The sequence below is a fragment of the Poromitra crassiceps genome (assembly GCF_964638095.1).
Source record: "Poromitra crassiceps genome assembly, chromosome: 4".
Lineage (NCBI taxonomy): Eukaryota > Metazoa > Chordata > Actinopteri > Beryciformes > Melamphaidae > Poromitra > Poromitra crassiceps.
The window spans coordinates 61,857,537-61,929,625 of record NC_139626.1 but is presented as its reverse complement, the minus strand read 5'-3'; the positions used below and the strand labels follow the sequence as shown (position 1 = coordinate 61,929,625).

The 72,089-nt window shown below is 43.8% G+C and overlaps 1 protein-coding gene across 1 annotated transcript; it reads right to left on the bottom strand.

Moving 5' to 3' along the window:
* Positions 1-24,529: 24,529 nt before the first annotated feature.
* Positions 24,530-49,806, bottom strand: ppp3r1b (protein phosphatase 3 (formerly 2B), regulatory s1ubunit B, alpha isoform, b). The gene is made up of 5 exons (XM_083635396.1): positions 49,789-49,806; positions 34,528-34,704; positions 31,663-31,722; positions 28,659-28,843; positions 24,530-24,941 (listed from the first exon to the last, which is right to left on the bottom strand). The coding sequence occupies exons 1-5, from the start codon at positions 49,799-49,801 to the stop codon at positions 24,894-24,896; spliced, it is 483 nt and encodes a 160-aa protein (XP_083491522.1). The 5' UTR covers positions 49,802-49,806; the 3' UTR covers positions 24,530-24,893.
* Between the last annotated feature and the right edge of the window lie 22,283 nt (positions 49,807-72,089).

The following is a 72,089-nucleotide window of genomic DNA, read 5'->3' as shown; positions in this document are numbered from 1 at the left end:
GACTGTTCGTGTAGGAGCTGAGTCTGTGCCTGTAGGAGCTGACTCTGTGCCTGTAGGAGCTGACTCTGTGCCTGTAGGAGCTGACTCTGTGCCTGTAGGAGCTGAGTCTGTGCCTGTAGGAGCTGACTCTGTGCCTGTAGGAGCTGAGTCTGTGCCTGTAGGAGCTGACTCTGTGCCTGTAGGAGCTGACTCTGTGCCTGTAGGAGCCTGACGGTGGGTTCACACCGACGACCCAAGCCTTGCCTATGCCTTGCCTTTACCCACGCTTTTTAATAGGCGTCCGTTTTAGTCAACGAGGCTGTGTACACAGGGCGCCTGAGCGTGAACCCTGCGTGTACCCACGCCTTGCCTGTGCCTCGCCGATTTTATCGAATAGACGTGAGTTCTATTTTGAAGCCGACAAGGCGCGTGCAGGCAGACTTCTTCTGTCAAGCCATGAAAGAAAAACGCACAATATCCGTCGGAAATGGCAAAATCAACTGAATTTCAAAATAAAATGGAGTTACTACAACAGTGGAGCAGAGAGAGAGAGAGATTGATGGGTGGCCATCACATGGGGCTTTCTCCCCGTCGGCAAACAAATCTTCATGAGAGAATAGCGACCGAAGAAGCAAGATGGACAATGTTGTTGTGCCAGCACATATTCTTGCAAGATCACCTCTCTAAAATGCCCGACTATAGTCAGACCTGGTTATACATATCCAGCATCAATAGAACATTAAATATATCCGATTTATTTTACCTAGAGGCTACCCATGACAATTCTGGACAACACGTGAAAAAATACAGTCGGGAGAGAGGAGAGGCGCTTGTGACTCGGCTCCAGGTTCGGCATGCAAAAGGCATGCGGTGTGATCGCAAAAGCGTGTAACAGGTTCACGCCCAGCTCGGCGTAGGCGTGGGTTGAGGCAAGGCAAGGCGTAGCTTGTCTGTGTGAACTAAGCCTGACGGTGGGTTCACACCGACGACCCAAGCCTTGCCTATGCCTTGCCTTTACCCACACTTTTTAATAGGCGTCCGTTTTAGTCAACGAGGCTGTGTACACCGTACGCCTGAGCGTGAACCCTGCATGTACCCACGCCTTGCCTGTGCCTTGCCGATTTTATCGAATAGGCGTGAGTTCTATTTTGAAGCCGACAAGGCGCGTGCAGGCAGACTTCTTCTGTCAAGCCATGAAAGAAAAACGCACAATATCCGTCGGAAATGGCAAAATCAACTGAATTTCAAAATAAAATGGAGTTACTACAACAGTGGAGCAGAGAGAGAGAGAGATTGACGGGTGGCTATCACGTGGGGCTTTCTCCCCGTCGGCAAACAAATCTTCATGAGAGAGAATAACGACCGAAGAAGCAAGATGGACAATGTTGTTGTGCCAGCACATATTCTTGCAAGATCACCTCTCTAAAATGTCCGACTATAGTCAGACCTGGTTATACATATCCAGCATCAATAGAACATTAAATATATCCGATTTATTTTACCTAGAGGCTACCCATGACAATTCTGGACAACACGTGAAAAAATACAGTCGGGAGAGAGGAGAGGCGCTTGTGACTTGGCTCCAGGTTCGGCGTGCGGTGTGATCGCAAAAGCGTTTAACAGGTTCACGCCCAGCTCGGCGTAGGCGTGGGTTGAGGCAAGGCAAGGCGTAGCTTGTCTGTGTGAACTAAGCGTGACTCTGTGCCTCGGGAAGAGAGCAGTTTCATGGCGCACCTGACACCTACGACACCCTGTGCTGAAAGTGTTTACGGCCGATCCTCTTCCACCAACAATTGGTGCAGGTGAAGTGAAGTTATCTGAGAGCTGCCTCGAACTCTGGATGACCCCCCCCCCCCCTCCCCCACACACTGCTCCATTTATCATTCCTGTCCCAATCACAGAGGATAGTGATACTGGGACAGCTCACACCACAGACACACTGCTGGCACTTTAAACAGTAACTAAACCCCAAACCCAAACCTGTGATGAAGTCTGACACCTAATGGTGAAGAGTGGAACTGAACTGGCATCTGTTATTGGCCAGTCTCTGTGCCCTGTGTTGTCATCCTCTATAGAGGACCTCCAGGCGGCAGGCTTGGGCATGGACAGATGAAGCCGCGGAAGTGATACTAAAAGCTACAGTTCCTCAGATGGCCACTTGAGGCTGTGGCCCCAAAAGGGAGTCGTTCCCCATTAACCCCCATGTTAAAATGCGTGACTTTACAACAGGATTGAACATGTTTACAACCTGGTTCAAAACTATGTTTCACCTTTCATGACAACTGTACGGTGGTGGATTTGTATATAACACGCGTTTAGAGTAAAGAGACGATTTTAAAAATAGTATATTTTGGGTAACCTCGCGTCACAGACAGACCCACACAAGACACACACAGACTGACCCACACAGGACACACACAGACTGACCCACACAGGACACACACACAGACAGACTCACACAGGACACACACAGACTGACCCACACAGGACACACACAGACAGACTCACACAGGACACACACACAGACAGACTCACACAGGACACACACAGACTGACCCACACAAGACACACACAGACAGACTCACACAGGACACACACACAGACAGACTCACACAGGACACACACACAGACAGACTCACACAGGACACACAGATGCACACAGGACACAGACAGACTTGAACAGGACATGCACAGGAGACTCACACAGACAGACTCAAACATACACTCACACAGGACACACATACATACTCACACAGGACACACACAGACTCACACAGGACACAGACAGACTCACACAGGACACAGACAGACTCACACAGCACACACACAGACTCACAAAGGACACACACAGACAGACTCACACAGGACACACAGACTCACACCGGACACACACAGACAGACTCACACAGGACACACAGACATACTCATACAGGACACACACAGACTCACACCGGACACACACGGACTCAAACATACACTCACACAGGCCACACACAAAGTGACAGACAGACTGACACAGGACACAGACAGACTCACACAGGACACACACAGAGTGACAGACAGACTGACACAGGACACACCAACTCACACAGGACACACCAACTCACACAGGACACAGACAGACTCACAAAGGACACAGACCCTGTGTGTCCCCCTTCCCCTGCTCCTTCCCTGTTCTCTCCTCCCCCACATTTCATATTCCCTCCCCACCTCCTCCCTCTCCCTGCTCTCTCCTCCCCCACGTCCCCCCGCTCTCCCTCCCCCTTCCTGCTCTCTCCTCCACCACTCTCTCTCCCCCCTCCCTTCTCCTGCTCTCTCCTATATTTCTCTATCAATTGTTCAATGTGTTATCATTACTACTGTAATTTGCTACTGTTGTGTCAGCTAGAATTAGCTAGACATATTTTCTGTGAAGCCCTCTGGGACATGCTTGTGAATTAGGGCTATACAAATAAACTTGACTTGACAGACAGACTCACACAGGACAAAAACTCATCTTATCTGATCTGTAAAATGACACCATCTGATTGTTTTGAGAGTTGATTTGAGTGAAGTTGTGGACCAGTGATGTCATTCATGCACAAAACCAAGGGGGGAAAATCCCCCCCTTTTTTCTATGTTGTCTCCTGGGCCCGGTTGTTCAAAAGGTTATATTTTTGCTATCCAGGATCACGTAATCCATCTTATTTTTGTGCTGGTTTTTCAAAGCAACATCGGTTTGGATTACTCTGATCCGGATATCAACTTTTCAGGATTACCAAATCCGGATAACCAGTGCTCGAAATGGGATAGGCTATCACAATGTAGGCTACTAGTAGTAGCTATGTAAAGAACAACAGGTAGAAATGCTGTAGAATAGCCAGCGTGGGGTCACTTCAAGAGTTTATTTTATTTTATTTATGCAACATAATACTTGCCTGTATTGTCCTGCACAACATCACGACCAGGCGCAATGTCCCTCTCTGTGATGACATTAGTGATGCACCTGAGCAAGTTGGGAGACCCTGTGACCAACCTCTGGCGTTTGCTCAGAATGGGGGACTGACTGGACATGCAATAATTAGACCAGGGGTGCCCAATACATCGATCGTCGATCGCGAAGGTAGTGTGGTAGATCGCATGGCATTGAGGGGAAAAAAAAAAAAAAAAAAAAAATTATAATAATAAAATAAAATATAATGGAAGTACATGCAGTTGTTTATTTTAATTATGGATCATAATACAATGCAATTGTATTGTAAAGTGAGAAAAAATAAATCATGTATTGGGGGAAAAAGTGATCGATAATCGTAATCGAATCGAATCGTAGCCCTCTGAATCGTAATCGAATCGAATCATGTGGCCAGTGAAGATTCACAGCCCTAATGTCAAGTGGTTGTGGGACAACGAGAAAGTGTTGTGAGGTTAGTTACTGCAGGCTGGAAACGATGTGTGTGCGTTTGCGATGTTGAAACTGGACTGGTAGATCTCGGGAGGCTGGCTACTTGAAAAGTAGATCTTGGGTCAAAAAAGTTTGGGCACCCCTGAATTAGACACTATTTTTTAAATTTTTGATAGTTAATGACTGATGATCGTGTCAGTGTGATTAATATACAGTGATAAGTGACAGTTAGAATTAAATATATTATTTATATAGTTCAATATTGACAGCTGTTTGGGGGATTATTTTATGAGGCCAAAATCATTTTATTTTGCTGTACTGAAAGGCTGAATACGTAGCCCCATGTCTACTTGATATACTTAATCCCTGTAGCCTAAAGGATGAAGAAATTAAGTGAAAATCTTATAAATAAATGTATATCCTGTTTACTGCATGATCCAAATATCGGATTATTTAACCAATTTTAAAGTTTCATTACATTTTGTGACTGAAATCCACCCTGAATCCACCCTTCTGCTGGGTCAAAGAGATCCCAATCCCACTAAACGGTTTTGAACAACGCATACTGACGGTTTGATCCGGATCAAAACCAAGATTGGAACAACCCATTTTCAAGATTTGATCCAATCCGTTATCCGAAATCCGATCGGATTACTTTTGAACAACCGGGCCCTGGTTGTGAATATAGCTGGATCACTTGGTTTGACCAAGTCAAACCTTTTATAATGATTTCATGAAACCTCTATGGGAAAATTAACGGGGAATGGAACCCCTTCGGCCCCATGCTGAACCCAGAAGAGGGGGCGTGGCTTAGGCACTGGTGTCATTACTAGAGCAATACAGGACACTAAAAGCAGACTGATGAGATTCTTTGTGTCAGCAGCTCTTTAAGGCAGAGAGACATCACACCTGTTCACTGCACAAACTATATATATATACAATATACTGTCTTTGTGTCAGCAGCTCTTTAAGGCAGAGAGACATCACACCTGTTCACTGCACAAACTATATATATACAATATACTGTCTTTGTGTCAGCAGCTCTTTAAGGCAGAGAGACATCACACATGTTCACTGTACAAACTCTATATATATACAATATACTGTCTTTGTGTCAGCAGCTCTTTAAGGCAGAGAGACATCACACATGTTCACTGTACAAACTCTATATATACACAATATACTGTCTTTGTGTCAGCAGCTCTTTAAGGCAGAGAGACATCACACCTGTTCACTGCACAAACTCTATATATATACAATATACTGTCTTTGTGTCAGCAGCTCTTTAAGGCAGAGAGACATCACACCTGTTCACTGCACAAACTCTATATATATACAATATACTGTCTTTGTGTCAGCAGCTCTTTAAGGCAGAGAGACATCACACATGTTCACTGTACAAACTCTATATATATACAATATACTGTCTTTGTGTTAGCAGCTCTTTAAGGCAGAGAGACATCACACCTGTTCACTGTACAAACTATATATATACAATATACTGTCTTTGTGTTAGCAGCTCTTTAAGGCAGAGAGACATCACACCTGTTCACTGTACAAACTCTATATATATACAATATACTGTCTTTGTGTCAGCAGCTCTTTAAGGCAGAGAGACATCACACCTGTTCACTGTACAAACTCTATATATATACAATATACTGTCTTTGTGTCAGCAGCTCTTTAAGGCAGAGAGACATCACACCTGTTCACTGTACAAACTCTATATATATACAATATACTGTCTTTGTGTTAGCAGCTCTTTAAGGCAGAGAGACATCACACCTGTTCACTGTACAAACTCTATATATATACAATATACTGTCTTTGTGTTAGCAGCTCTTTAAGGCAGAGAGACATCACACCTGTTCACTGCACAAACTCTATATATATACAATATACTGTCTTTGTGTCAGCAGCTCTTTAAGGCAGAGAGACATCACACCTGTTCACTGTACAAACTCTATATATATATACAATATACTGTCTTTGTGTCAGCAGCTCTTTAAGGCAGAGAGACATCACACCTGTTCACTGTACAAACTATATATATACAATATACTGTCTTTGTGTTAGCAGCTCTTTAAGGCAGAGAGACATCACACCTGTTCACTGTACAAACTATATATATACAATATACTGTCTTTGTGTCAGCAGCTCTTTAAGGCAGAGAGACATCACACCTGTTCACTGTACAAACTATATATATACAATATACTGTCTTTGTGTCAGCAGCTCTTTAAGGCAGAGAGACATCACACCTGTTCACTGCACAAACTCTATATATATATACAATATACTGTCTTTGTGTCAGCAGCTCTTTAAGGCAGAGAGACATCACACCTGTTCACTGTACAAACTATATATATACAATATACTGTCTTTGTGTTAGCAGCTCTATAAGGCAGAGAGACATCACACCTGTTCACTGCACAAACTCTATATATATACAATATACTGTCTTTGTGTCAGCAGCTCTTTAAGGCAGAGAGACATCACACCTGTTCACTGTACAAACTATATATATACAATATACTGTCTTTGTGTTAGCAGCTCTTTAAGGCAGAGAGACATCACACCTGTTCACTGTACAAACTCTATATATATACAATATACTGTCTTTGTGTCAGCAGCTCTTTAAGGCAGAGAGACATCACACCTGTTCACTGTACAAACTCTATATATATACAATATACTGTCTTTGTGTCAGCAGCTCTTTAAGGCAGAGAGACATCACACCTGTTCACTGTACAAACTCTATATATATACAATATACTGTCTTTGTGTTAGCAGCTCTTTAAGGCAGAGAGACATCACACCTGTTCACTGTACAAACTCTATATATATACAATATACTGTCTTTGTGTTAGCAGCTCTTTAAGGCAGAGAGACATCACACCTGTTCACTGTACAAACTCTATATATATACAATATACTGTCTTTGTGTCAGCAGCTCTTTAAGGCAGAGAGACATCACACCTGTTCACTGTACAAACTCTATATATATACAATATACTGTCTTTGTGTCAGCAGCTCTTTAAGGCAGAGAGACATCACACCTGTTCACTGTACAAACTATATATATACAATATACTGTCTTTGTGTTAGCAGCTCTTTAAGGCAGAGAGACATCACACCTGTTCACTGTACAAACTCTATATATATACAATATACTGTCTTTGTGTCAGCAGCTCTTTAAGGCAGAGAGACATCACACCTGTTCACTGTACAAACTCTATATATATACAATATACTGTCTTTGTGTCAGCAGCTCTTTAAGGCAGAGAGACATCACACCTGTTCACTGTACAAACTCTATATATATACAATATACTGTCTTTGTGTCAGCAGCTCTTTAAGGCAGAGAGACATCACACCTGTTCACTGTACAAACTCTATATATATACAATATACTGTCTTTGTGTTAGCAGCTCTTTAAGGCAGAGAGACATCACACCTGTTCACTGCACAAACTCTATATATATACAATATACTGTCTTTGTGTCAGCAGCTCTTTAAGGCAGAGAGACATCACACCTGTTCACTGTACAAACTCTATATATATATACAATATACTGTCTTTGTGTCAGCAGCTCTTTAAGGCAGAGAGACATCACACCTGTTCACTGTACAAACTATATATATACAATATACTGTCTTTGTGTTAGCAGCTCTTTAAGGCAGAGAGACATCACACCTGTTCACTGTACAAACTATATATATACAATATACTGTCTTTGTGTCAGCAGCTCTTTAAGGCAGAGAGACATCACACCTGTTCACTGTACAAACTATATATATACAATATACTGTCTTTGTGTCAGCAGCTCTTTAAGGCAGAGAGACATCACACCTGTTCACTGCACAAACTCTATATATATATACAATATACTGTCTTTGTGTCAGCAGCTCTTTAAGGCAGAGAGACATCACACCTGTTCACTGTACAAACTATATATATACAATATACTGTCTTTGTGTTAGCAGCTCTATAAGGCAGAGAGACATCACACCTGTTCACTGCACAAACTCTATATATATACAATATACTGTCTTTGTGTCAGCAGCTCTTTAAGGCAGAGAGACATCACACCTGTTCACTGTACAAACTATATATATACAATATACTGTCTTTGTGTTAGCAGCTCTTTAAGGCAGAGAGACATCACACCTGTTCACTGTACAAACTCTATATATACTGTCTTTGTGTCAGCAGCTCTTTAAGGCAGAGAGACATCACACCTGTTCACTGTACAAACTCTATATATATACAATATACTGTCTTTGTGTCAGCAGCTCTTTAAGGCAGAGAGACATCACACCTGTTCACTGTACAAACTATATATATACAATATACTGTCTTTGTGTTAGCAGCTCTTTAAGGCAGAGAGACATCACACCTGTTCACTGTACAAACTATATATATACAATATACTGTCTTTGTGTTAGCAGCTCTTTAAGGCAGAGAGACATCACACCTGTTCACTGTACAAACTATATATATACAATATACTGTCTTTGTGTCAGCAGCTCTTTAAGGCAGAGAGACATCACACCTGTTCACTGTACAAACTATATATATACAATATACTGTCTTTGTGTCAGCAGCTCTTTAAGGCAGAGAGACATCACACCTGTTCACTGCACAAACTCTATATATATATACAATATACTGTCTTTGTGTCAGCAGCTCTTTAAGGCAGAGAGACATCACACCTGTTCACTGTACAAACTATATATATACAATATACTGTCTTTGTGTTAGCAGCTCTATAAGGCAGAGAGACATCACACCTGTTCACTGCACAAACTCTATATATATACAATATACTGTCTTTGTGTCAGCAGCTCTTTAAGGCAGAGAGACATCACACCTGTTCACTGTACAAACTATATATATACAATATACTGTCTTTGTGTTAGCAGCTCTTTAAGGCAGAGAGACATCACACCTGTTCACTGTACAAACTCTATATATATACAATATACTGTCTTTGTGTCAGCAGCTCTTTAAGGCAGAGAGACATCACACCTGTTCACTGTACAAACTCTATATATATACAATATACTGTCTTTGTGTCAGCAGCTCTTTAAGGCAGAGAGACATCACACCTGTTCACTGTACAAACTCTATATATATACAATATACTGTCTTTGTGTTAGCAGCTCTTTAAGGCAGAGAGACATCACACCTGTTCACTGTACAAACTCTATATATATACAATATACTGTCTTTGTGTTAGCAGCTCTTTAAGGCAGAGAGACATCACACCTGTTCACTGTACAAACTCTATATATATACAATATACTGTCTTTGTGTCAGCAGCTCTTTAAGGCAGAGAGACATCACACCTGTTCACTGTACAAACTCTATATATATACAATATACTGTCTTTGTGTTAGCAGCTCTTTAAGGCAGAGAGACATCACACCTGTTCACTGCACAAACTCTGTATATATACAATATACTGTTTTTGTGTCAGCAGCTCTTTAAGGCAGAGAGACATCACACCTGTTCACTGTACAAACTCTGTATATATACAATATACTGTCTTTGTGTCAGCAGCTCTTTAAGGCAGAGAGACATCACACCTGTTCACTGTACAAACTATATATATATACAATATACTGTCTTTGTGTCAGCAGCTCTTTAAGGCAGAGAGACATCACACCTGTTCACTGTACAAACTCTATATATATACAATATACTGTCTTTGTGTTAGCAGCTCTTTAAGGCAGAGAGACATCACACCTGTTCACTGCACAAACTCTATATATACAATATACTGTCTTTGTGTTAGCAGCTCTTTAAGGCAGAGAGACATCACACCTGTTCACTGTACAAACTCTATATATACAATATACTGTCTTTGTGTTAGCAGCTCTATAAGGCAGAGAGACATCACACCTGTTCACTGCACAAACTCTATATATACAATATACTGTCTTTGTGTCAGCAGCTCTTTAAGGCAGAGAGACATCACACCTGTTCACTGTACAAACTCTATATATATACAATATACTGTCTTTGTGTTAGCAGCTCTTTAAGGCAGAGAGACATCACACCTGTTCACTGTACAAACTCTATATATATACAATATACTGTCTTTGTGTCAGCAGCTCTATAAGGCAGAGAGACATCACACCTGTTCACTGTACAAACTCTATATATATACAATATACTGTCTTTGTGTCAGCAGCTCTTTAAGGCAGATAGACATCACACCTGTTCACTGTACAAACTCTATATATATACAATATACTGTCTTTGTGTCAGCAGCTCTTTAAGGCAGAGAGACATCACACCTGTTCACTGCACAAACTATATATATACAATATACTGTCTTTGTGTCAGCAGCTCTTTAAGGCAGAGAGACATCACACCTGTTCACTGCACAAACTCTGTATATATACAATATACTGTATTTGTGTCAGCAGCTCTTTAAGGCAGAGAGACATCACACCTGTTCACTGTACAAACTCTATATATATACAATATACTGTCTTTGTGTCAGCAGCTCTTTAAGGCAGAGAGACATCACACCTGTTCACTGCACAAACTATATATATACAATATACTGTCTTTGTGTCAGCAGCTCTTTAAGGCAGAGAGACATCACACCTGTTCACTGCACAAACTCTGTATATATACAATATACTGTATTTGTGTCAGCAGCTCTTTAAGGCAGAGAGACATCATACCAGAGCCCTGTACTACGAAGCTAGTTTAATGCCTTATCCGAGTAAGTTTGAGTTTAAACCTGGTTTAGCCGTACTACAAAGCAAGTTAACTTTCAATCACCATGGCAACTGACGCTGCAAAGCTAACCTGGTCGCGACCAGGTTAGCTTCAGAGGATAAGATCAAAATCCATGACAGACCCATATAATCGGCTCTCTGGAGTCACTCACCGTTCATATAAGATCGCCATATGAAAAATAGATTGCAGTCAACTGAGAATATAACAAGAAAAACATTTGTGGCTCTGTAGGCTACATAATTAAATTAAGCCTACTTACCACTTTATGTCTTAACAGCTCAACGATGCGTGAAGAAATATGATCACTATTAATCACCGCGGCGCATATCATGAATGGACCCTCAAATGGAGTGAGGGTGATATTCTCCTACATGCCAGAAAAGCCTATACATATAATATAGATATGGGATAAATATGGATAGCCCCAATACTAAATATGCAGACTATTCTTGCATCTTTCAGCTGGAACTGTGTCCTGTAGGCTGTATGCCAATATATGAGCAAAAATAGGCTAGTTTTTATCAATGATAACTATGCCCGCATCGTCTCAATTCAGTTCAGCAGTTTTCTCTTTTATAGTAGGCTATTAGGCTTTATACTAGGCTATTTTATATATGAATTATTCGATCAGTGCAACCACACACATGAGTGATAGAGATCATTATTCATTGAGCATGCGTTTCTAAATCTATGGTCTAAATAGGCTTACAGATTGTGGAAATGTATAGACTGAGATTACACATTTACATTTGTTGCTGCTGCCTGTATCAATGCAGCTGTATAAATCGCTGATCAAAGTAAATCAAATGACTGATGTGAATACAAGCTGCTGCTTTAGACAGCCCTTCAGCAGACTATCCAACGCGGATTTTCATTCTGACATTAAATCGCGGATACATTAAATATCCGCTAAAACTCTGATCATCCACTGCGCTTCATTGAACGAGGAAATGGGTGTGGAAGTGGATAAACTCAGCTGTTCATAATGTGATTGGCTAGCGCACCTCTTTCGCGTGGACGCGCGCCTGTGCACGAGCGAAAAACGTGCGCGTGCACAGGCAGATCCCAGGTCCACTTACCTAGTAAAAAACCAGCGTCGTAGTATCAGTTAACTAGATAGCTTTGATCCTGTTCAGTCAAACCAGATCAAAGGGACTTATCGCGGATCTGTTAAACTAGTTTCGTAGTACAGGGCTCTGTTCACTGCACAAACTCTGTATACAATATACCAGGGATACTGCTTTGCCCCCGGGCCACTTTCGTGAAATGATAGAAGGCCAGGGGCCAGTTAATAAACAAACAATACATTTTTCTGTAGTGGATTGTAGGTTTTTGGGGTGTCAGCCGGAGTTTAGTCTGACAATGTTGTGCACACCGGATAGTTAGTTGGGTTAAGTTAGTTAGGTTAAGTACATACATATAAGTGCCTGGGTAGCAAGCAGACGGCGGTATTTGACAATTTAGCAGCTAAATCATAGATTATTGAAAGATATTCCATATTCGTCCAGACTGAAATGCTATAACAGAAGTGTGAGTATTGGCCAGAATGACATGAACATTTGGACACTTATTCAGCGGGTATCTTGCATGTTGCATTCAGGTGCACTGTAAAAAAAGAAGAAAAAAAAGAAAATAATTGCAATTCCATCGCGGGCCGCACGGGCCGCAAGTTGAGTATCACTGCAATATACTGTCTTTAAATTAGGCCGCAATTATTTTAAATAACCATTAATCTGACAATTATTTCCTCGACTAATCAATTCATGGTTTGGTCTCTAAAATGTCACAAAATGTCTGTCACTTTTCTCCCAAAGCCCAAGATGACGTCCTCAAATGTCTTCTTTTGTCCTGACCAACAGTCCACAACCCAAAGACAATCAGTTTACGGTCATAGAAGACTAAAGAAAGAAAATATTCACATTTAAGAAGAAATCCCAAAATCAGACACTGCTAACATGGGAACTCCACAGGCAGCTGCTAACTCAGATGGTGTGTGCATGTGTGTTTTTGTTAACAGTGAACATCCATCTTGCAAGTTTTCCTTCATGTTGTTACACTGCCACCTGCTGCTGGGACCAGAGCAGTGCACCTCTGCCTTAAAATCTGTCAGAAGTGGTTTCAGTTCCAATATTTACGTTTGAATGTTTTAACACTTTTAATAGTATTTGTATGACTGCTCTTACATAATGTTTTTCATGTGAAGCGTGTTGTAATCTGCTGTGATGAGTTCTAGGCTACATGAATAAAGGTTTATTATAATAATAATTATATTAATTATAATAATTATTATTATATTAGAGGGCTGCAGGACTCCAGACCCTCTTCTGATGTAATGACTTGTTTTGCTCGACTTTTTCCTGCCTTTCTAAAGATATTAAAAAAATGGGAATTTTTTTATTTTTGCTTCATTTCTCAAAGTGGAAAAGCATTATTCCACTTAGTTTTAAATGGGGGTTATAATCAGAATATACTCTCTTCACCAAGATCAGATGTACTAGTTTGTACCGTTCATATTTAGTTTTAACTTTCCATTGATCTGAATGGGAAGTGACATTGCACACGTTTAGACCTGGGGTTTCATGTGCCTTGAATCCCTACTGACTATAACTAGCCCGGGGACTACTGCACGCCTTCAAATCGCTTTCAAAATCTAGTGTCGCCTTACAAAGTTATACCACGTAGAAGTAGTGATGTAAAAAACAACAAAATTAAGCTGTGGAGCGAAATCTTACATCTTGTTCATACTTCATCTAGCTGTGCGAGGCACGGGCTAATTCAGTGTAAAATTCTTCACCGGGTGCATTTGACCAAAGTCCGACTGGCTAGGATCTATGATGACATCGACCCTACTTGTGACAGATGTCACTCGGCCCCTGCCACATACATTCATATGTTTTGGTTATGCCCCTCTTTGCACAAGTATTGGACAGAAATCTTTAATACTATCTCAGAAAGTGTCGGAGTGACACTCGAGCCTACCGCTCTAACGGCTCTTTTCGGAGTCCCTCCCGCCCCCACAGTATCATCATTATCAAAATACCAAGCAGGCTTTGTGGCCTATACGACGCTTTTAGCAAGGCGCCTAATTCTATTAAATTAGCCCACCTTCTCATTCCTTATGGATCAGAGATATTCTTTATTTTATTAAATTGGAAATAATTCGGTGTACGATGAGAGGCTCGTCAACTAGATTTTTGAAAACATGGGCATTATTTTTTAGGGTGGTGGAGGGTTTGCCGTTTCCTGAGATCCCAAAGGACTGATTTCTGTTTCTCTGTGATGTGTTGGGCCTGATGATGTCTGTCTGTTGTGCTGTCTTCTCTTCTTTTCTCTCGTGTGGGTGGGCTGTGTAGATTATGGATATTTGATCATGTACTTGTGCACTGTGTTTCTGATGGGTGATCGGATCAGACTATGTCAATTATTGTTTTGTTTTTGTTTGTTTTTAATAAGGAAAAGGAAGTATCTCAAGATTACTTTTGTACTGTTGCTGTTAGGGAGGGTATAGGTATTTGTTTTTCCTCTTCTTTTCCAGTGAACCTGTTTTCCTACGACCGTATACACATATCTTCACCTTTTTTTTTTTATCTTGTCTTTCCAGTCCTATAACAGGCAGTGAAATTGAAATACTGATGTGCTGTATCATCTATGCCCTGAAAACTTCAATAAACAGAAATGTGAAAAAAAACAAAAAAACAACAACATTATGGTTATAAAGTAAACAACACAACTTGGGCCAATAATTTAAGTCAATTCTGAGCCTTGCTTAAGCACAATTTTGGTGACAAGTACCCACACTTGCTACAGGCAATTACCCCGCTATCAATCACAGTCCAACTGGGATATTCAGTGGCGGACTGCATAATCGGGCACGTCGGGCAAATGCCCGGTGGCCTGGCCTGGCCTGCCAATTTTTTTTTTTGCAGGCCAGGCCAGGCCACTCACTGAACAGCAGGCCAGGCGCCGCCTACTGGTTTACTAGTGGTTTTATTACTTTATTCAGGTTTAAAGTGGGTGCATCTCATTGTAAAATTGGACTTGGCCCAAATTGGGCTTCAAACGGCCCAAATTGGGCTTCAAACAGCCCAAATCAGGCTTTCTACAACAGCATGAGTGAATACTGGATTCTGATTGGCTAGCAACAGTGGTAAATACGCCAACAACCCACAGTTCGGCTCCAACCGCAGTATCACTCCGATCCCTGATGCTGACTCCGTTCCCTGTGCTGACTCCGCCCACTGTTAGCCTGCAGTCTGCAAATCTTCAACAAGGAAATGGCCGATCTCTAACACAAGGAAATGTCCGATTTCGTAGTAACGTTTGATTTACTGGGTGGATTGAGTTTTGAGCAGTGGTTAGATGAAGATGAAGGTGAAGTGAACAAAGAACGACATGGTGAAATTGGGGAGAGAGAACTGGTTGAGCTTGAGTTGTCACGAGTTCGGACTAGCGGGATGTCGGACTAACGGGAGGTCGGACTAGCGCCCGGACCCCGAACCTGGGACTGTCAAACAAACAAACGCCCTCTGCCGTCACCAGATATCAACACACCACCACCAAAACGGGCTGCTTTAGATAACTGTTTAAATAACTGTACTTTTACAGGCAATGTATCAATAACTGTGAATCCCGTTAAGGAATAGGTTAGTTGTTTTTTGGCTCAAAGGCAACTAAATGTTTAGTGCAATCATTGATCTTGTGTATGGAACTATATTCTGTGGCGGAAGGATAAATGTATTCTGAAACCAGTAATGATTGTAAATAAATGAATTGGATGTTACAATTGTGTATTTTTTATATTATTTGGTAGCTGTTGTAGAAAACAAATTTACCACTCGAGGATCGGGGGTTGTGGGCTGATTTACCACTGGTACAGGGTTTATAGCACTCGGCTTCGCCTCGTGCCACAACCCTGTACCAGTGGTAAATCAGCCCACAACCCCCTCTCCTCTCGTGGTAAATTTGTTATTTAAACGACCCAAATCTGGCTTCAAACGGCCCAAATTGGGCTTCAAACGGCCCAAATTGAGCTTCAAACGCCCCAAATTTCTCGCCGCCGCCCTTTGGACGCCGGCACACGCGTCGGCCCGTATCGGCCTGGCCTGCTTGGTATCTAATGCCCGGCCTGAATTAGGATCCCAGTCCGCCCCTGGGGATATTCCAGAGCAATCTAGTAAGAGAGCGGCACCAGCGGAGGTCCAACATGTGCGACTCAGTAGCCAATGAATAGACGGGAAGGGGGCTCGCGCTACGTTTGAACGCTAAAATAAAGCTGATAATGTACAATTTGACTCTTTAAACGTCTGACCGTTTGAAAAGAACATCACAAACTGTGCATTTTCCTGCAAGTCAACAGCGCTGCTTAATCCAGAACCTTACTTCTGGGAACTTTTGTGAGGTAAAAAAAAACTGGTCCATAGAGAGCCGCAGGGATGACGTATTTTTGTAGGCTGAATGCGGAAGTCCCGAACTTCCTGGTTCTTCACCGTTTCTGTCTATGGGATTTTTGAATGGGTTTTTGGCGCGATGCTTCAAATAATGTCTGTGGGCAACGCAAGTTTAATCAAACGCGAACCAGTGTTCAGCGGGATAATCTTCACACTTGCATGAGTTTTGTAGCGTAAATGCGAGCCCTAGAAGTAAAAAGCTCGAGCTAAGCTAATCCAGAACTACACACTGTCGCATAGGCTTCCACGTCACGTCAGCACTCAACCTGGACTGTTGTTGATGTGCACTGATTACCCCGGGCTGAACGGAGCTGAACCAGGTGAGGGAAAGATAATTTCCGTGTTCGTCCTTGAAGTGGTGACGTTATTGACGTATATATCCCCATCGACTCAACAGTGTAGTCTCATTTAGCCGTTTGCTAGCTAGCCGCCCTTTTAACGGCACATAAAAGCTTCAAAACTTATAAAAGTGGTCTTCATGTGTGAAGATGATATTACTAAACACTGGTTCGCGTTTGATTAAGCCAGCGTTGCCCAGAGAGATTATTAGAAGCATCGCGCCAAAAACCCATTCAAAACTCCCATAGGCGAAAACTGTGACGAACCAGGAGTGTTAGCATCGATGATTTCCGGACTCGTTACTGCGGCTCTCTATTGGAGTGAATGAGATGTCACAACTCTTCTATTATACGCCTCTGGGACGTTCCACATGTGGCTCCGCCCCAATCCAACCATGAATAGGCAATGCCAATTAGCACATGGTGCATATTAATGAGCTTGATTATCAATTGAGCAGGGGAATTGCATACAGGTCACAGAGTCACTGGATAGGTTAGTCGTTCTTTTAGTTCATCCTTAGTAGGGATCCTAAACAGTTTGATAAACGAGACCCCTGGTGTACACAGCCACACCGTCACAGCTTCTGCACCACCTTCAGTTTATTTCTCATGTCCATGTATGAAGTTTGAGTGGTTCCACAACACAGAGTCCAAACCAAACGGGGTTCATGTCACCACCGCTCTGAGCCACCACTAGGCTAGCATCCCTTAAACCCAATAGAAGACATTTTAGCATTGACCTGAAACAAACTAAGCAGGACGCATTGACACTGAGTTTATAACATCTGTACAAAAACAATCAAGTTGAAAAGATAACGAAGAAAGCAGACTTCCCCCTTAAGCGGCTGGCAGTCGACTTGAGTCGAGCCTTTTTTTTTTGGCAACATACATCATGTATATGTAATGTTCATCGTATCATTATATATATTAACATACATCATGTATATGTAATGTTCATCATGTCATTATATATATTAACATACATCATGTATATGTAATGTTCATCATGTCATATATATTAAAGCCCCAATCAGTAAGATTTTTGACATTTTTTACTGTAATATAAGAGCTTTTTAGTCACAGGACATGGTAGATTGACTTGTAATAGGGAGACCCTCGACTTTATTTATCCCACACCGCCCTCCATTGGCCAGCCCTGGGACTGAGCAAGTTGTCTGCCACGTCCCGTGGCAATAAAAAAGAAAAAAGAAAAGGATGCGCGCATGCGCTGAACAGCGGAAGCGCTGTCTTCAGGAAAACAAGGAAGTAACTCGATTCGGATTTGCTACGAAAATGATGTTTCACGGAACTATGGATTATTATTTCATCACGTGGTGAGTACCCGATGTCACAACATGTGTTTTGTTGACTTTGAACGCCGATATCGTTATTGATACTATTGGACCCAGAGGGCGCAGTTTCCCCAATAGCAAAACTTGGAAAACGTACTGAATGGGGCTTTAACGTTACTTTAATGTTCGTGTCATATATATTAACGTTACTTTTCACGTGTAAACACAACATACATCATGTATAATGTAATGTTAATCGTGTCATATATATTAACATACATCATGTATGTAATGTTCGTGTCATATATATTAACGTTACTTTAATGTTCGTGTCATATATTAACGTTACTTTTCACGTGTAAACACAACATACATCATGTATAATGTAATGTTAATCGTGTCATATATATTAATGTTACTTTAATGTTTGTGTCATATATATTAACATACATCATGTATGTAATGTTCGTGTCATATATATTAACATACATCATGTATGTAATGTTCGTGTCATATATATTAACGTTACTTTAATGTTCGTGTCATATATTAACGTTACTTTTCACGTATAAACACAACATACATCATGTATAATATGTAATGTTAATCGTGTCATATATATTAACATACATCATGTATGTAATGTTCGTGTCATATATACTAATGTTACTTTAATGTTCGTGTCATATATTAACGTTACTTTTCACGTGTAAACACAACATACATCATGTATAATAGGGCTGTCACTTTTCATTCGAAATTCGAATGCAACTTCGAATGTGGGGGAGGGGGTTCGTTTTCGAAATGTAATTTGAATGTTCGAATTTATTTATTTATTTATTTTATAATTTTTTTTTTTTTTTTTTTATGAACCAAAATTAACCAACTGCTGCTTGCTGGTAATGTTAATCCCATGTCAGAAAAAGTCTCCAGATTTGTCGCGTTAGTCTCTTCTGAGAAAGATTGTCTCCAGGGTCTGAAAAGTTGTCTCGAGTTGGATGCAGCCAAGTTTGTGAGGCAGTGTTGTGACTGTGAGCGTCCAAGCTAACACGTCGGGCTGATGCCCGGTGGCCTGCAGTGGGTTGCACCAGCTGTGCGTAAGTTGAAACGTAAGCTAGTTTGAACGTAAAGTCTCACTAAGTCCGAGTTTACGCACTACTAAAAATATTTGGGTTGCACCAAGTGAAATAGTTACAACGTAGGCATAAGTTAGAACTTAAAATTTACACCTACGTCTTACTAGGTGTAAAGTCCTCCGTAAAATAGCAGTTGGCACGGATTGCAACTTGGCACCGTGGCGCATCGTTGTTTTGCGTCCGCAACGCGCTCTCCGTGAAAAATTACACCCTTTGATATTTATGACTCACGCTTTTGTTTCCCACAAGCTGCAGCACTGCATACAAATTAAAATAACCGCAACAATTTAGTGAGGCAGGATGGTGGTATAGCCTACAATACTGATGAAGAGCTCACAGATAAACGTTAACAGTAATATGAACCTAAACGAACGTTACTCAATAACGTTCTCATTTGATTAGTGTTGATGAAATATGAAAGCACTAATTTGCGGTGGGCAACATGTCCTGTTTTCACTCCACTTAAACAACCGTAAATAAACACCGTTTCCACCGTGCTTTTCACTGATTGGTCACAGATACTGTACACGTCATTGTCTGCGACACTATTTTGGTTAGTATGGACTTTAGGGTCTACTAGTTAAGATGTACCTTACGTCTCCGTGGTGTAACCAAACAAAGACACAACCTAGTGTCAAACTAACTAGTTTGAACGTAGCAGTTAGTGTGGACTTTACACCCTAACTTAAGACAGAACTTACGTTCAGCTGGTGCAACAGGCTGCTGGACTGAAAAAAAAAAAAAAAAAAAAAATTTTTTTTTTTTTAACCAAAAAACTTCGAATATATTCGAACGAATTTCGGGGCAATTAAAGTTCGTTCGAATTTTATTTTGGGAAAAAGTGACAGCCCTAATGTATAATATGTAATGTTAATCGTGTCATATATATTAACATACATCATGTATGTAATGTTCATTATGTCATCATATATATTAATGTTACTTTATATGTAATGTTTGTGTCAACGTTACTTTTCACATGTAAACACAACACAGTCTCACAAATATTTGTGAAAAGAGCACAAACTAAAACGCAGATTGTGGCAACACGAATCGGAAGCCTTTTTCAACGGTTAAACAAATGAAAAAATTACTTTCACCATGTTAACTGATTTTCCATTGTAACTTATGTATTTCTATATGAAATTCCCATCATTTTTCCATCTTGTAAGAGTATTTTCAGTGCGGACTTCATGGCCAAATGAAACTTTTAACACCACCTTCACAGCTTTCAAAATGCTTTTCTCTCACTTTTCCTGCACGGAGCATTTTAAGTGACATCGTGCTCCTTTCACTCAAAATCGGAGAGCAGGCCGGTAAACGAGCAGATTCAACAACAACATGATGCTCTAAGGAACTAAAAGTTTGAGAGCCTCGAATGTGTGGTTGGCCTATAGTCCAACAGTAGAGGAAAGTGGTGAGGGACTGGTAATAATGGATGCACTGGCCCTCTAGTCCCAAGGGGGTGACCTCAGTGTTCGAGGAGCCTGCTGAAGGAGGTGACCTCAGTGTTCGAGGAGCCTGCTGAAGGAGGTGACCTCAGTGTTCGAGGAGCCTGCTGAAGGAGGTGACCTCAGTGTTCGAGGAGCCTGCTGAAGGGGGTGACCTCAGTGTTCGAGGAGCCTGCTGAAGGAGGTGACCTCAGTGTTCGAGGAGCCTGCTGAAGGAGGTGACCTCAGTGTTCGAGGAGCCTGCTGAAGGAGGTGACCTCAGTGTTTGAGGAGCCTGCTGAAGGAGGTGACCTCAGTGTTCCGAGGAGCCTGCTGAAGGAGGTGACCTCAGTGTTCGAGGAGCCTGCTGAAGGAGGTGACCTCAGTGTTCGAGGAGCCTGCTGAAGGAGGTGACCTCAGTGTTCGAGGAGCCTGCTGAAGGGGGTGACCTCAGTGTTCGAGGAGCCTGCTGAAGGAGGTGACCTCAGTGTTCGAGGAGCCTGCTGAAGGAGGTGACCTCAGTGTTCGAGGAGCCTGCTGAAGGAGGTGACCTCAGTGTTCGAGGAGCCTGCTGAAGGAGGTGACCTCAGTGTTCGAGGAGCCTGCTGAAGGGGGTGACCTCAGTGTTCGAGGAGCCTGCTGAAGGAGGTGACCTCAGTGTTCGAGGAGCCTGCTGAAGGAGGTGACCTCAGTGTTCGAGGAGCCTGCTGAAGGAGGTGACCTCAGTGTTCGAGGAGCCTGCTGAAGGAGGTGACCTCAGTGTTCGAGGAGCCTGCTGAAGGGGGTGACCTCAGTGTTCGAGGAGCCTGCTGAAGGAGGTGACCTCAGTGTTCGAGGAGCCTGCTGAAGGAGGTGACCTCAGTGTTCGAGGAGCCTGCTGAAGGAGGTGACCTCAGTGTTCGAGGAGCCTGCTGAAGGAGGTGACCTCAGTGTTCGAGGAGCCTGCTGCAATCACAGCTGAAGCCTCTCCAGCAAGAAGAGCCAGAACATCAATGACCAACACCATTACAACCCCAGGTATGGGAAGGCAAGGGCAAACCAGGAGAGGCAATGCTCAAGTCGGCCACAAGGAGCTGACCATCTACTGTCAAATGAGGCGTGACGTGGAGACAAGTTTCAAGAGAAGAAAAGGAAAAGGAGGAAGGAGAACTTGGCCCGGCCAAATTTAGCTCTGTGAAGAGATGCATTTGACTTTGTTTTTATCGCTTGTTTTATGTATGTTAGGGTTAATAACATCTAGGCTCCAGGGACAACAGATGCAAATGCACTACTAGCTATTTCTGGTGCAATATATTTATTGTGCATCGTCTCTACTAGCTATTTCTGGTGCAATATATTTATTGTGCATCGTCTCCGTGTCAAATAAACCATAAAGATAAAAGAGGCTCGTGGACCCCAGGAAGAATAGCTGCTGCAGTAGCTAAAGGTGATCCTAATCAACTGAATTAACCAATACATGTGTATGAAAGAAAAGTAAGAGAACAAAACAAAGCGAGAGCCTCCACGTGACGGAGACACTTCACCAGACTTGAGGTTCGGTTTCAAGTCTTTGTCCTGCAACACTGAAACTGCGAGAGCAAAAACTGAACGTGGTGTCGTTAACGGCCGGACACGCGGGTCCCAGAGGTGAAACATGGGCCTTTAAAGCTCAAACAAAAGAGAAACATGTTTGGAAAGAGGAAGACTTGAGCCTCTCTCCACCTCAACCTGACGACTGGAGAAGTCCTGGACCCGACTGGGTTCCTACACCTCAACCTGAAGAAGTGCTGGACCTGACTGGGCTCCTACACCTCAACCTGAAGAAGTGCTGGACCTGACTGGGCTCCTACACCTCAACCTGAAGAAGTGCTGGACCTGACTGGGCTCCTACACCTCAACCTGATGAAGTCCTGGACCTGCCTAGGCTCCTACACAGCTCCAATTCCAGAATGACATTCTTTCTCTTGATTTGATTTGAAAGGTTTTCTGCCACATCGTAATCCGTCGCACCAGATGGTTTGTTGCATAGAACCGTCTTGGAAGTCGTACTCGGAAAACTGTTAGGAATAGGGTCAGGCATGTTCAAAAAAATACCTGGCAGGCGATTGGTTGAGCCATCTGTCTATCACTATCTAACCTCGCGTCACCAGGCTCTTCCCTAGGAGAAGAGTCTGGTTCCCGTTATACTTGAATTACACATCTCAGCTGTACACCGGAAACAGGATAATAAAACAAAACAAAAAAACAAAAGATGGACGTACCAAACAAAGTTTTCGAAGAAGTTCTTGTAGAAACTTTGCGGATTCACAATATCACATCTTTTAAGCCAATACAGAAAGCTTTGCATCCGACAATTAGCTAACTTTAGCTTTTTTTTGGCGCACATGTTTCCGGCTCCTTGGTTTCCGCCCCCCCTGGTCCAGAAGCGGTGGAAAGGGCTCCAGAATGATCACCATCTATCACGGGTTTGGCTTCTCGCCGTCGTCACGCCTAAATCTCGTAGCTGCCTCTCGTTGCCGATTGGTCCGGCCCACTGCTGGGACGGATTCAAACGCATATCTGGCAGCGCCGAAAGATGGACTTCTCGCACGACTGTGATCTGGCAAAATCCAGTCGCCTGGCTCGGTTGGCCACGTCGCTCTGTAGCCGACGATTATTCTTCACGCCGACCAACATGAGAACATGGTCGGTGTTGGAGGTCTTAAAAACACAAGAGAATGTACATTTCTCCCAAACTTTTTCAAAACAAATTCTTCTCATCCGTGTCGAAACCCTGTCGTCACCGCCCATCTCCAACCGCGCTCCCTCCAGGTACCGCCACAAGCTAAAACCAGTGGCTCTACAGCGCCACCTGCAGGTCCTGATGTGTCATCGAGCAAACTCGTAAACGAGCAGCAACACTAGACGTCGACATTTTCAGAAGTCCCCCCGCCTCAGCAAACTTGATTTCATGCGTTTCAGCCGATTGTCTGAGGCGCTCTATATAGTTTCCACTTAAACGGTTTAAAATCTCCCCCAGCTTACTTCCCGTTGCATGGTTTGCTGGTACAACAACCGACAGGAAATAGGGTTCCAAACTGTTCCCCTAGCAACACGATTCTGTCAAAACCCGTTTATAGGCCAGATTTTTCCCAGGAGCCATCGGGCGCCCCCCAAAAACAATTCCGTAAATGTGTGTGCGCGCGCACGGGAGTTGACTAGATTCCTCTCCAATACACTGCAGACAGCAGCCACGTCCCCGACAAGGAAAAAACATGTGTAGTACATACTGTACCCCCCCTCACACTTTGGTTTCCCACAATTTTGTCAAACACGGTGTAAAACACAGCAGCTCCTTATATGGAAGCAGAAGAAAAACTAGACAATAGAGTGCCAAAGCCACGCCCTCTTCCCGGTTCAGCATAACGCACCAAGGGATTTTCTGCCATTAATCATTTCTCCATAGGCATTTTCATAAAATGCTTGTAAAAATAGTTTTACTTGGTCAGCTATATTTAGACAATATCTATATCTATATATGTTTTTTGTTTTGTTTTTGTCGGAGTGATATGGTATAATAATATATATAATATAGCTGAATCGCTTGGTTTGACCAAGTAAACCTATTGTCTATGGAGAAATGAATCCCTTGGTGCGTGCGCCGAACCAGGAAGAGGACGACGTGACTTTGGCAGGTTTGCACTCCGCTCTGAGCTATATAGACTGTAGATTGTGAATTCAATGTTTCGTCATTGTGTTCTGCTTGGCACTTCATGCTCTGTGTGGTGAAATCAAGTACATCAAAGCTAAATACACACGTCCCCATAACGTATACTTTCATCGTAAAAAAGAGAAGAGACCCAAATAAAAGTGAAAAAACCCAAATACCTTGAAATCCAACAGAAAAATACACACACACACACACACACACACTCTACCCTTCCTCCACCGAACTGAAATGCGTTAAAAAGCTGTCCGTCAGCTTTTAAAGTGCTACGCCGCGTTACTGAGAGTCCTGTTCAATAACCCATGGTGAGGTTTGGCTTCAGAGACTGGGGGCAGGGGGGAGGTTTTCACGGAGAAAAGAGTTTGGTGTAAAATGCACAGAGCATTGATGATGCACGACGTCTCGGAGCAGATCCTCAGTCAGATGGAGATGGAAAAGAGAGACATCACACGTCCACCACCATCTTTTTGTGAATGTCTAATCCACCGACCACCTGCAGGAGAGACCAGAAACCAAATGTCACTTCCTCATCTTCACGTTTGAAACATTTAAAGTCCCTGGGAACTAAAGATAAATATGTGTTTTCGAATTGGGTCACTCCACAGAGAAATGCGTTCTCGACGCTAGAGTAGCACAGGGACGCTATATTTTTGTAGGCCAACCCAAAAGACACGCACTTCCTGGTTCCCTCGTCGAGAAGTCGATGGGATCTTTTAATGAGGATTTCAGTTAAATGCCTTGAAATAAGGTCTGTGGTTAACAAAGGTTTATGAAACTGTGACCTTTTGTGTTCAGCGAGATCATCTTCACAAATCAGGACCACTTTTATGATTTTTTTCAAAGCATTTTCTGAAAACACGGGAAAAGAAATCACACAAGCTGGGTTTCCATCCAAATGTATCGCAACTTTTAATCTAATTTTCAGAAAGTCGGCAAAATAAAATGCGAAATAATGCGCGTTTCCATCCACTGCTATTTTGCGAATTCTAGAGCTGTCAGTCGCCTCGTGTTTGAGGCTGTCTAGACCCGATATACAGCTCTATTAAACACATCTAACGTTATTCATTTAAAGTTTCTTGATGATCTACAAGTAGACAAAGGTACCATAACGCAATTTTTGGATTACCAGGTGCGACTCGACAAGCATATCGTTATAATCCACGGAGCATGCAGATAGTAAATAATGTAAATTTCATTCAATTCTAGACGTGAGTCGCCTTAAAGTTAATATCCCAGTCTTCTTCTGTTTACCACGGCGGGTATTGTGCTGCGTATTTACCGTGTGTAGCCCTATTGTGCGACATGTCATGTTTTGCAGTGATCAAGGCAAACTGCCTGGTTTTTGAATAGAGGGACAACGGAATATCGCTTCATCTGTTTCCACCGCACGTTTCGCATTTTCCTTTTATCGATACAGCCAACTTTTCTGCCTCCCTCAAGCGTGAAAACTTTTTTGTGAAATTTGGAGGCTTTTACGAATTAGGCAGCGTTTCCACTCAGTTTTTTTATGCGCAAATTGAAATTTCGCATAAAAACAGGTGGATGGAAACCCGTCTATTTACGCTTAAAAAAAGTGGTCCTCATTTGTGAAGATTATCTTACTGAACCACCCCCATGGTGGTGCTCAAGCTCAACTTGATACATTCGGAGGATAGAGGCACTTCAGCCTGATTGATTCACGCAACTTATTGTGTAATAAGTCTCAAGCATAACCACGCCCCAAATTCAAAGGAAATTTTACAAAAACTGAAAACAATATTTCAAATTTGAATTGAAACAAACGTCTAATACTTTTTGATGCTTACTATTATGCACATAAGACCCTAAATAGATATATAGATAAAGCATAGTTAGACGGTTATTGTGGAATTGGGTTTCCAGGGGCTTTAACTGTCCCAAGTCTTATCCGAGGGGCGATCCACAATATTTCCATGTTTTCTATTTTACTTTTGTCTTGCTTTTTGGTACCAAGTAGGCATGGGTCGATTTCCGGTTTTGCCGGTCCGGTGTACGAGCTTAAACCGGTTTGATTTCCTGGCAACCATCTAAACCGAGATGTTTCATTATGCCAGGAACTGGTCAATTAAAAGGCAAATTGAAAGGCAGCCTCAGCAGCCTATGCTACAGGGTTAAATCCAACTTGTAATGCATTAGTAATGAGCAACATGACAACGTGATTCATCTCATGTTTATTAGTTATAGTTACTTTGTTTATAAACTGACACACACACACACAATCCGACGCTCGCATTGGGACCCCCCGCGGTACGTGGGTATTAACGTTACCGACACGTTCTGGCTAACGTAACGTTACGTGTTATCACTCACCGGTTGTGTTGTGCTTACCAACTAGCCAGCCTGACGGAATGAAACGAAGGCTCCAAGTCACTGAGAGCCGTACTGCTTAGGCGATCGCAGCAACATGAACGTAGATTAGATCAAATTTCACTAGCGGAGGGAGGGGGGAGGTGGCACAGAGCACTGTGAGTTTTGGGGTTGAAGCCAGATGAAAATATAACGCTAAACGGGACAGTGCTACAGAAGGCGTGGAAAAGGAGTCTTAAATCCATGCTTCTGATGATCGACCAATAATCCACCAGGTTCAAAGTATTTCTCTAAAGTTGGCATCATCCAACAAACTGAGAAAAATCGAGGTTAAAATGTTGATCTCAGACGGCCATAACTTCATGTGGTCAAGTATGACCATTCATTTATTACACTATAACTAGCAGACGGTCATTTAATAAACAAAACAACTCGTTCTTCTTCTTTAGTCATTGGTGGTTGGCAAACCAGCTGTTTATTCCCAACATATCAGAAACATAATCACTTCCTATAGGCTACAGCAGAGTATTTTTCCCAGAGTTCCCATTGTGGTCCTGATGATGTAAACTTTCATGACTTTCCATCAGCAAAAATGTCGTTTTCCAGTCTGGTCTCTACTCCAGTTGGGCTGAAAATGATCTGATGCAATAAACGTGAAATAAGTTGTGAATATATTCCACTGACCCATTTTGTAAAATTCCTTAATATAGACTGACGACTTCCCCAGAGAATTGATCAAATTCCCTACTTGCCCTAACCTTGCGAGGCAGCTGCGATTCGGGCGAGATCATGACATCACGATCACACGAACAATCCATCTTGCCACGCTCTAATCTATTGGTTTGAATCCGAACCACCAGCGGTTCACACCAATCAGCTTCCAGAGGCAGCGACGGGCCAATCAGCTTCCAGAGGCAGCTACGGGCTGGGTTTGAAAATGGTTTCGACCAGATTAAAGAAAAGACATTATGGGATGTTGACTGATGTTTTCATGCAAATGTGCGCGTTTGTTCTCCTTATTATTGGTCTCCAAACAGATCGTGGCTCTGTCCAGCAGCTGCATGCAGCTCAACTCAAGCTCCTGGTGGCTTGGTCTAAAATAGAGCTACAGTAGATTAGCTAAACGACATCATGATACATGGAACGAACGGGGCATCAGTCAACGTCCCGTAATGTGTATACGACTGGAGAGACTCCGGGTTCCTGCGGACCAACTCACGTTTTAAAAAATGCCGTTTTTGGCCTACCTAGATGAGGTTAGGGGCGTTTTTGGCCTACCTAGATGAGGTTAGGGGCGTTTTTTAGCCTACCTAGACGAGGTTAGGGGCAGGCCTACCTGGACGAGGTTAGGGGCGGGCCTACCTAGACAAGGTTAGGGGCGTTTTTTAGCCTACCTAGACGAGGTTAGGGGCAGGCCTACCTAGACGAGGTTAGGGGCGGGCCTACCTAGACGAGGTTAGGGGCGTTTTTTAGCCTACCTAGACGAGGTTAGGGGCAGGCCTACCTAGATGAGGTTAGGGTTTTATGAACCCCTTGGATTTGATCCCATGCACAACATCTCTTAGAAGCACATATAGGCAGCATGTTGTATTATTGAAATGTTGATATATTTGTTATGTTTTACTTTTCTTTTCCTGGGATTGACTTAGTTTGTTTTTGATATTCTGAAAACTGAAAATACAATATTGGGGGCGGGGGGGGTAATGTGCTTTCTTTAATCTGGTGGAAGCATTTTTCAATCAAAGGTGAAACATCACAGATACGATGGTTTAGTTTACCCTGCCCGCACCATTCAGTTCAATAACGCTGTGGCTGCATGAGTGAGGTCTTATCCTTCTTTTTTAGAGTCCTTGTGACAGACAAGGAAGCTGAATTCCCCACTTACTGCACAGAACTCCTCAAAGGATATCCTCCCGTCTCCGTCTTTGTCTGCGTTGATGATGGTCTTGTCGACGATCTGCTGCAGCTGCGTGTCCTTCAGGTTGTTGCCCACCATCATCTTGAGGACCTGAAAGAGCTCTCCGTTGGAGATGTAGCCGTCTTTGTCCATGTCATAGATCCTGAAGGCAACTGAGGTCCAGAACACAACATGGAGGAGGATGGTGTGAGTGTTCAGGTCTGACTGATGAGCGTCAAAAAACCTTTTGGTTTTAAATCAATGTGATGTTGAGACACCAGCATGTAAAGGACAGATGCATCTTATATTGATCTTGTATGTTAGTGCTAAGTGAGAATTTGTATAAAGTTAAGCCATTGATAAGACATTCCTCTACAGCAGTGGGTCTCACACTTGTTGTTCTTCAGTACCCACTTTCCCTGGGTTCTTCAGTACCCACTTTCCCTGGGTTCTTCAGTACCCCCTTTCCCTGGGTTCTTCAGTACCCCCTTTCCCTGGGTTCTTCAGTACCCACTTTCCCTGGGTTCTTCAGTACCCACTTTCCCTGGGTTCTTCAGTACCCACTTTCCCTGGGTTCTTCAGTACCCACTTTCCCTGGGTTCTTTAGTACCCCCCTTTCCCTGGGTTCTGAATCCACGTAGCCCCTTTACCCGACTACAACATTTTGCTTAGAAAACGGCAAGAGAAAACTATAGCATATGATGCAACGAGTGAATGATAACGCACCGTTAGAATATAACATTTCAAAATAAGATAAGACAAGATCAGAAATGGAGGGACAAAGTTGTAATTAGTTCCTCCCGAGCAGATCTATTTGAACCTTTCATTCATTTTCACGATTTATTCTTACATGCATTTCCCCTTTCTCTAAAGTGCCCAGTGTAGTACCTCCACCTACCCCTTGGGGTACGCATACCCCAGTTTGGGAACCACTGCTCCACAGTTGCAATTTTTCAATACCCAGAGTCAGTGGCTCCAGACTATAGGATTTGCTGCCCCCTAGTGGAGTAAAGGTTTATAACTTGTGACAGGCTACAGGACTGTCACCAGAGAGTTGGTGCATGTTGCAAACTTGTGCTATGGTACAGTATGCATGCCTTGTGCTGAATTAGATTTTCTTTGTAGCTCTTTCTTCCAAGAGTCCATCATTTTAAAAACACACATTACTGATTCATATCAAACAACTGTACTGTTGTGGCAATAGCTCATAACGCAATTTTGTCTTTTTCCTTTTCCTTAATTGAATGTAAAGTTTTAGACAGACTGTCATTTGTATCTTGAGTGTGTTCAGTGACCATTTGGCTCATTAAACCAGTTAACACTTTGAGTGCCACGGCCCTTGGGCAAAAGGTGCTGTACTGTGCCACATAGGCCGCAATGCATTTTAAAACAGTCATATAATTTCTTTAATAATTACTATGTAAACACTGAACACGCACAAATAACGATGAGACTCTCTTCTATCACCTGCAAAAAAAAGTTTATTGATCCCATTTTCCGTTCTTTAGTTATGAGCCGGAGAAGATAGCTTGATTTGACCAAAAACAGCCCTTTTTTTCTACGAGCTGAGATAATGACCCTTTTGTGAAAGGAAGCATTTCAAGCACATCATTGACTCATTGCTAATATTTTCTGATGTAATGCTGCAGCTGCCTGGGTCTGTTGTATGCTGTAGTGTCCTGCGTGCCCCACCTCCCCCTCCCCCCCCCCGTTGTGGGAGGAGTGTCTCTCTGCTCTGCTCGGCTCTGCTGTGAATGCGTTTGCTCTGTGTGTGCTCAGCACTGAAAAGTCCGCTAGATCCAGCTTTTTTACAGCCGCGTGTATGTCACCAGCTTCCAGTTGAGAACTCCATGGCTGATCATGCGAATGGGCTGTTGCAGCGGACACGAGGTGCTCAATTGTGACAGCAGATTGGCTGCTGCAGGGGCACAGCTACGTTATGCTTCAATGAAGCAGCTGCATACGGACGGATGCGATGTGATTTCCTTTTCCACAACGACTTCTTCGGTGTGTTTAACTCTACTTTCTCTCATCCGGAGTGCGCTGTCGCCACCTAAGGGTTCTGTAAAATAGGTTAGACACATTCAATAGCTCTCATATTGTAAGAGGCGATGTAAGAGGCATAGATCGACACCCCCCCGTCAAAAAAACAATTTCGAGTTATTGGCGCCATTTGGCGTCGCTGGCAGCCTACGGTAAATTTCTAATGACGCCATATGGCGTCGCTGGCACTCAATGTGTTAAAAGAGACTGTCCCGAATTACAAACATGGCAAGTAAAATTATTGGGAAAGAACAACAACAACTTGGATGTATTTATAAAACACGCCAGAGAGAAAAGCCAGACAAATTGTGTGTGAGCCCGTACATCCCCTTTTTAATGAGTTCACAAAACTGCCCTCGGGAAGACGCTACAGAGTTCCTGCAGCAACCAAGAACATCTACAAACAATCTTTCATACCAAACGCAATAAATCTGCTAAATTCATAAAGGTCAGACTCATCCACATCAGAACCATGTCCGTTATCACTGTCTGTAATGTGCTGTTGTCCTGTTATATGTTGTATTATGCACCCTATCATTTCCTGTGCTGTGTACTGTGTCTGTGTACTGTACTTTTCATGTGTGCAAACCTGTGAAGCCGAAGACACATTTCCACATTGTGGACAACAATAAATTGAATTGAAACCTCATTGTAGTATTTCAGAAATATTCAACAACCCACCTGGGGGAAAAAAATAAAAAATAAAAAATAAAAATAAAAATAATAATTATATATATATATATATTTATTTATTTTTTATTTTTTTTATAAACTTGGTCATATATATATATATATATATATATAAATAATAATAATAATAATAATAATAATAATAATAATAAAAAAAAAAAAAAAAATTTGCAGTCCATAACTTTGACCAAGTTTATAATGGTAAAACATGAGCTGTGCAGAGAAAACAGGAGATAATTGTTAAATGTCTGACACTTACAACGCAGCTTCTGCTCCTTGTCACCTTTGACACTGAACTGGGAGACTCCTTCAATGAATTCTGTGAAAGGAGGAGAGGTAAAGTCACTTTAGGGACAACTGTACAAACTTTGTGTGACAAATCGGAGGTGGAGAGAGAACTCCCCTGGTGACATTCAAGATTAGCCTGGTAAAGCAGCCCGTCACGTGAACTCACATTTCATTTGGTTCTGCGTGACGGCCTGGTCCCAACTCTTCACCCAGTCCTTAGCAGGGGCGGGAGCATGGGCGGGCATAGTTGCCTTGACAGACAACTCATTCAGCCAATCAGCGTCGGAGAACTCCACTCGGGAGAACGGCAAAAACATGTTACCCGCCCGAGAAACTCCGCGGTTGCGGCGATACTCCTGTACTTGTTTAATTGTTGTTATTGAGCCTATTTCTGCAATAACTGCACTTTATGGCTGTTTAAACTAGACAAACGCTGACATTACTCCTCGAGACGATCAGGCAAGGAGGCGGCCATTATTGTTTTGTTAGGGCAGTGCTAGTGGCGCTCCTGATTGGCCAACTTGCGCTGTCAATCACAGCGCAGTCGCTGATTGGCTCATCCGCTTTGCAGCTTCTGCTTAACACCCTCCCAGGCCTTGGGTCCAGACGGTCTCGCAGAAGCAAATGAAATGTGAGTTCACGTGACGGCCTGCTGCTTTACCAGATAGCAGGACAGCAGAGTCAAGGCTAAAGGAAGAAAAGGGCCTCTTTCACAGAGGGCCTACATCAGGGGTGGCCAAACTACCGCCCGCGGGCCAACATGCGGCCCGCTGCCCGTTTTTAAGTGGCCCGCCATGAATTTAGGGCGGGGACACACACACACACACACACACAAAAACATTTTTTTCTTCTTCTTTTTTCTAAAACGTTTTTCCGTTTTTCTGTTTAATTTCAAATTTAAAATGGGTTATACTTGAGTACCCTGACCTGGTCTATTTATAAAAAATAAAAAATAAAAAAATAAAACTGAATGAATGTTTAATAATAATATAATGTTATGTTAAATGATCTGTCTTAACCTGTTGGCACAGGAAAATAACATATGAAAACATACAGAAATACCCAATTGTAATATAGGTGAGCACATCAATAAACTATGTGTTATATTTATTTAGGTAGAAATTACATTTTTGATGGCACAAGGGTTTTCTGGTCCCAAAATTTTTTTGCCGCGAAAACTGCCGCGCTTAATATTGTTTGGCCTGCGACTATTTTTCTGTATGCGGCCCACAACCCAAAAAAGCTTGGCCACCCCCCTGGCCTACATGTACCTTTAGTTTGGCCACCCCCCTGGCCTACATGTACCTTTAGTTTGGCCACCCCCCTGGCCTACATGTACCTTTGAAGCCACCCCCCTGGCCTACATGTACCTTTAGTTTGGCCACCCCCCTGGCCTACATGTACCTTTGAAGCCACCCCCCTGGCCTACATGTACCTTTGAAGCCACCCCCCTGGCCTACATGTACCTTTGAAGCCACCCCCCTGGCCTACATGTACCTTTAGTTTGGCCACCCCCCTGGCCTACATGTACCTTTGAAGCCACCCCCCTGGCCTACATGTACCTTTGAAGCCACCCCCCTGGCCTACATGTACCTTTGAAGCCACCCCCCTGGCCTACATGTACCTTTGAAGCCACCCCCCTGGCCTACATGTACCTTTGAAGCCACCCCCCTGGCCTACATGTACCTTTGAAGCCACCCCCCTGGCCTACATGTACCTTTGAAGCCACCCCCCTGGCCTACATGTACCTTTGAAGCCACCCCCCTGTCCTACATGTACCTTTGAAGCCACCCCCCTGGCCTACATGTACCTTTGAAGCCACCCCCCTGGCCTACATGTACCTTTGAAGCCACCCGCCTGGCCTACATGTACCTTTGAAGCCACCCCCCTGGCCTACATGTACCTTTGAAGCCACCCCCCTGGCCTACATGTACCTTTGAAGCCACCCCCCTGGCCTACATGTACCTTTGAAGCCACCCCCCTGGCCTACATGTACCTTTGAAGCCACCCCCCTGGCCTACATGTACCTTTGAAGCCACCCCCCTGGCCTACATGTACCTTTGAAGCCACCCCCCTGGCCTACATGTACCTTTGAAGCCACCCCCCTGGCCTACATGTACCTTTGAAGCCACCCCCCTGGCCTACATGTACCTTTGAAGCCACCCCCCTGGCCTACATGTACCTTTGAAGCCACCCCCCTGTCCTACATGTACCTTTGAAGCCACCCCCCTGGCCTACATGTACCTTTGAAGCCACCCCCCTGGCCTACATGTACCTTTGAAGCCACCCCCCTGGCCTACATGTACCTTTGAAGCCACCCCCCTGGCCTACATGTACCTTTAGTTTGGCCACCCCCCTGGCCTACATGTACCTTTGAAGCCACCCCCCTGGCCTACATGTACCTTTGAAGCCACCCCCCTGGCCTACATGTACCTTTGAAGCCACCCCCCTGGCCTACATGTACCTTTGAAGCCACCCCCCTGGCCTACATGTACCTTTGAAGCCACCCCCCTGGCCTACATGTACCTTTGAAGCCACCCCCCTGGCCTACATGTACCTTTGAAGCCACCCCCCTGGCCTACATGTACCTTTGAAGCCACCCCCCTGGCCTACATGTACCTTTGAAGCCACCCCCCTGGCCTACATGTACCTTTGAAGCCACCCCCCTGTCCTACATGTACCTTTGAAGCCACCCCCCTGGCCTATATGTACCTTTGAAGCCACCCCCCTGGCCTACATGTACCTTTGAAGCCACCCCCCTGGCCTACATGTACCTTTGAAGCCACCCCTCTGGCCTACATGTACCTTTGAAGCCACCCCCCTGGCCTACATGTACCTTTGAAGTCGACTTCGCCGTTTCCGTCCGTGTCGAATATATCGATCACTCGCTGCACGAGGGGATTCTGCTGCAGTTCAGGTAACGACATGAACTCCTCCACACTCAGGGAGCCCGAGTTATCTAGGTCGAGTTTCTTAAACCTCTTCCCTAGCCTCTTAATCTCATCAGCATCAACTGGAATAGAGGAGAGAGAGAGAGAGAGAGAGAGAGAGAGAGAGAGAGAGAGACACACACACACACACACACGCACGAAACAAACACAGCCCAAGTTTAGCATAACAGGAGAGCTAATGGTTTTGCATTGAGAGCCACAAACTGCAGATCGTCGAATGGCCACTTGAGGCGGGCTGCAAAAGCGAGAAAATTCCCATAGACCGCCAGGTTAAAATGCCCGACTTTACAGCAGAAATAAACATGTTTACAGCCTGGTTCAAAAAACGGTTTTGGTTCTCTAATGCTAATTTCCCCATTCACGACAATTGTATGTATACAAGTCGCCAGTCTATCACTGCAAAAAGAAGATTACATAGAAGTCAGTGGGGAAGAGTGTGTGTGTGTGTGTGTGTGTGTGTGTGTGTGTGTGTGTGTGTGTGTGTGTGTGTGTGTGTGTGTGTGTGTGTGTGTGTGTCTGTGTTGACCCTACATCTTCCTTGATTTATTACCTGGCTAAAACTTTCCTAATGACTTTATGGTCTCTCAATCGCTAGTTTCAATACAGCATGATGTTAATTTAGTAAATTATGGTACCATCCCATTTCGAGTAAATTACTTAAAAATGCTATTACCACTTGATGAATAGCTCTGATTAGGCTTGACAGTTGCTAATTAGCTGCAAACCTGTTTTTGTTTTGTTTTGTTACTTGTGGCTGAAACTTTGCTAAAGTGATAATACGGAAGATTTCAGTTTTCTTGTCTCTGACACCACCTATGGCCGTGAGCAGTAATTGCAGACGAGATCCACACAGTGGCGCATACTGTATGTGACGTGAAGGGTTTTTCCCCCGTGCGAAGCACAGGTCAACAGACTAGTATCTCAGTGAGAATCAGTCAGTCGTTTGGAGCGGAAAGGACGCTTTCCACTCTCGTGGACGCTGGATGACTTTCACTCTCGTTTCCCGAAGGGGTGGTGTGTTTCCATACGCCTGACCACGCCCGCTTGGGACGCTGCCTTCATTTCGACACACACACACACACACACACACACACACACACACACACACACACACACACACCTCCTCCTCCCAATGGCAAGATGAACTACATTCTACGGGGACTCACCCCTAGTCCGACACCTCAGGAGTCCGACACCTCAGGAGTCCGACACCTCAGGAGTCCGACACCTCAGGAGTCCGAAAAGGGAGGGGGGTTTCGAACATGATGTAGAGAGGAAATCCATCCTTCTTGTTTTGGGTCTGTTGCCAGGCAGAGCGAAACAGTTTACGGCAGCTGTAAACAGTTGCTAGGCAGAGCGAAACGGTTTACGGCCGTAGCAGCAGACCCAAAACGGCTGTCCTCGCTACTTTCTGCTCTCGCGAACATCTCTCGTTATATTCTATAACTGTTTGTTTGAAAGTAATTTTGTGGTTATGGCCGAAGTGGCTGCCGCAAACCGTTTCATTTCACTTCCTGATCTGCCGGCCCGCTGACAGACTAATCGTCAAGACAACACTGGCCGATTCACTCGCCGTTCAAGCGAGACTACTCGGCGTTGGTCTCGTCTACTATCTGAGGATGAAGATGTGAGGCATCGATATTCAATTTAGACTGTTTAATAACAATCGAAAATCTTGCTCGTAGCTGCTTTAATCAGTAATTGTGAACCAGGCGCTTTATTTGATTTTCTCTTGATAACCTCTACAGGCCCGCTGTATTCAATCACATGATCGATTGTTTTCCCCCCTCCAAATTATTAATGCCATTAAATAGGAATAGGCCTCTTTATCAAAAATAATAATCACAAAAATGACGACCAATTAATGGATTATGGCGATTTGATCATCAATCGCCGATCTCTAATGGCCACGATTGGACGATATGAAAATAGGGACGATTGAGCAGCCCTAGAGTGGCGTCAACTCCGCAAGCTCTATACCCACAATGCACTGCTGCCTCTGTGAAAGCTCTATACCCACAATGCACTGCTGCCTCTGTGAAAGAGTCAAGCTCTATACCCACAATGCACTGCTGCCTCTGTGAAAGAGTCAAGCTCTATACCCACAATGCACTGCTGCCTCTGTGAAAGCTCTATACCCACAATGCACTGCTGCCTCTGTGAAAGAGTCAAGCTCTATACCCACAATGCACTGCTGCCTCTGTGAAAGCTCTATACCCACAATGCACTGCTGCCTCTGTGAAAGCTCTATACCCACAATGCACTGCTGCCTCTGTGAAAGCTCTATACCCACAATGCACTGGTGCCTCTGTGAAAGCTCTATACCCACAATGCACTGCTGCCTCTGTGAAAGCTCTATACCCACAATGCACTGCTGCCTCTGTGAAAGCTCTATACCCGCAATGCACTGCTGCCTCTGTGAAAAGCTCTATACCCACAATGCACTTCTGCCTCTGTGAAAAGCTCTATACCCACAATGCACTGCTGCCTCTGTGAAAAGCTCTATACCCACAATGCACTTCTGCCTCTGTGAAAAGCTCTATACCCACAATACCTGCTGCCCCTGTGAAAGCTCTATACCCACAATGCACTGCTGCCTCTGTGAAAAGCTCTATACCCACAATGCACTGCTGCCTCTGTGAAAGAGTCAAGCTCTATACCCACAATGCCTGCTGCCTCTGTGAAAGCTCTATACCCACAATGCACTGCTGCCTCTGTGAAAAGCTCTATAGCCACAATGCACTGCTGCCTCTGTGAAAGCTCTATACCCACAATGCCTGCTGCCTCTGTGAAAGCTCTATACCCACAATGCCTGCTGCCTCTGTGAAAAGCTCTATACCCACAATGCCTGCTGCCTCTGTGAAAAGCTCTATACCCACAATGCACTGCTGCCTCTGTGAAAAGCTCTATACCCACAATGCCTGCTGCCTCTGTGAAAAGCTCTATACCCACAATGCCTGCTGCCTCTGTGAAAAGCTCTATACCCACAATGCCTGCTGCCTCTGTGAAAGCTCTATACCCACAATGCACTGCTGCCTCTGTGAAAGCTCTATACCCACAATGCCTGCTGCCTCTGTGAAAGCTCTATACCCACAATGCACTGCTGCCTCTGTGAAAGCTCTATACCCACAATGCACTGCTGCCTCTGTGAAAGCTCTATACCCACAATGCCTGCTGCCTCTGTGAAAAGCTCTATACCCACAATGCACTGCTGCCTCTGTGAAAAGCTCTATACCCACAATGCCTGCTGCCTCTGTGAAAGCTCTATACCCACAATGCCTGCTGCCTCTGTGAAAGCTCTATACCCACAATGCCTGCTGCCTCTGTGAAAGCTCTATACCCACAATGCACTGCTGCCTCTGTGAAAGCTCTATACCCACAATGCACTGCTGCCTCTGTGAAAGCTCTATACCCACAATGCACTGCTGCCTCTGTGAAAGCTCTATACCCACAATGCACTGCTGCCTCTGTGAAAGCTCTATACCCACAATGCCTGCTGCCTCTGTGAAAAGCTCTATACCCACAATGCCTGCTGCCTCTGTGAAAAGCTCTATACCCACAATGCACTGCTGCCTCTGTGAAAAGCTCTATACCCACAATGCCTGCTGCCTCTGTGAAAGCTCTATACCCACAATGCCTGCTGCCTCTGTGAAAAGCTCTATACCCACAATGCACTGCTGCCTCTGTGAAAAGCTCTATACCCACAATGCCTGCTGCCTCTGTGAAAGCTCTATACCCACAATGCACTGCTGCCTCTGTGAAAGCTCTATACCCACAATGCCTGCTGCCTCTGTGAAAAGCTCTATACCCACAATGCACTGCTGCCTCTGTGAAAAGCTCTATACCCACAATGCACTGCTGCCTCTGTGAAAGCTCTATACCCACAATGCCTGCTGCCTCTGTGAAAGCTCTATACCCACAATGCCTGCTGCCTCTGTGAAAGCTCTATACCCACAATGCCTGCTGCCTCTGTGAAAAGCTCTATACCCACAATGCACTGCTGCCTCTGTGAAAAGCTCTATACCCACAATGCCTGCTGCCTCTGTGAAAGCTCTATACCCACAATGCCTGCTGCCTATGTGAAAGCTCTATACCCACAATGCCTGCTGCCTCTGTGAAAGCTCTATACCCACAATGCACTGCTGCCTCTGTGAAAGCTCTATACCCACAATGCACTGCTGCCTCTGTGAAAGCTCTATACCCACAATGCCTGCTGCCTCTGTGAAAGCGTGCTGCCTTCCCAAACTGAAAGTAACTTACATGATTTCTTGTAGCTGCTGCCCATGGCTGTCCTGAGCTGCTGTCCTCGTCTGCTTGTGTCCAGCTCTAAGCCCTCGCACTGGGTCATGTGACACCTCGTTAACACTAATCACTCTGCAGAGGGGGCGGGCCGCAGGGGGCCTTAGCCCCCCTTTCCACTGAAGGCCAAGAACCCATGAACCTTGACCCAGGAAGTCCAGCCTGGAACTTAAGCACTGGGCTAAGCTTGTTTAAAGTGTTTCGACTGAGCAGCCTGGCCGCTGCGACGTAACCATGACAACTCACTTCCACAACTGCTTGTCAAACATGGCAGAAAGCGCCGCTGTCAAAATGTACAGCATCAGTGTTAAGATTAGTTTGAATTACTTCTGCTGTCTAAATTGATGATGACAAGCACGTTTTACTTCAAAACACCCATACAATAAAGTATGCAGTGTTTCCCATTCATGAATACATTTATGGCGCATCTCCACAATGCACTGATGAGTATTTTCCCCCTCGCAAAACTCCACATTCTCTCTCTCTCTCACACACACACACGCACACACAGGACAGCGGAGTGATTGAGTGATATCAGGCCAATCAGTATGTCATTTTCAAGACACGTGATCGATTAAATGCATCGTCATTCGTTAAGATGCACGTGGGGGAGGCGGCCGCGTCTCCTCAGAAAGTCCACAAGCAGGAAATCACACATCACAGCGAGAAGCACCAGACTGCTTCATCAGACTGCTTTGACAAAACGGCGTGGGAGTCTGGGGAGCAGGGCTGTGTGTTTAACCTGGTTAATACACACAGCCCTGTTTAACCAGGTTAAACACACAGCCCTGTTTAACCTGGTTAAACACACAGCCCTGTTTAACCAGGTTAAACACACAGCCCTGTTTAACCAGGTTAAACACACAGCCCTGTTTAACCAGGTTAAACACACAGCCCTGTTTAACCAGGTTAAACACACAGCCCTGTTTAACCTGGTTTAACCAGGTTAAACACACAGCCCTGTTTAACCAGGTTAAACACACAGCCCTGTTTAACCTGGTTTAACCAGGTTAAACACACAGCCCTGTTTAACCAGGTTAAACACACAGCCCTGTTTAACCTGGTTTAACCAGGTTAAACACACAGCCCTGTTTAACCAGGTTAAACACACAGCCCTGTTTAACCTGGTTAAACACACAGCCCTGTTTAACCTGGTTAAACACACAGCCCTGTTTAACCAGGTTAAACACACAGCCCTGTTTAACTCATTCACCGCCAAAGACTGAATTGACTGAATATCAGCAATGGCCTTCCCCGCCAAGGACGTGTTTGACGTGTTTTTGTTTTTATTGGTGCAGCGCCTGCAGCAAACACTTGCCCAGCCTGTGACACAGACACAGGTCCCTGCCTTCAAAGGGTAGCCGACAGCACGCGATCAAACACATACCGCAGCTGTTGTTTTGAAATTGAGCAAGAGGAAAAGCAGAGAACGGGTAACGCTTCCTTGTGCAGACAGGAGAAACGCCATTGAAACGCCCTCGGCGCGCTGCACGAGCTGGAGTCGCCTTCCTCTGTGCCAGCCAGGAGAAAACGGGAGAAAGTAATCAAGAGATGTGTTTGATCATCGGAGGAATGAGGAAATGATCGATCAGTTTGCGAGGGCGGTGAGGACGTGTTGAATAGCCGAGGGGAAAACGGGAACGATCAAATAGCAGAGTTGATATGACAGGGAGACATGGACGAGGACGGGTGTACCAGAACAAATCAAAAATAAACACAGGAACAGCTAGGCAGCAGCGGGCAGAAGGCACTCACAGCAGCCCGCTGTCCTTCTCAAGAGCTCTTCAGTTGGTTCATGAAATCGCTGGGCTGCGTGCCCTCCAGTGTTGCTCCTGGCCAATCCCAGCGCCACAGGGCGTGGTTATTGCTTATCCTATGTTGGGTTAGAAATCTAAAAGGGGGATCGTGTGTGTGTGTGTGTGTGTGTGTGTGTGTGTGTGTGTGTGTGTGTCTGTCTGTCTGTCTGTCTGTCTGTCGGTGTGTCTGTCTGTCTGTCTGTCTGTCTGTCTGCACACTCACACCGAGTAAACTGTATTGTTGAATGTAAAAAAAAAAGCACTTCATGTGTATATATATATATATATATATTTATTTATTTTGTCATTTGTGTCCTAACGAATAATATTTACATGTCTGATGTCAATACAGTTCAAAATAAAAGAATTGAGAGTGAGTTATGCCTGAGATTGTGCCCTTTTACAAAAATGCTTTTTTCTCCCTTTTCTCTTCCCAGACAGGCTTTTTTGGTGAACATGGGGTGTATAAAAAGGGTTATAAGTAGAGTACAGAACATGCTAAAAGCTAACTTTCTTTTTGGGGGTGAAAGTAGAGACTTAGATCTTCATTTCGAGGTATTGGACATCACTGTAGTCCTAGTACAGAATTTACTGTGGGTCTTGAAAGATGACCAAACATTATGGAAATACTTGGCCTGTGCCAAAAATGCCAGTCAGATATTGGCAGTGAATGAGTTAACCTGGTTAAACACACAGCCCTGTTTAACCTGGTTAAACACACAGCCCTGATGTTTAACCTGGTTAAACACAAAGCCCTGATGTTTAACCTGGTTAAACACACAGCCCTGTTTAACCAGGTTAAACATCAGGGCTGCGTGTTTAACCTGGTTAAACACACAGCCCTGTTTAACCAGGTTAAACATCAGGGCTGCATGGTTAACCAGGTTAAACACACAGCCCTGTTTAACCTGGTTAAACACGCAGCCCTGTTTAACCTGGTTAAACCAGGTTAAACAGGGCTGTGTGTATTAACCAGGTTAAACATCAGGGCTGCGTGTGTATTAACCAGGTTAAACATCAGGGCTGCGTGGTTAACCTGGTTAAACACGCAGCCCTGATGTTTAACCTGGTTAATACACACGCAGCCCTGATGTTTAACCTGGTTAATACACATGCAGCCCTGATGTTTAACCTGGTTAATACACATGCAGCCCTGATGTTTAACTAGGTTAAACACGCAGCCCTGTTTAACCAGGTTAAACACACAGCCCTGTTTAACCAGGTTAAACACGCAGCCCTGTTTAACCAGGTTAATACACATGCAGCCCTGATGTTTAACCTGGTTAAACATGCAGCCCTGTTTAACCAGGTTAATACACATGCAGCCCTGATGTTTAACCTGGTTAAACAGGCAGCCCTGTTTAACCTGGTTAATACACACGCAGCCCTGATGTTTAACCTGGTTAATACACATGCAGCCCTGATGTTTAACCTGGTTAATACACATGCAGCCCTGATGTTTAACCTGGTTAATACACATGCAGCCCTGATGTTTAACCTGGTTAATACACACGCAGCCCTGATGTTTAACCAGGTTAATACACACGCAGCCCTGATGTTTAACCTGGTTAAACATCAGGGCGTTTGGTGATTTTGTTTTAAGACTTAAACAATGTACAGAAAACTGGAAAATCTTGCCCTTGTCTATGATTGGCCGTATAAACTCAGTTAAGATGGTTTCACTTCCCAGGTTCCTCTATCTGTGTCAAAACCTCCCCATCTTCCTCACATCAACTTTTTTCAAAGAACTGGACTCAATAATTCTGTCCTATATCTGGAATTATAAAAATCATAGAATTTCGAAAATTCACTTGCAGAAACCCAAGTCTGAAGGAGGGCTGGCCTTACCAGTGTTTAGGCTCTACTACTGGGCTGCCAATGTTAGAGCTCTAATGTTTTGGCGGCAAGGGACCCCTGACAATTTAGCTCTCGGGGCCCCCCTGTGGCAGAAAATGGAGGCCAGCTCTATTGCCAACTCTTCTCTGCCAGCCATCTTATTTTCTAAGCTAGAGAGGCTGGGGACTCTTAAGGATTTGGGTTTTGTTGTGAGAAACTTCCTCAGAATTCTAAACCAAGTTAGGAAAGTTTTGAGTCTACCAGATGTTTCCATCCACACTCCAATTTGTTTGAATCACTCTTTTTTGCCTCCTTGGTCAGATAGAAACTACCATGCCTGGAGTGAGAGGGGTCTGGCTTCCATCAAAGACCTATATATAGATGGTCATTTTGCATCCTTTGATTTACTGAAAAGGAAGTTTGAGTTGCCCGGCACGGACTGGCTCAGATTCCTACAAATCAGAAACTATGTTCGATCCAAGATTCAGGCCTTTGAAGCGCTCCCAAATTAACATGCTCTTTTTGATGTTTTGCTGAGCCCTCCTCACTCCAGGCACCTCATCTCTAGATTTGTGTGTCTGTTTGATGATTGTACCATGGCCTCTACTGAGAGGATCAGAGAGGCATGGCAGGAAGAACTTGGTACTGAATTATCTGACATTATATGGGAAAAGAGCCTGTCGGTTGTACAACTCTGCTCGGTTAATAGCAGACATCAGCTGATTCAATTTAAAGTCGCTCACCGTCTCCACTACTCTAAGCAGAAATTACACAAGATCTATCCTACTATCTCACCACTGTGTGAAAGATGTCAAGTGTCGGAGGGAACACTGTCTCATGCCTTCTGGTTCTGCCCTTCACTGACGGGATTCTGGGCCAGAATATTTGACTGGTACTCTAAGGCCTACGGGGTGGCCCTTCAGCCGGAGGCAGAACTCGCCATCTTCGGCTGCTCAGAGTCCTCTCTGAACTTTCCTACAGCTGTGCAACAGTCTCTGACACTGGGGACAACTGTTGCCAAAAAACAAATTCTGACGGAATGGAAATCTCCCTCTCCACCCTCTTTCCAATTGTGGTTGACGGACATGACCTCTGTTATACGCATGCAGAGACTTAGGTTCCTGAGAACCAATGCACTTAGAAAATGTATAACTATCTGGGACCCGTTTTTGGTCTACCTCAACAAGGCTAGGGGTGACGGGTGACTCGCCCGGCTGGCTTCCCACAGACCCCTTGAGTGAGATCCCAGGTATATCGTTTACAAGAACATAAGCACCTTAGGTGGCTGGCGGCACCACTTTGTAATGTTGATTATATTGTTTTGTTTTGTTTTTTGTCTTTCCTTTCTCTCCCCTGTGCCTGAGCCTCTTTGTCTGTTTTGTCTTGTTTGTGTTCTATAAAAATTTAAAATATGAAAATATACTATACCGTATATAAAAAAAAACAGGTTAAACATCAGGGCTGCGTGTGTATTAATAACCAGGTTAAACATCAGGGCTGCGTGTGTATTAATAACCAGGTTAAACATCGCTATCAGCCAGACAGACCGCGCTGTTCCCTCTTTTAGAAGAATGGAGTGAACACGCAATGATGCGATCTGAATAGAGATCTGAATAGAGATCTGAATAGAGAGCCAAAGTCACTATTCTGATTCTGATTCTGATATGCAGCATACGAACCAAGGGATTTCATCCGCCATTCATTTTCCCCATCTACATTTTGTAAAATGCTTGTTAAAAATTGTTTTACTTGGTCAAACCAAGTGATTCGAATCAGAGACCATAATATGTTTATTTTTTATTTTTGACCAGAGTGAAATGTTATGGTCAAAAATGAAAAATTATAAATTTTATTTATTTTTTGGTCCAAATGAAACATTATTTATTTATTTATTTATTTATTTATTTATTTATTTAAAAAGGATCCCCATTAGCTGATGCTTGTGGCACCAGCTAATCTTCCTGGGGTCCAAATGCAATACAATAATGCGATACAATACAAGTCTTACATACAATATATACGATCACATTTGTGTGATGTTTACAAGTTATCATAATACATAATATATATCAGGTATGTGTAATATAACACATTTGCACTTTGGGTGGGTTACAGGTTACAAGTTACATTGTACCGTACATACATTTGTGAGAAGTTGCTCGTGACCAGCTGGACTATTGATCAGCTGTTAAGTAATGTGACCAGCTGGACTATTGATCAGCTGTTAAGTAATGTGTTCTTAAAAGGAATTTGAAAGAGGACTTATTGTTTGATTGACGTATGTGATGGGGGCAGCTGTTCCAATGACTGATGGCACGATAGATGACTGCTTTTTTTCAAGGCGTTTGATTTAGGGCGAGGTAACATGATTTGGTCGTTAACTGCTGTTCTGGTGAAGTGACTATGGATTTGACAATTTGACTGAATTAATTGGGGTTTGGTGGTGTAAATACTGTTGCTAAAGAATGTGACTGTGCTTAAGGCAAGCCTTTTCTCAACTGCTAACCATGAGAGTTGACCGTGCATTAGGGCTGTTGAAACGAATTTTGATATTCGAATATTAATCGAATTTAATAATTATGAACGAAATTCGATTATTATTATTTTTTTAAAACGAATATTTTATTTTTTATTTTATTATTTATTTATTATTTATTTTTATGTTTTTAGAACACTAGAACAGTGACAAGTTCTGACAACATACTTGAAGAAAAGAGTGTTAACTGAAGTTGACTGTTGAAGCTGCTATACTGATGTAAACCTACCTGTAGCTCTTAAAATGTATGTTCATTCATTGTTAACTGAAGTTGACTGTTGAAGCTGCTATACTGAATGTAAACCTGTAGCTCTTAAGTGCAATACGTGACTGATTTTTTTTTGTTCATGGCTCATTGTTGTTTTGGCAAAGTTTACTTATTTGTTTATTGATAAGGAGCTCAAACAAAGGCTGTGTCTTTTTTTATTATCAATTATTTTATTTTAGCATTTCAGACAGCACCAATACATCACTGATGAATATTAACTAAGCTCTGGTTATCTGACCTATTTTCTAATGCAATGAATGTATGTACATTGTACAAGGAACATGTTTTCTTAAATAAACATCATTGCTGGACTATTTGTGATAAGCCTAATATTATTTTGAATATTCATCCACCATTCACTTTTCCATCTACATTTGGTAAAATGCTTAGAAAAAGTTTTACTTGGTCAAACCCAAAGATTCAGCTATATTTAGAATCAGAACATAACATAAGAGAAGACAACAATTCACTCAGACCAAATTTTTTTTTTTTTTTTTTTTTTTAATTCAATTAAAAATTAATTAAAATATTCGAATATAATTCGAATATTAAAATGTATAAAGCACTGAAATTCGAATTTGATTATAGAGGGAGATTGACAGCCCTACCGTGCATGCTGTCTGTTTGTTCTTATGGGGCAATGTAAAACAAAAGTCTGGCGGCTTTGTTCTGGACAATCTGTAGTTTCCGCAGTGTGCTCTGTGATGCAGGTGACCATACAGGTGAGCAATAGTCCAGGTGTTTTCAGTGTGCTCTGTGATGCAGGTGACCATACAGGTGAGCAATAGTCCAGGTGTTTTCAGTGTGCTCTGTGATGCAGGTGACCATACAGGTGAGCAATAGTCCAGGTGTTTTCAGTGTGCTCTGTGATGCAGGTGACCATACAGGTGAGCAATAGTCCAGGGGCCGGTTGCACCAAGTGGTCTTAACTCATTCACCGCCAAAGACGTCTTTGACGTGTTATCAGAAATAGCCCTCCCCGCCAATGACGTGTTTGACGTGTTTTTGTTTTTATTACTGCAGGGCGTAGTTCAAACACTTCCTCAGCCTGTGACATAGTATCAGGTCCCTAGCATCTAAGACAACACGTGAACAAACACATACCGCAGCTGTTGTTTTGAAATTGAGCAAGAGGAAAAGCAGAAAACGGATAAACGCTTCCTTGTGCACTATGTGCAGACAGGAGAAACGCCATTGAAACGCCCCTGGCGCGCTGCAGGAGCTGGTCGCTTTCCTGTGTGCCAGCCGGAGAAAACGGGAGAAAGTAATCCAGAGATGCGTTTGATCATCGGAGGAATGAGGAAATGATCGATCAGAGGGCGGTGAGGACGTGTTGAATAGCCGAGGGGAAAACGGGAACGATCAAATAGCAGGGAGGATACAGGGAGACATGGACGAGGACGGGTGGACCAGAACAAAACAAAATAAACACACGAACAGCTAACAAGCCAGAAGCGGCAGTCACAGCAGCCCGCTGTCGTTCTCAAGAGCTATTCAGTTGGTTCATGAAATCGCTGGGCTGCGTGCCCTCCAGTGTTGCTCCTGGCCAATCCCGGCGCCACAGGGCGTGGTTATTGCTTATCCTATGTGGGGTTAGAAATCACGCAACGAAGGGGGATCGTGTGTGTGTGTGTGTGTGTGTGTGTGTCTGTCTGTCTGTCTGTCTGTCTGTCTGTCTGTCTGTCTGTCTGTCGGTGTGTCTGTCTGTCTGTCTGTCTGTGTGTCTGTCTGCACACTCACTCACACTGCTGTATTGTTTAATGTAAAAAAAAGCACTTCATGTGTATATATATATATATATATATATTTATTTATTTTTTTCTTCTTTTTCATTTGTGTCATAACGAATAGTATTTACATGTCTGATGTCAATACAGTTCAAAATAAAAGAATTGAGAGCGAGTTCTGCTTGAGAATGTGTATTTTACAGAAATTGTATTTTACAGAAATTGCCTTTTCTCCTGTTTGTCATCTCAGAGAGACCTTTTGGGTGAAAACAGGGTGTATATAAATGGATATAAGTAGAGTACAGAACATGCTAAAAGCTCACTTTTTTTTCCCAGAGACGTACATCTTCATTTTGAGGTATTGCAAATCACTCTGGTGCTAATAGATAATTTACTGTGGGTCTTGAAAGATGACCAACAATTATGAAAATCTTTGGCCTGTGCTAAATATTGGCAGTCCTAAACTGGCCATGAATGAGTTAACTATGCCTGGTCGTAACTCCTACGTCGGTCTTAGTTAAGACCAGTCTTTAGAGTGGATTTATGCCTGTTGCACCAACACGGCTTACGTCTGGTCTTAACTATGCTGGTCGCAGCAATGCGCGTCCATGTGAATTGCCAGGGAATGCACCCTGATTGGATGATGTTGCAAAAAATGTGCCTCGCGACCTGCTTGGAGCGTCACTGTGCCACTACGCTCTCTCAGCCACTACTGTACCTCCCACCCTCCCTCGCTCCGGGGGGAAAAATGGCGGCGATTGAGCCAGACAGACAGTCTGAATGAAATTGAATGTAATGTTCCCAAATTCTATGTATTAAATTCAAAAAAATTAACGGCAACATTTGGGAAGGCTAAGCCACACAACTAGTTAGTTATAATCTAACATCGTGCTTTCAAAGACGGAGAACTGGCTGTGTTACGACGATGACGGTAAGGACTCAAAAAGGTCTCCGCGGAGACAGGCAGGCTCTACGCCTCCTCCTGACCAGGCGTAAGAGTTACGCCTGGTCGTAGTGAAAAGAAGGCTTAAAAGCCGTCTTGGTGCAACCGGCGTAGCCGTTAGGTCGTAAAGTTACGACCAACTTAGCTTAAGACCAGTGTAAGACCAGTTGGTGCAACTGGCCCCAGGTGTTTTCAGTGTGCTCTGTGATGCAGGTGACCATACAGGTGAGCAATAGTCCAGCAGGTGTTTTAGGATTAGAGATTTGACTACTTGGCCCAGAATGTGTGGTGGAACATAAGGAATGCATTTCCTTGCCATAAAGACACCGGTGCCCATTCTCCAATTATATTATTATATATATATATATATATATTATATATACTGTCAATTATATTCTGTTCTCTTCTCCATCATGCAAAAATATGGAGAAACATATTTGCCACATTCATTTAATGATCCAACTGAGGTGCCTATTCTGTATAAAACAACCCAATCTACGTATAATAAATAATCAAAACTAGGAGGAACAAATAGTTAGGCATTTTTGGCTGCCGGACAAACTCCTGTTTTGGTGCTTATATAGCAAGGGATTTAGGTATAGACAGGCCATTGTATTTAAACCAGTTAGTATTCTACCATAGTGGGCCTGTATGCAAATATATAGAGGCACATTTATGTTTTCATCATTGCAAAGCTACAGCACAGTAAAGAGGATATTAATGTGGTGTGTAACTCTTTATCGATCTACTAGCCTCTACATTTTGCTCTCAAAGCGCACCAGATGGATGCATTTTATTTTTGAAATGTAAATGGAACCGTGCGAATTGTAAAACACAATAAGGGGCACGTGTGCGAATACAGAATTCAACCGTTCAATTTCATTTTTAATGTCACGCTCAGTTTCAATGTTGTTGCAGTCAGTGTGTAGTCAGTGAAGGCAGCACTGCGCAGAACCAATGGTGTCCGTTGAAAAAAGCATGTGATCGACTCATCGACTGTACGTGGATTTGTACACGGGAAACAAAGCCAAACGCTACAGCAGACGTTATGGCTAGCGCCTAGCGTTAGCTGGCTTGTAATGACATCGCAGCTAATGTTTGCGTTAGCAATGCAAGCGTTAGCATGCCACTCGCTAACGTCTTCAAAAAGACCCGTCGACAATCTGGCTAACGTTATGCTGTCTGTTATTAGATAGACCATCTAACGCTATCTGATATCAGCCATCTGTTAACGTTACACAGCTATGGTTTTCAACAGAACAATAGCCAATGAGCTGTATTGAGCTCTTCTGGTAGGAAATAAATGCATGTTGCATCATGATAATACTTTGAATTGAATTCAACTGAATTGTAACGTATCAGAGATTAATAGAATCATATTGAATACACGCTATATTATATATATTATATATATATATATATAATTATATATATATTATTATTATACACGCTATATTGTTCTGTATCCCATTTTAATTGTGCTCCTGAAATTCTTTATGTGCTAAAACATTTTTCAACTCAGTAGCACATGTGCTCCTTGGGGAAATGGTAAGCGTCGAGCCCTGATGGTAGCAATATTATTATCATTACATTTGCGAATTTCCATTTTATAACATTATCATTTGGTTCAGGAGATGAAGATTAACTTGATTGTTTGAGAAAGATCCTTACGATTATCGTGACGATTTCAACCGTAAGCCAGTCCTACTGTAACGTAATCATTGACAGCCGTCATACTCACAGTGCGAGCACATCTCCAAGGGAAAGCTGGCTTCGTTCCCCTGAAAAGAGAAAGGGGAGAGGAAGACAGTCACACCAACGTTCCACAGTAAAGGCTGAGGGTGTATTCACACCTGTAGGTCGTTTGCTTTGTTCCGATTCAGGTACTTAATTGATACAATTGTTGCATTTGTGCCTTGGTTCGTTTGTGTTCACACAGCCACAAATGAAACGGTCCAAATAGTATTGTCAAACTTCCTGGATTGGCCAGCAGAGACTCTGATAGGCTAATAGCCTCTCGGGATGGACAAAATAATTCCCAGAGATTTTCCTATATGATTATAAAAATGCGTTTTGTTAGACCTACATTTTAGGCTATGTCGGGCGTCCGCCGTGCGAGGAGAGAGAGAGAGAGAGAGAGAGAGAGAGAGAGAGAGAGAGAGAGAGAGAGAGAGAGAAGAAAGAAAGAGGGAGGGATCGGGAGAGAGAGAGAGAGAGAGGGAGAAAGTTCTTTATTTATTTATTAATGTATGCTATGTAGCCTATGTATTTATTTAGCCTATTTAGGCTATTGGGAATTTGGAGATAGAAGATCAAAGACCCTCGCAAATTCTGCTATTAGGCTACTATCACGGAGATGAGGATTAGCCGAGACATAGGCTATATGAACACCTGTCCTGTCAGGAATAAAATATTAATAAATTATTTAATAATAACGGACATTTCGAGGAAGACATGCAATCAGTCTGATTGTCTGATTGAACCAGACAATCTTATCACAAAGAAGGCTGGCTCTGATTACCACGATTTGTTTTCATTTATTGAATGGAGACCAGAGAGAGCGAGAGAGAGGGAGAGAGAGGGCGGTGTGCTGCGCAGCACACCGCACGCAAAATCGTAGAGATTCAACACATTAACGTTGCTTCCCATGGTCCGAGGTAAGTTGATTGAGTTCAAACTGCTGATGTGATGATCCAAAAATCCCCCAAAGTTTATCGATGCAAGTCACAAGTCGCCAAAACAGGATCTGAAAGATGTTGTTTTTAAACGATAAAAATGTTCATTCTTCAGGCCATTACGCACAGCGCAGCTGACTACGGCAGCTGGTTTATCCAAAAATGCGCACCGTTTACTGCTGTTGTGGCGGATCGAGGTCGGCTCACGTTCTCACCACAAACGAACCGCACCAGAGTTCGTTTGGAAGCGGACCGAGACCACCCTTTCTTGGCGATCTCGGTCCGCTTGTTTTGTCCCGCATCCGAGTGCGATTGCTGTGTTCACACTCCCCCAAACGAACCGCACCAAGGGGGAAAATGCTCTCCGTTTCGGAACAACTGCTCCAAACGAGATAGGTGTGAATACACCCTCAATTATGCTCACCCTGCCGTGAAGGGCGCGGGGGTGGAGCGAGGGCCGGGCGCGTCAAATGACGTAAATTTGTTGGGCGTGGTTATTCGCTAGCTCCGTCGGGCGCTCGCCGTGTGCCTGGTTTTTTTTCTCACAGCGCGAGCAACGCACGGCTTCTCTCCAAACATGGCCGCTTTCAAGCCACTGAGCCCTGAACACGGAGCTGTGTTTTCGCCACATTTCTTGACCCATGTGGTAGGCTATGAACTTTGATTTGCAACTGTTCGTTTTTAGTCATTTCACCAAGTAAATGTGTTGTGTTGAGAGCATTATTGAGAGAGAGATTAAAAGCAGCACAGAGTAGGCAATCAGGGCTGAGAAGTAAAACGGCTTTCAGTAAAAACAAGTTTGGTGATTCCTTCATGTGCGGTCGTTTGAGAGTGAAAGCGCACTCAGTGAAGCAGCGGTACCGTTACAGCACGAATAGACGCGGATCAAAATCCAAGTTGCGGCTGGCTTGACAGTGGTTTGGCAAACGACAGCTCAGTTGACCGCAGTTATTTTGAACGGCTCTCGGAAAGGAACGGAGTAGAGGTCTTCGGGTATGCCCGACCCCCCCGAATACCCGAGGATCCGACCCGGACCCGGCCGGGTCTGGGTCCATTCAAAAGAAGTGACTCCAGGTCTGGGTCGGTTCCGGTAGCGATTGTCACGGGTCTCGGGGCTCTGACAGTGAAATGCCGGGTCCAATAAGACCCGAGTGGACCCGGCGAGTGGCTGTCAGAGCACTTTTTTTCCGCTCCCCTCCCGAGTCTGTGCGAGCCGAGGGCGTGTAATACGCGAGTGTATCCGAGAAGAAGACCCGTGATCAGCGCTGATCACGAGAGAAACACATCAAAACAGCACACGTGAGGCTTGTTGTCACAAACTGCAAGTCAATCCATAGAGAAAATGACTAGCAAAGAGCGTTCCCATCTGCAATGAAAATTACTGCCTCGTTTACATGAGGCGCATGTGACCACATGCGTACACATGCGCCTCAGGCAAACGAGGAAGTGAGTTTCGTTGCAGAGAGGTAACCCTCTTGCTGGTTCCTCTCGCTATGGATTTAATTGAAGATGACTGTTTCCCGTACTTGTTTGGATTATTATTTGATGATCGCATGGTGAGTAGACTACACAAGTCACAACATGTATGTGATTGTTTCTAGCGCTGTTGTGTGTGTGTTTTTGGGCGAAGGAACGGCGGTAGCATAGAGGCAGCATCAACCAGGGGAGAATGCTATAACCATAATGTTAGTTAATAAAGATGCACAAAGTTTCATTTGATATACAACTTGTAGCAGTTAACAAGCAACTTTGACGTCGACACCACTAGTCTCTGCCTCTGTATTTCTCGGATCTGAACGGGCCGGTGAGCCGGAACAACTGGCGACCGTATAACTGGCGACCGTCAGCCAAATGCGTCTGTGGTTTCCACAGCTACGCCAGCTGTTGAAAGGACGCAACAGAATACATAGCTGTCCTTGTGAATGCCTGCGTTTCGTTCCCCAAATAACATATCAAAACATACCTGTCTGACTGAGTTGTCTCATGAGACCTGAGGAACCGTGTCACGCAGGCTAAACACTCAATTGCATTCTGAACTGACGATGTTTTGTTGTTGAAAACAGGAAGAGCAGCACTCAGCACAGGTTGGCCACGCCCACAGATCATCCAGCGACCGACACAGTTACAATGGAAGATTATATTTGCTTTTAATATTTGCTTTAATAACATCTAGGGACAAACAGCAAATTAGCTTAGGCTATAAATGTTATGATATATGACATCAGACCGTTTCTTGTTTAAATGTCCTATGTCTCTGTCTCTACTCAAATAAACAATAAATGAAAACAAGACAAAAAATGAAATTATGTACAATAGTTTAATTATTATGGCTAATTTATCCACAGATGTATAGATTCAGAATGCCAGACCAGTGTTTTTAGTCCTCATGAATGAGATTATTAATTTCAAGAAAGCAGTGAAATGTGTACAAACCAGACACACCTTGAGTGATTTCCAAAACATATATAGGCTATTTTGATTTCTGATTAGACCTCTGACTAATTTTTGTTATGTATTTTATTTATAATTAGTTTGAATTCTAATTTCTATGATATTTTTTTTAAGTAATTGCTCTTCTTGTCTTGAATTTGTAATGTATGATCACTAATGACTGGAAATGCCAGACTTTGTTAACAGAAAAAAACACTGTCAATGGTTTCCATGTATATCCACTTGTTCCCAACACTAATAGCAGCCGTTTAAAACATTTGTACTACCCGCTGTGAAATTGGAGCATATACAGTAAGTGTTTCCCAACCAGGGGTACGTGTACCCCTAGGGGTACTTGAGCAGCTTGCAGGGGGTACTTGGAAAGATTTGGCATTACAATTTATTTCCAAAATGATGGGAGAAAAATAATTTCAAAAGTAATTTCATAAGCCCATTGTTAAAATGGCACATGCACGCACATGCACTAGTTCCCCCCGACAGGTGTCAACTGTTACATGACTGATAAATGGTTCAAAAACGTCCAGTTGCGGTCGCTCCAGATTCAGATTTAGGAGAGCCTGGTTATAAAAGTAAAAAGGAGGCCAATCCCAAACACGTCAGTTCAGTGAAACATATCTTTTGTATGGATTTCTTTGTACGTCTGCATATTATTACACTAAAAGTTATAGAACAAATTTAGGAGCATCATCAACAGGCATGAGTGAGGGGGTAGGCTACTATTGGCAATTTGGCATGGCAAAACAACTCAAGGGGTACATAAGACAAAAAAGGTTGGGAACCACTGCAGTAGATGACCTGATGGGACACTGGGGTCATGGACACCCCAGAGGCACCTGTGGATCAATGGGTAGGAAGCCCAAATTCTTTACATGGAGATTACATTCTATTTTTGAACGATAATTTAATATAATTTATCTCTGTTCTTTCAGATTGAATGCACTGGGTCTGTGTGGGACGGGCCGACATGGCTGGGGACTTTTTGTGTTTGGGCTGCCTCCAGCTGCTGTGCATGTTTTTTTCTCTCTTTCTCTCTCCTTGTAGGCCTACATATGTTTTACAGATTGTGTCAAGTACAACAGGAGGTTTCAAAGTCTGAGACTATGGGCTTCCCCTCAGACAAAGCTTGGAAAAAGATGCAATATACCTCCACCTAGCTTACTTGCTTAGTTTAGCTCTGAGGGACAGTATTTGATTTTGGCCTGCCCTCATTAAAATAACTTTACTTTCTGACGTCTGTATTCTTGGTTGGGATGTAAGGAGTGTGTGTGTGTGTGTGTGTGTGTGTGTGTGTGTGTGGAGGGGGGGGCTCAATTCTATAATGCATTTTTGGTCTTGTCAACATTTTTTTGTTGTGCAGCTGATGCAGGATCTTAAAACTCCACTATTTCCGTGTGGTTGAATCAAACATTTGCTCCATTAATTTGTGTGTGATCCAACTGGTTTAGGCACACGAACCAAAGGATTTCATCTGCAATTCTTTTTTCCATGGACATTTCATGAAAAGCTAAAAGTAGCCTAGTTTGATTTGGTCACACCAAGTGATTCAGCTATACAGTATTTAGAATTGGAATCAGGAGGGGCCGAGGGGCCATATAACATTTCACTCAGACCCAAAAAAGCTATGAAAAAAGCAAGTTAAAGATGGTTTTTTAGACTTTTTGTTGACGTTTTGGTCCGAGTGAAATGTTCTGGTGTCTAAATATAGCTGAATCGCTTGGTTTGACCAAGTGAAACTTATTTTTAGAGGCATTCTGTTGACTTTGTCATTTGGCTCTCTATTGGACACATGTTAATGCCCATGTTTTTTTAAGAGATGCTCAACAATCACAGTGTGATGTTTAGGTGTTCATACTTCTGCCCATATAGTGGGTTTCCTACAACTGCTCATCTCTTGTGTTACAAAGATGATATATATCCTGAGGTGAATAGCAGTTGTTACAGCAGCAAATTCACAATGGTAAAACCCAGGACAAGTCACAGAGTACGAGAAACACAATACTATCAACAGGACACTCCAACTCCACCAAGGTAAACAGCACACTGTACAAGAGACACAATGCATACAAATGGGATAAGATATAGCCTACAGTAATTCATATGTATGCATTTGTCATATTTATATGTTCTTCATAGTAGGCAACAAAGTAAATAATGTATCTTGGAAGAGGAAATGTGTTAAGACTTTTTTTCTGTTAACAGTCTGGCATTCAGTCATTACATTAGCCTACAAAATCAATACTGAGCAATTACAGAATTGTGATCAAATAGAAAACAATATTAAAATCAAATATAATCTTGCATTGTATTGCATCTTGTAGTCTAAGTTTGGCGATTGAGGGTATTTTTCCATTGAGATTGGTGGTTGATTGGTCGCAGGATGATCTGTGGGCGTGGCCAACCTGTGCTGAGTGTGTGCTCTTCCTGTTTTCAACAACAAAACATCGTCAGTTCAGAATGCAACTGAGTGTTTAGCCTGCGTGACACGGTTCCTCAGGTCTCATGAGACAACTCAGTCAGACAGGTATGTTTTGATATGTTATTTGGGGAACGAAACGGAGGCATTCACAAGGACAGCTACGTATTCTGTTGCGTCCTTTCAACAGCTGGCGTAGCTGTGGAAACCACAGACGCAATTGGCTGACGGTCGCCAGTTATACGGTCGCCAGTTGTTCCGGCTCACCGGGTCTCAGATTTCTAAAAATAGACGGGTCCACTCTGGGTCCTCTAGAACGGAGCCATAAGATTCGGCTCCCTTCAAAGAGCCGTAATTCCCATCACTAGTGTTTATGGCACTGTTTGAATGTGCATTTTGGGTGACTGAACCGAAGTAGGCAAATGCCCCATTGACTACCAATAGAGGGTATGCATGTGATGTCACAGAGGCAGAAGTCACTGTGGGGTCACGCCCACTGAGTCACAGCAAGACTGAGCTTGAATGCAGTAATCAGCCTAGATAACTGACACCTGCTGCTCAGGGAGGAATTAGACACTCATTTTGACACTCGTTCCGATTGAGGGGGCGTGTTCCAGTGGGTGTGCATACCCTCTATTGTTAGCACTAAGCTATTAGCATTGAGCTGCTGTACCAGTTTTGCACACAGATGGAAAATAAAGCCATGTGCGTTCTGGTTTTAATATAGACAATATGGCAAATGGCCTGAACTCCCACAAAGTTGGCGTATCCCTTTAAATGTCAATTTTAACACAGTGGTGCCACAAAATCATATGGTGTCTTTTTATTTAAAACCTGCACTTTTTTCCGCCACAACTAACACAATTTAAGCTTTTAATTTGAAGTCAAAACTACCGAATTCCCGTTATTGCCCTGCCTAATTTTGCGGCTAGCTTGACATAGCTAGCTAACGTTAGCTAGCTGCTGTAAACCACAGTCACTTTCGGCCGCAGCTAGCTTAGCGTCATTACCCTGCCTGGGCTGACCTAACGCTATATAGCTCAGTGGGGCTGACAGCTAGCCAGCTGTTGAGTTTTGTTGGCTTATTCTGTAGCGTTACAAATGAAGCCGTCTGGAGGACGTGTCCATAAGTGTCAGCTCGTCAGCTGATGGAAAAATAAAAGTCAAGCGATGAGCCAGCTACGTCTTGTATGTGGGGATCGGGGTGCTAGCTACGTTAGCTTCAGATAGCCTGGAGTGCCGTGTACAGGCTGAATGGAGAGACAACAGATTACAATTTCCTCACCATCCTGTCTGCCTGCCCGGTGTCAGTCTGCTGGAGAGAGAGAGAGAGAGCCGTGTGGAGCGGGCGGTGCTCAGAGAGAGAGAGAGCTGTGTGGAGCGGACGGTGCTCAGGTTACAGCAGCCCGTCACTGCTTTCTCGCGACGGATGCCTGGAGGATCTGCAGCTAACCAGAGCCGCAGAGAGGGGGAGAGAGAGAGAGGCAAGGGGAGGGGAAACCCAAAGCGTCTATTCAAAAATGAGTCACTCGATTTCTTCTTCTTCTTCTTCTTCTTCTTCTTCGTGTTTATTGGCAGATTGCAAACACTATTAGGGTGCATACCGCCACCTACTGTAATCTAATAGTTTTCAAAATTCAGTTATTTACATTGAAAAAATAAGTGTCCACCCAAAGTGCTCCAATTCAAAATCCATTGTCCATGCTGTAAACTCTTCTTTCATGTGTGGTGTGTGAGTCAAGGATCACACTGTGAACTGATTGATAGTTTTTAATAGCGAGAGTTGCGTGCAGATTAGAGGTCTTCGGGTATGCCCGACCCCCCCGAATACCCGAGGTTCCGACCCGGACCCGGCCGGGTCTGGGTCCATTCAAAAGAAGTGCCTCCGGGTCTGGGTCGGTTCCGGTAGCGATTGTCACGGGTCTCGGGGCTCTGACAGTGAAATGCCGGGTCCAATAAGACCCGAGTGGCCCCGGCGATCAGCGCTGATCACGAGAGAAACGCATCAAAACAGCACACGTGAGGCTTGTTGTCACAAACTGCAAGTAAATCTATAGAGAAAATAACTAGCAAAGAGCGTTCCCATCTGCAATGAAAATTATTTCCTTGTTTCACTGGCGCCGGAACAAGGGGGACATGGGGACATTTTGTCCCCCTTAAAATTTGGTCCCCCTAAATTTTTTTTTTTTTTTTTTTTTTTTTTTTTTTTTAAATCTGAGGGGCCAACTGCCCCTGACGCTTAGAGCCCACTTTACACTGTTTACACAGCCTGTGATGCTTGTTAAAGCCGTGAACATTGTGGGATTATTACACCTGAGACAGACAGACCCAGGGATCAAGTTACAGAGAGCCCACTTTACACTGTTTACACAGCCTGTGACACTTGTTAAAGCCGTGATCATTGTGGGATTATTACACCTGAGAGACAGACAGACCTGGACTCTGTACTGCACTCACTGTCATTGGCTGCTGCTATAATCGTATACGGTTATTGTTATTTTATTTTTGTGTTGAGATGACAAGTTTTGCACTGTGTTTCGAAGTGATAATAATAATAATAATAATAATAAGTTCAGTGTTTCTGCCTGTGTTGCTGTCTGTTGTAGTGTAATTATGAAATGACCTAAAGGGAGAGCAGGTCACCAAGTGAGTGAGAAAAGGAAAAATACTGAATAATTACATCACTACAGTATAATCCTAATGTTAATTTAAAATGAGATATTCATCTAAATATGGCTAAAAATCATCCAAACGTCCATAGAAACGTCAATTTTTCGTCGGCGCCCTTATGGGCGCCGATAAAACAATAGACAATAAAAAAAAAAAAAATTGAAAAATTGAAAAAAAAAAAAAAAAAATTGTGTCCCCCTTATTGCAAACTCGTTCCGGCGCCACTGCCTTGTTTACATGAGGCGCATGTGACCACATGCGCACACATGCGCCTCAGGCAAACGAGGAAGTGATTTTCATTGCAGAGAGGTAACCCTCTTGCTGGCTCCTCTTGCTATGGATTTAATTGAAGATGACTGTTTCCCGTACTTTTGGATTATTATTCGATGATCGCATGGTGAGTAGACTACACAAGTCACAACATGTATGTGATTGTTTATAGCGTTGTTGTGTGTGTTTTTGGGCGAAGGAACGGCGGTAGCATAGAGAGACTGCCACTGTACTATCTAACTAGCGTTAGGCAGCATCAACCAGGGGAGAATGCTATAACGTTAGTTAACTCATTGAGTGCCAGCCACTTTTGGAAAACGGATGCTCCCAGTGCCAGCCCTTTCAGAGCGTTTTCAGTGATATCTCGAGGCCCACAGAATATTGTGTGATATTACTATGTAAACACCGAACACGCCCAAAGAACGATGAGACTCTATTGTATCATCAGCAAAAAAAAGTTTATTGATATCATTTTCCGTTCTTTAGTTATCAGCAGTAGAAGATAGGTTGTTTTCACCAAAAACAGACGTTTCAAACTAGAAGCTGAGATATTGAGCCTTTTGTGAAATGAAGCATTTCAAGCACATCACTGACTCTGAAGCTAATATTTTCTGATGTAGTGACACCTCAAAAATAATTTCCTTTAATAAAACAGCGAAAACAAAGAAATTTTGTTTGGCAAAATAATATTTTTTAGCTGCAACCAGCAGCGCTGGCCCCTGCGTGCGCAGACCCTACACCTTCTTGCTGGTCTTGATTTACTGCTGGTGGGCATCAGATATTCTAGCTTGTGTTTGCCAACCAATCTGTCCATCGAGCCTGCTGTCTGGGTCAGTGTTGTATGCTGCCCTGCGTGCCCCACCCCCCTCAACTGCAAACCCCTCCTCCGTGGGTGTGTCTCTGGTGGCTCTGGTGGCTCTCTGCTGCATTTGCTCTGCACTGAAAACCCAGCTTTTTCACAGCGTTCCGCCATTTTTGTCGCCGGCTCCCAGCGCTTCCAACTGAGAATAATAACAACTCCACAACTAATCATGTGGAGGAGCTATCGCAGCAGAGACGGAGGGGCTCAATTGTGGGAGCAGATTGGCTGCTGCAGGCACAGCTAACGTTATGCTTCATGCATATCGATGCATACCGATGCGGTTTCCGTGTCCCCACGGCTTCTTCTGTTTTTTTCCTCACCTTTCTCTAATCTGGAGAGCACTGTCGCCACCTAATGGGTCCGTAAAATAGCTTTTACACATTCAACATCCCCCATATTTGTACAGGAGATACATCAGGCTTTGATCCACGTCCCACCGTCAAAAAACGCAATTGACGACTTTAGTCGTCATTGGCACTCTACGTTACTATTTGAATTGACGACGATAGTCGTCATTGGCACTCAATGAGTTAATAAAGATGCACAAAGTTTCATTTGATATACAACTTGTAGCAGTTAACAAGCAACTTTGACGTCGACACCACTAGTCTCTGCCTCGGTATTTCTCGGATCTGAACGGGGCCGGGGTCTCAGATTTGTAATAATAGACGGGTCCACTCCGGGTCCGGGTCCGTCATTTATCGGTTCTGAACGGGGCCGGGTCTCAGATGTCTAATAATAGACGGGTCCATTACGGGTTCGGGCACAAATTCCCCGGGTCCATTAGGGTCCGGGTCCGTGATTTTGGACCCGTGAAGACCTCTAGTGCAGATACATTGGCATGTGATAACGAACTGCGTACACGCTAGCGGTACTCGGACCCAAGCTGGGGCTAGCTGGCACGCTGATAGGCTTAGCTTGTAAACAGTACGGTGGCTCACAGTAGACAACATGCGATTATCAAATCATCTACATCCTTTCCCTTTAGCTCAGTCAGTCTTTTAGAAAACAACCAAATTAGACTTTAGACTTTGACTTAATAGCTAACACAAATCAAGGCGGATTAATTATTCACTTTGACGGATGTGCCTATTCATAACACTGTCACCATAAGTGCATAGAAATTTAGTGCAAATATTCAGTAGGCATAACATTGCAAAACATCAGCATCCAATACTTCACAGTATACAGATTTTTTTCAACAGGCATTGCATAGCATTTTCTTTCTTTTTTTCTTTTTTTTTTCTTTTTTCACTGCATATATTTCGGGTTTGGTCTGCAGGTGCGACCTGAACGTGTTGTGTATTGTCTATTACTGTTCCCAGTGCTCAAGCGTGTTGTGGGCACAGGGCGATGAGGGGAAGCGCCCTGTGGTCGTATGGCGTTTGGCTCAGGACTGTGCGGTGTGGGGGGAATACAGTCCATAGTGGAGGGGCTGGTGACCAGGGAGTCCGGGTCCTCTGCTTGGAGCGGTGGTGGCGGCGGCTCTCCACCGCGAAGGATGTGGCGTCGGTTCCTCCTGTATGTCCTTCCATTGCACTGGATGATGTAGGAGCGTGGCTCTGTGCTCTTTTCCTGTACAGTCCCTAGTTTGTCGTATCCGTTTGGAGTCTGCAGACGCACCACTTGTCCCTCTGATAAAGCCTGTAGTGGGCGGCTCGACTTGTCATAGTGGCGCTTGAGAGTGAGTCTTTTGTTAAGGAGTTGGGCGTTGACTTGCTGGGCACATTTTGGGGTCGGTTCCAGTAGTTTGGTGCTTACTGGAATGGCTGCGCGTGTCTGTCGTGACATCAGACGTTCAGCTGGGGAGCCCAGTGTTGAATCACGGGGAACATTTCTGAGGTTGAGAAGGTTGAGGAAAACATCGCTTCCATCCCTGTGCGACTTCTCCATCAGCTGCTTGGCACTGCGCACTGCTCTCTCTGCAAGCCCGTTTGATTGGAGATATTCAGGGCTGCTGGTGGTATGCACCAAATCCCACTGTTTGGCAAAGTCCTTGAAATGCTGACTGGTGTACTGCCTAGCATTGTCAGAGAAGAGAGTGTGCGGCGTGCCGTGGACTGAAAAGTGTCTCTTTAGCTTGGAGATCACTGTTGACGATTTTATCTCACGGAGAAGATCGATTTCGAACCATCCTGAATCCTTATGTGCCCAATAAAGTTGCAAAAAACTGTGGTATTTTACGGAGAGTAAAACATGTTTTGTCAAGAAAAAACTTTGTGGACCTATACTATTCTATGATTTATCCCTTCATTTCTTATGGAAATATAGTCTGGGCAAGCACGCGTACAAAACCAGTCTTTCTCCCATTTTTCTATTACAAAAAAAAATGTTAGATTGATCACAAACTCTCCCTGGAATGCTCGCACTGTCCCATTATTTCAAACTCTGGAGCTGTTAAACATATTTGACATTAATAGATTTCAGATATGTCTTTTTGTGTTTCAATTTGTCAATAATTTACTTCCCATTTCTTTCGACAGATTCTTTATTAGTAGGTCTCTTATTCACTGTTATCACACCAGATCTGCTGATCTTCTACACAGTCAGTTTTTCAGAACTAACCTTGGCCAATTCTCAATCAAATACAGAGGTCCAATCATGTGGAACAGTCTTTCTGCTGCACTCCGTAGTCACTCCTCATTTCCACTTTTCAAAAAAAAACTTCAACAACTTCTCTTAAAAGAGCACAGTACTTTTCTTTTCCTTTTTTTTCTCTTCTTTTTTTGTATATATATATATATATATATATATTTTTTTTTTACTTTTTATATTGTTTTAAATATATTGTCTTGATTGTGTTTTTTTTTCTTTCATTATTAGTCTTTAATTTGTTTTTAAACAGGGCCGTAGCCAGGGTTCCGAAATAGGGGAGGTCCAGCAAGGGGGCGCCGCCGAAAAAAAATTGAGTTTTTTTTTCCCCCTTTTTAAGCCATATTTAGAGTAATATATCATTTTAAATCAACATTAGGATTATACTGTTGTGATGTCATTATTCAGTATATTCTCTTTCATGTCACCACCTGCTCAGCTCTCCTGTCAACATAATTGTAACTAACAAACACAAACTGTTTTAGCCAAATTCATATCAAAATGACACCTACAAACACAGGTACACAACCCAAGCCGTACACAACACACAAAGTCATCATCGATAATAAAAAAAACATACAGAGGGACATTTATTTATTCCTGATAGGAACGATTGAAAAATAAAATAAAATATATTATGTTGTTTTTAACTTTACACCACCTCTTTTTGTTACTTATTGGGTCATGAAACTGAAACCATGCATATAGCCACCTGCATACCTGACTTCGGGAGCTTGGCAATTGGCATCATGCATGATTAGCCAGTAGCATCCCAACGTGTCACACAGGTAACATTACTTAAGAGACAGACTAGACACTTACTTTCTTGGTTGTTGCTAAAAAATCTGTCAAGTGTCACTCACTGTCTGTCGTTCACTCGCTCACTGTCTCGCAGGTCGCTCACCTTCAATTATCTCGCCAGGCAGACAGACAGTCATCACTCACCACCATGCTGCTGCTCTCTCGGAAAGTTACCGCGGACGCGGCGTCAGATGACTTCCTGCCTGACCTGCCTTTCGTTTCAAAATAAAAGCGATCCCGTGTTTTTCATGCTTTTCCATGCAGATTGTTTTATAAAAAAAAAAAAAAAAAAATTCTCTGAAATATTAGGGGAGGTCCGGACCTCCCCGTCCTCATAGCTAGCTACGGCCCTGCTAAGGTGAGACTCTATAAGCCCTTCCGGGTTTCTTTCCCTCACCTGCACAATTTCTTTGTATTAAGATACTTGTACTATGTTATTCTTTTTTTTCTCTCTGTGCAAATAAACAATCAATCAAACAATCAATCAATCAATATGAATCCACAAGCACTTGGTAGTGCTTGCCATGCCATTCGAAAATGTCTGTGGCCACTGTGGACCATGGGAGGTCTGGAACAGGGTGAAGTCGGAGAGGTTCCTTTTGTTGATGGGGCCTGGTGCTGTTGCATGTTGTGCACGAGAGCAACTCCTCAGTGATGTCATTTGACATGTTTGGCCAGAAGATGATGCTTCTCGCTCTGCGCTTAGTTGCTTCAGCACCTGGGTGCCCTTTGTGCACAATGTTGATGTACTCTTTGTGCAGAGACTGGGGGATGATTGTCTTGTGGCCTTTCATAACGATGCCGTCCTCTACCTTTTCCTACTCAGCAGCTATTTTATGGAACAAACTCCCTGAGAGTATTAAGACACTTAACTCCAGGTTCTCTTTTAAGCTTGCCTTGAAAAAATGGCTGGTTGGCTCCCAAATGTGGTCATAAACCTTTTACTTTCCTTTTTATTTGCCCTTTCTTAAAACCTTTTATTTTCCTTTTCTAATGTCCCCTGAATAGGCGGGGTTTTTAAATCCCTAGGTAGGTTCCTGTTTTTAGCATATGAGCTGGTCTCTATCTTATTATTTATTGATTGACGCATTTTTACTAGATATCTAATTAACCATTCACTTAAGGTTTTAGAATTTTGATTTGAGTGGTAAATGTTATCATCTGTTTGTGTATGTTTTTGTCCTGCGCACACACGCGCTCATACCTGCATACAGATTCACTACTCTTGTCCCACACACAAGGACCACAATGGAAACAAGCCCTCGGGCTTTATTGTGTTTTATTCCTTTTGAGCAATATGTTGATGTTGTGTTTGTCTTGTACTAACCTGCTATTATTGTTTCAATAAAGTTATCAATCAATCAATCAATCTACTATGAGTTCGTCTCTGTAGGGGAAGAAAGGCATGAGAGCAGGCTGGAGGTGGCTTATTTTGGTGGGCCGTCCTCGCTGGATAACTGCACTGAGAGCCTGCAGTATTTCATCCTCTGCTGTATGCAGGGCTGGACTGCAATGTAATTCTACCGGTGCAATGGCCGGTGGGCCGCTGGCTAGTGGGCCGGTCAGGTTGGTGAAAAAGTATGTATTATGTATTTGATTGGGCCGGTAGCGGCCCATTCAGGCGTCAATAATGAATGATTCTGGAGTGAGACCAGCCCTCTAACCAATCAACGTTGGTCCACGTGGGTCTGGGCCGGCCGTCAGCGGCCCATTCAGGCGTCAATCATGAATGACTCTGTCTGGTCTCTAACCAATCAACGTTGGTCCACGTACAATTGGGCCAGCCCATTGCAACTGTCTGTCACTTCAATCACAGTGTTTGAAAAGTAGCGCTGCATCATGGCACCACCGTCCACCTAAACGCATTAAAATCACTGACTTCACATCGACGTGTCGTCTGCGTCTCACTCGTTTGAGGTAAGTGTGGCAGCTATTTGAATTTGACCAAGCGATAGGATTCTGGCTTGTAGCTTTGACGCGCGCCGCGGTACACGCCAAACTCTATTAGAAAATGTGGCAATTTAACACACTGCCTTCCTTGATATCGGCAATCGCACCTACCTGGTAGAAAACTACCTAAAGGCCTTCACAAATTCGTAGAGCCTGCTGGTAAATTCGGCGTACATATGATCGACCAAGCACTACTTAATTTCAACAAAATGACAACTTTTAGGATTGGTGCACACTGCTAGGTAATCGATAAGTGAGCTAGCTAACGTAACGTTATTCATGGTGGTAGCCAGGTGGGTTAATCGGCAACAACGACGTTATGATTTTCACGTTTTTATAACATTTAGATTAATATCTAAACTGTGCTTATTAGAGTAACTTATAAACAATATTTCATTTCCAATGACTTGCTTGCTTGCTCCATCAAACACAGGCATGGAATGAGTTGAGTTGTAACAGACTATGGGGAAAGATACATCAGACATATGGGAAATGTTTGTGTGGCTATATTATGACCAAAGTAATCTACTCTATATTTTTTGGTTTTGAGTATCTAAGTTTTAGTTAAGTTTAGTTTTATAGTTTCACCTATAACAATACTGATTCCTAGTGGTAGGGACGCCAACATGACAACAATCAATACACTTGTATTTGCGTTAAAAAAAATCAGTGTTGTTATGTTTAGTACTGTACTTATGTCTATTTAATAAGTAAACGTTGAGTTCTCACTGGGCACGTTTATTCAATGCTGCAACATCATTACACCTAAAACCCCTAGACCGGGTCATAACATGTGGCTTTAAGTAAATCCCCAACCCATGCGAGCGCGAGCTCGAAAAATTGGGCCGATTCGAAATTGTGGGCGGCCTATCTGAGCCACATGGCAGGTAGCTTTCTTGGTCCCAGTCCAGCCCTGGCTGTATGCATTCTGAGTTCCTCCAGGTGGGCTCTGGAGATGTAGCTCACTGACATGACTTCAAACGCATTGCTTTCAGCAGGGCTTTGGGAGTCTTCTGTGTTTGGAGCCCTTGAAAGAGTGTCTGCCAGGTACATTCATTTGCCCTTTTTGTACACTAAGCTGATGTGGTAGCGTTGCAGCTGGAGCAACATTCTCTGGAGACGGGCAGGGGCGGTGTGGATGGGCTTTTTGAGGATAGTCACCAGAGGCTGGTGGTCGGTCTCCACGAGCGTGGGCTTTCCATATATGTAGTCCCTGAACTTTGTACAGGCAAACACGACAGCCAGGAGCTCTCTTTCGATCTGTGCATATCGTGTCTCCGTGTCCGTGAGGGTGCGTGACGCGAACGCCACCGGCCTGCCGTTCTGCATGCACCCGGCTCCGAGTCCATAGCATGATGCGTCACAGGTGAGCGTTACTGGCTCCTTGACGTCGTAGAATGCCAATACGGGTGCGCCAGCCAGGCACGACTCGAGGCGGTCGAATGCGTCTTGATGTTGCTGGAACCAGCACCATGCAGTCTCTTTGTGGGTCAGTTTCCTCAGCGGCGTTGCGATGTCACCGAGGTTCGGAATGGATTTCGCAAGGTAACTGACCATACCAAGAAAACGCTGTAGCAAAGCAACGTCTGTGGGGACTGGCATTTCAGGCCTTTGCTTGTGAAGATGTGGCCTACATAGCCTACTTGGTAGGGCTGAACGATTTGGGTAAAAAATCTAATTGCGATTTTTCTGACCGATATTGCGATTTCGAATTTAATTTCGATTTTTCAAGGATCGCTTGGCCTTTTTTGCAGCCGATGGCCTGGCTCCTTCCTGTGCTGCACTTTGAGGCACAGCAGCAGCATCTGGGGGTGATGGCAGCCCTCTTCTCCTGCAAAACACACACAACACAGACACAACTGTTAAGTTTCACATGAATGCAATTCACAGGCAGCACACACATTCATTCACACATCAAAGATGGGGCACAGGGCAGGCTATATACACAAGCAGTGTTTCAGTGAAGCCCTATTTTGCAAGGAAAGGAAGGGGAGAGAGGGGGAGGATCAGGAGAGAGGAGAGGAGTGGGAGAGGAGAGAATTAATGCAGGTTACCTTTAGTGCCACCTGCCACCTTCCATCTCTCTCTTCACCCGGGCCTTGATTTGTGCGGGGGGGGGGGGGGGGGGGGATAGAGGATCAATGCATAAAAGAATCAATGCATAACAGAAGCATATAATTACATATCTTTACATATTTTTAGAAACATAGGAACACAATATAAATATCAGTACATTTAGAGGAAGCAGGACTTCAACTCAACTCAACGACTTCAGTGATTACATCAACTCCACCACACAATACCTCCGTTTTACTATGGAACATTCCAGTGAGAAAATCAATTTCCTTGATCTCACCATCTATAATAACGAACATGGAGGCCTATTCAGTACCATTTATCGCAAACCAGTTAGTAGGAACACCCTCTTGAGAGCAGATAGCCATCACCCGCAACAACTAATCAAAAACATCCCGGTGGGTCAATTCCTCCGATTGAAACGAATTTGCAGCACGGAGGATGAATTTATTCTTAAGGCTGGGGAGATGAAGGAGTGCTTCTCAGACAGAGGGTATGCCGAGACTGACATCGCGGCAGCCTATGAAAGAGCTGTGCGCACCCCGAGAACCCGCCTCCTCAACAAAACTGTCGGTATTACACCCATACAGCCCCGTCTCTGCTTTGCCACCGAGTTCTCTCCCATCAGCGGAGCCATCAAACAGATAATGTTGAAACACTGGCATATTCTTCAGTCGGATCCAATCATGAAGTCCCTCTGTCCTGATCCCCCCCGAATCGCCTTTAGGCGAGCCCGATCACTGAGAGACAGGTTAGTACACAGCACCATGACCCCACCCCCCTCTACTCCCACCTGGCTACCACCCCCTCCCTCGGGTTTCTACAGATGTGGCCACTGTACTCATTGCTCCAACTCCTCTGACACAAAACATTTCCTTCACCCCCGGACTGGTAAAAAATATCCTATCAAGTCCTTCATAAACTGTAGTACCACACATGTGATCTACATGCTGAAATGTTTATGTGGGAGTGTCTATATAGGACAAACTAAACGTGCATTAAAGCTTCGCATTGCTGAACACAAAACGGCCATCCGCACCCAAAATCTGGACTATGCAATAGCAAGACATTACAAACAAGCCCACCATGGCTCAGTCGCCTCCCTTAAGTTCTGGGGGATAGAGAAAGTCTCTTCCCCACAGAGAGGTGGCGATATCGTCACAAAACTGTTGAGGCGTGAAGTCTTCTGGATTCATACATTGAATACGGTGGAGCCTAATGGACTTAATGATGAGCTCAGCCTCTCCTGCTTCCTCTAAATGTACTGATATTTATATTGTGTCTCCCCCCCCCCCCCCTTTTCCCTCTTTCCCCTCCCTCCCACCCCACCCCCACCCTCCTTCCTAAGTGCTGTCACAGGATTGGCTTATTAATTGACCACCCCCCATCGCGTCTAACCAATTGCAAACTGCCTTGTGTATTGGGGAGGTATATTTAAACTGCTGTCATTCTGTCATTCCTGTTTGACCCTGATGAAGACGCGTTGCGTCGAAACGTTGGTGCACTTAGCCTATTAAAAAGAAACCTTCTCACCAGTGACCCGTGTGCTCCAGATTCTTCCTTTGCTGTGATATCCTCCTGTTCTGAGAAGCACCGTCCTCCCTCTGCGGGGGAGCTGAAGCGCAAGAGATTCCCTTCTTCATAGTTCCAGCCTTTTTTCGGTGCTAAATCATCCGGCGGCCGCTTCTTGTTCTTGTTCAGCTGAAGCCATTACACTTCCGAGTCTTGTTAGATAGCTGCCCTTCCATTGTAGAGAATGCAGTCAGTGGCGCACTATTAAAAATCCAGTCAGAGTGAATAATTGTGTCAACTTTTGTAAAGTTCGCTAATCGGCTCGCTAGCTAGCTATATTCTGGAGACTGCTGCAGCTATGCTTTCTCCTCCTCCATCCACATCCAGGCACCTTTGATACTGCGTGCTGCTGCTGCGTAAACATACGTCACGTCTACTATGGCGTGCTGCTGCTGCTTAACGACGTCACGTCACGTGTACCTACATGCAGTCATGTCACATGTTAAATCGAAGCCTTTGCGATTAATCTAATTGCGTTGTTTCAAATCTCGGTTTCGATTTAAATTTGATTAATCGTTCAGCCCTACTACTTGGTACCAGGCGAAATTGACACTTGTCTGGATTTAGCTTGAGGTTGACCTCTCTCACCTGTCCAAGCACTCTCTTTAATATAGTGCCATAGTGCGTTGAAACACTTCACTTGCTGAGTTCATTGGGTGCTGAATGTCGTCATCATTGAAGGTTTCTTGTCGAGACATATCTGCCAGAATGAGTTCTTAGCGTCCAGAACTGAGAACACTGTAGCCCCCGGCATTTGAGCTGCTACCTGTTCAACACTAGGCATGGGGTAGTGGGGCCTTTTCAGTGCTGTGTTAACACATTCACTGCCAGCCGTTTTTTTTTTACTGTAGGTAGGTTTTGCCAGAGGGTTTTTACAAGAGCCGAGGATTCTTTTCTGCTTTGACTTTGTGAACACAAAGTTCACAAAAGTACTAATAGAATGTGTGCTTTCTCTGTCTAAAAGAGTTAGTTTGTAGAGTTAGTAGTTATGTAGATATTAGCCGTTGAGTACAGCATGGTTTCAGCGTCTGAAAATTTATTTTGAGATAAATGGCTTCTTGTGAAATTCGATAGAACAGTCACTTTAACCATTAATTTTTGGCATCAGTAAGACCGTCAGACACCGCTCTCCCTTCAAACTCCTCCCTCCGTGTGTCTTCTCCTCCTTCCTCCTGGCTCTGCAGCGGGCGTGTCAAGCGCGTTGCTGCTGCTGCTGCTGCTTGCCTGCCTGCGACGCTCCTTGTGCGAGTCAAGATGGGCCGGGGAATGCGTGGGCGATGGGCAGATGTTGATTCTGGCCTTTCTGCGGTGTTTCAAAGTGTGTTTCACCTATAATCTATTATGCAAATCGCTCTCCGCTCTCTGTGCTGCTGCTGCTGGCGCGGCCGCTCGGGCAAGTCTGGATGACTGTAAAATCGCCAAGCAATTTCCTTGAGAATGGCTTCCTCCCGCCGCTGTTTTTTCTTTGCTTTCGCTCGTCTGGGGGGAGCACTGTCAACACTTAGTGGGTCGGTAAAATAGATTATACACATTCAATACCTCCAATAATTGTATAGGAGACGTAAAAGGGATTGATCAACGCCCCACCGTCAAATTTTTTTTTTTTTTTTTTTTTTTTTTAACACGTCGTTGGCAGTCAACAGCTGGATTCTGAAAACGTGTTAACACGTCATTGGCAGTGAACGTGTTAAGGTCTTTTGGGTTGATACACAGCTGGATTTCTTGCTTGTCTTTCTTGTGTGCCGCGACCATGGAGGAGACCCAGTCAGTGGGCTCGCTGACTGGTGTTATGACACTGTGATAGCAAAGTATTGATTGAGTGCTTATTGATTGATTGCTTATGAACTATGGCCCTTCTAAGATGTATTTTGTGAACTATGCTCTTCACCAATTGCAGAATATTCCTGTACAGGGAGAACATGTATCTTGCTTTGGGTGGGTAGACGTGGAGTGTTATGTCTTGTGAACATCAGATTGACTACTGACGTCATGGGAATGTACTGAGTTGGAGAGAGGTTGTATGAAGTGGAAAAGTACTGCCCTCCAGATAGGGGGGGGGGGGGGGGGGGGGGGTGCCATAGTTTCAGTATATGATGAGTTGTAACAATGACTCGTGGCTCTTATCTGACAACGTGGTCGGGAAGAGACCCTCTGTGCACAAATGTTAATGTAGAATAAAACCTCCTGAATACACTTGAAACGGATATCTCATTATTGATGGATCAGCAGGGCATTTCAGCAATTTTTCCATCACAACACCTATGTTCTGCATCCAGTTCAGCTTTCACTCTCTCCTGCATCGCGACAGGGATGCGGTGGGCTGGCCGGACCACAGGCTGTATGTCGGCGTCCCCCTTCATGGAGTAGGTGAGTGGAAGTTCTCCGAGCTCATTGTTGAACAGATCTTGATATTGCCTAAGAATCTGTGTGTTGAAGTCTGTGTTGCTCTCCATGGTGACTTGATGAACATCAGGGCTTAATTTGACAATTCCCATGTCTATGCACGCACGAAACCCTAGCAGTGGTTGCACCTCTCTGTCCACTATGAAGAAAGGCAATGAGTGGTGTTGCTCCTTTAAGCAGCATGACAGTGCAACCGTGCCGTTTGTTTCAATTCTGGTTCCACCATAAAGCAACAAGGTTTGTAGCTTTCCTCTGCTTTACAAGCTGCTCGCCGTCAGCCACATGTTTGAACGTCTCTTGTGACATAACGTTGCATTTTGCTCCTGATGTGTCGACTTTCATTTCTGTTGACTTGCCACTTATGTGTATTGTGACGAATCCTTCGTCCTTCTCATTTGCATATGAATTGACACAGTCAACACAGTTATCGACCTCGACACCGTCCACATAAAACGTTTCATCTTCATATGTGGGCTGCTCCACTGTCACTTCATGCACAGACTGTCTGTAAGGCTTTCTGTTTGTACTGCTTTGGCTGCGTGGTTTAAACTTGCAGCAGCTCTTGTAGTGGTTTAGCTTGTTGCAATGATGACACTGTTGTCCGAAAGCTGGACACTTTTCCCGCTTAGCAGCATGACTACCTCCACAGTTGTTGCATCTTGTGATGGTCTGGGAGAATGGCTCTAACGGCTTGATCTCTCTCTCTCTCTGTTGCACTAAGAAGCCCCCCGGCTGGCCTATGTCCACCAGCTGCGGTATGGCTCCATGCAGATGCGTGAACAGACCCACACCCAATCTTATCAGACGCAGGCGGGATCCCATGGGCGGGAGTCTGTTCCGGCAGCGCAGACTTTTCGAAACTCTGCACAGGAGACTGCAAGACTGTCCGGTAACTTGTGGTAACTTGTGGTGTCGGCGCGACACTTGTAAAGTAAAGTGTAAAGTAAAGTACAACACGGACGACATCTTTGGGGCTTAATTTGAAAAGCTGAATGCTGGTCTGGAAAAGGACGCTGTATTCAGGTCGTCTGATCTGAACACAGCAGCGCTCATGCAGGGCAGGCAAGACAGACAGGAAATAAACCTGATGGCATCTGGTTATTTTCTAGAGTGCAAAGCCTAAACGCTCGGTTACAATAACATGACACAGGAGAGCAGCAGGGTTTCCTTCTGTCCCTAGTTGAAACGTGGGATGACCACGCCCCAAACTGCTTCTTCCTGGAAACGTGCAGCAAGTATAAAAAAAAAAAAAAAAAAAAAAAAAGATGGTGCATGGTTAGGGTTTTCTTAACTACGACCAGACCCAA

Bases quoted from the DNA above. Each gene is read 5' to 3' on its own strand.
- ppp3r1b (XM_083635396.1), bottom strand. The intron at 28,844-31,662 runs GTAAGTGTCAGA...TCTGGACCTCAG, and splicing joins CAAGGAGCAGAAGCTGCGTT to TTGCCTTCAGGATCTATGAC. The intron at 24,942-28,658 runs GTAAGTGGGGAA...TCTCTCCTGCAG, and splicing joins CCTTTGAGGAGTTCTGTGCA to GTGGTCGGTGGATTAGACAT.